Genomic DNA, 68,526 nt, shown 5'->3' on the forward strand with positions numbered 1-68,526 from the left:
GGTATTAGGGTGTGAAGGGTCTGAGTGGAGACTCATGTCTGGAAGAAGAGCAAGCTGAGGTCAGAGGTCACAAAGGGTAGAGGTCACCAGGCCATTCACATTCTTTGTCTGTAAAAATAAACTACAATGCCATTAATTCGGCACCTCTGAGGTGTCGGTCCGCCTTTCCATCCATCTGTCTATAATGAGGTTTCGGTCCATCTCTCTCTATAACCATCCATCCATCCCCATGTCTGTCTGTCCATCAGCCATTGTTCTGGGAGCTCTGCCCATGCAGAGGAGCTCTGCTCATGTATAGAGAATGTTCTGTTGGATCCCATGACCCAGGGTCAGTTGTACAGTTCAAAGGTCACACCCTCTGACTTATTCCACATTGTGTTGTGTTACAGCCTGAATTCAAAATTGATTAAATATTTTTTTCCCTCAGCCATCACACACACAATACCCCATATAATGACAAAGTGAAAACATGTTTTTAGAAATGTTTGCCAATTTCTTGAAAATAAAATACAGGTATCTCATTTACATAAGTATTCACACCCCTGAGTCAATACTTTGCAGAAGCACCTTTGGCAGCGATTACATCTGAGAGTCTTTCTGGGTAAGTCTCTAAGAGCTTTACACAGCTGGATTATGCAACATTCGCCCATTATAATTTTCAAAATTCTTTAAGCTCTGTCAAATTGGTTGTTGGTCATTGCTAGACAACAATTTTCAGGTCTTGCCGCAGATTTAAGTGAAAACTGTAACTCGGCCACTCAGGAACATTCACTGACTTCTTGGTAAGCAACTCCAGTGTTTATTTGGCGTTGTGTTTTAGGTTATTGTCCTGCTGAAGGTGAATTCATCTTCCAGTGTCTAGTGGAAAGCAGACTGAACCATTCCTTTTTATTTTTTTGCCTGAAAAACAATTAAATAGCATACCCATAACATGATGTAGCCACCACTATGCTTGAAAATATGGGGAGTGGTACTCAGTAATGTGTTCTATTGGATTTGTCCCAAACATCATACTTTGTATTCAGGACAAAATGTTAATTGCTTTGTCAGATTTTTTGAAGTATTACTTTAGTGCCTTGTTGCAAACAGGATGCATGTTTTGGAATATTTGTATTCTGTAGAGGCTTCCTTTTTTTTCACTCTGTCAATTAGGTTAGTATTGTGGAGTAACTACAATGCTGTTGCTCCATCCTCAGTTTTATCCTAACACAGCCATTAAACTCTGTAACTGTTTTAAAGTCACCATTTGCATCATGGTGAAATCCCTGAGCGGTTTCCTTCCTCTCCGGCAACAGAGTTAGCAAGGACGCCTGTATCTTTGTAGTGACTGGGTGTATTGATACCCCATCCAAAGTGTAACTAAAAACATCACCATGCTCAAAAAGAATATTCAATGTCTGCTTTTTAATTTTTTACCCATCTACCAACATCTTTGCGAGGCATTGGAAAACATCCCTGGTCTTTGTGGTTGAATCGGTGTTTGAAATTCACTGCAACTGAAAGACCTTACAGATAATTGTACGTGTGGGGTACAGAGATGAGGTAGTCATTCAAAAAGCATGTTAAACACTATTTTTGCACACAGAGTCTTGCCATAACAAAGGGGTTGAATACTTATTGACTCAAAACCTCTGACATTATGGGGTATTGTGTGTAGGCCAGTCACACAAAAAATCTACATTTTATTCATTTTAAATTCAGGCTGTAACACTACAAAATGTGGAAAAAGTCAAAGGGTGTAGAATGTTCTGCAGGATCCCCTGACCCAGGGTCAGTTTTAGGACCGTGAAAGCTCCTTTGGGTTGTCAAGTCGCTGATCCTAGTGCTCACCAGTCTAGTAGATGACTTCATAGACAGTGGCCTTCTTATCTCCAGAACCTGTAACTATGTACTTATCATCAACTGAGATGTCACAGCTTAGCACCGACGAAGACTCCTTCGACTAGATAGAGAGATAGAGAGAGAGATTAGTAAAAGCTTAACACCCAGCCTTGATACAAGATCAATAAAACATGTCAGTAGGTAGGCCGTCGGAGTGAACAGACATTTGTCCAAGTGGACAGGTGTGTGTGTACCTGGAATATACTGGCTCCGTACGGTGTCCTCCACGCGTTCAGCAGGTTATCCTTCCCTGTGCTCACAAACCATTTACCTGGGCAGGCAGAGAAATAGGAGACAGAGCTTTAGGAATCACATAGACCTAGAGCTAGGACTGATACTACTGTGGATGCAGGGGCCAAATCCTAGAGAACCCAGAGTAGAGGGTTCACAATCAATCACATCTCAAGTTAGGATTAGAGCTACTGTATATGAGGAGACTATTGCATTTCCTTGACTCCTCGCCTTCTTTCTCCTCTCCGCCTTCTCAAAACCCATTGTATGATGAAGTCCCTCCCCTCTGACCTTCTCCTCCAATGGGTTTTAAGGAGGCGAGAGGAGTCAACGAAATGCAATTGAGATTCTCCCATGAAAACAGAACGTAAGGCTGTCTACTATGTCAGATATCACCAGAGGTCAACAAAAAATGTTGAACTGAATACCTGTATTAAACAGGGAGTTTAATACAGCTTGGTTCAAAGTGTAAAATTAACCAGGCAGAGGCGACTCATTTGGGGGCCAGTTCCATCAGTTTGAAAATGCCAACGTAACCCCAATATACAAGGAGACAAAAGCCAGTAACATCGCTGTTTAGATGCATCAGACATACGTCAAGTTACTGTACACAGCTAACACAAAGAAGACATAGCATGCATCCCAAATGGCACACAATGCTATATAGTGCACTACTTTTGACCAGAGCTCTATTGAGCCTGTAGTGCACTACATAGGGAATAAGGTGCCATTTGAGACGCAGCCATAGACAAATCTCGAGCACGTCAGCCACAGAGCTCTTGTGACATGTCCTTACCACAGGAGGCGAACTGGAGGGAGAGCACACAGCTCTCGTGGAGGTGGAGCTGGTACTTGTCTGGCTTGGTGACGTGGAGCACCTCCACATTACTACTCTCCATCCCCACCGCCAGCCACTCTCCCGTCGGACAGTAACCCAGAGAGAAGATCTGGAGAGGGGGCAGAGGGACAACATGGTCAGTTTGTGTGTGTGTGTGGTCGTGTGTTCATGTGCGTGAGAGATAGACAGATACATAGTACCCCAGAGAGAAGATTTGGAGAAAGGGCAGGGGACAACCAGGGCCCAGTTTCCCAAAAGCGTCTTAAGGTTAAGTTCATAGTTAGAACCTTCGTAGGAGCATCATTAGATCTCTGAGCGGATTCCCAAAACCATCGTTATTAACGTTGCACTTGAAAACGCTCGTAATCTAACGCCTGCCTCAGACCACTTGTAGATGCTTTTTTGCCCACTTTATACAGAGAAGATCTCCGCTAAACATAGAATCGTATGATTTATCCGTCTCTCTGTGTCAAATCGATAACTTCAGAACCAAGTTCACTACGAACAAAGCTACTAATGTGTTTGCAATTGATAAAATCAAGCGACTTCTAAAAAATAATATGCTTCAAATGAAAAATGAGATGACTGCATTAAAATATAAAACAGTAGGCTATAGGCCTATTTCAATCATATTGAAATACATTTAATGTTCAATCAATTGACCTCTACTTCGCTACTTGTAGGCTACCGTCTGTAATTCGTCTCAATACATTTCATGATGTGTAGCCTAACATGGTGATTTTGTGCATTTTTATTGAGTAAGCATTAGAATGAGCCGCCTCAATATTTGCAGCCGTAGGTGGTAATATCTCTCTAGGAGGTGATCCCTCGTCAGAATTGTGAAATAATTATAATGTTTAGGTAAAATGTGAATGGAGAAAGCTGATCCGAGAGCAGCGCTCCCTTTCTTTCGATCCTATCAGTATCGACATATACGCCAACTTAGCAACCGCTCTCTCTGCGTGGTATTCTGGGAAACGCATGTTGCATCTTCTGCCGTTGTAGGAACGTTTTTTAAGTTCCATCGCTATCGGGAAACCGGTCTCTGATCAGTGTGTGTGTGTTCATGTGCGTGAGAAACCGACACACACAGAGAGAGACAACAAACAACCCTGCCTTTTGGAGAAATGTACTCTGGTCTGATGAAACAAGAATAGAACTGTTTGGCCATAATGACCATCATTATGTTTGGAGGAAAAAGGGGTATGCTTGCAAGCTGAAGAACACCATCCCAACCGTGAAGCATGGGGGTGGCAGCATCATGCTGTGGGGGTGCTTTGCTGCAGGAGGGACTGGTGCACTTCAAAACATCATGCTGTGGAATTTTGAAGCAACATCTCAAGACATCAGTCAGGAAGTTAAAGCTTGGTCGCAAATGGGTCTTCCAAATGGACAATGACCCCAAGCATACTTCCAAAGTTGTGGCAAAATGGCTTAAGGACAACAAAGTCAAGGTATTGGAGTGGCCATCACAAAGCCCTGACCTCAATCCTATAGAAAATTTGTGGGCAGAACTGAAAAAGCGTGTGCCGCGAGCAAGGAGGCCTACAAACCTGACTCAGTTACACCAGCTCTGTCAGGAGGAATGGGCCAAAATTCACCCAACTTATTGTGGGAAGCTTGTGGAAGGCTACCCGAAACGTTTGACCCAAGTTAAACAATTTAAAGGCAATGCTACCAAATACTAATTGAGTGTATGTAAACTTCTGACCCACTGGGAATGTGATGAAATAAATAAAAGCTGAAATAAATCACTCTATACTATTATTCTGACATTTCACATTCTTAAAATAAAGTGGTGATCCTAACTGACCTAAGACAGGGAATTTTTACTAGGATTAAACCAAGATGGCGTAGCAGTGCAGTCGTGTATTATGTTGTGTCCTCGTGTAAATAGCCAGTTTTTTAGTTTTTCGTCTTTTTTTCGAATATATTTCTCTCACTTTCCATCCTTTAACTAAATATACTTTCCTGCAACCCGCCTCACCCAATGTGGAACGGATTCTATTATTTCTTTATTTTTAATCAAGAACCTATGGCTGAAACTAGCCAGCTAACTAGCTACTTGCTATTATCCACTGTTCGCGGTCTTCACCACTGTCCGTGGCCTGCACTACCTACATGCCAGCTCTAGCCTGGACAATTATCGGCTAGTCTGCACAGAGTGCTATCGACCCAGAGCATATCGGATTTTCTGCCGGAATCACTGAATCACTGGACCTTAACACCTGATCATCGTAACTAGCTAGCTGCAACCGAATGGCTGTTGTTGGCTAATCACCACTGTCCCGACGCACCAGTTAGCCTTGAGCTAGCCTCGAGCCAGGCCCATCTCCCGGCTATCTACCTCTCTATCAACCGGACGGGACCTCCTAGTGTCGACACGGAGCCCCGCCGATCCATCACGACTGGTCTGCCGACATAATCGTCTGATGTGGTTACAACAGGCTTCCCGTTGCGATGACCACGAAGATCCATCTGCTAGCACCGGCCCGCTAGCATGCGCAATCAACAGCCGTGCCTCCTGCTCGCCTGTGCTGTAGCCGCCTACGAACTGCTATCTATTACTGTTCACTGGACCTTATGACCACTCAGCTACACAGCTGATGCCTGCTGGACTGTTCCTTTACACGGTACCCCATCCTGTTTATCTGTTTAGCCTCAGCCCAAACTTTCGTCGCCATTACCAGTTGTTGTCTTAGCCCTCTCGAATAACACCTGTGATTGCGTTATGCCTCTCTCCCATGTCAATATGCCTAGCCTATTGCAGTTTGGGTTAGTTCTTATTGTACTATTTCATTGTAGAGTCCCTAGTCCCGCTCAACCTGCCTCAGATAGCTCCTTTGTCCCACCCCCCATACACACGGAGACCGGCTCAATCGGTACCTCCAGTGATGCTCTCTTTCATCGTTACCCAATGCTTAGGTGTACCTCCACTGTATTCATTTCCTTCCATATCCTTGTCTGAACATAATGCCCTGAATCTATTCTACAACGCCCGGAAATCTGCCCCTTTTATTCTCTGTACCCAACGCACTAGAAGACCAGTTCTTAAAGCCTTTAGCCGTATCCTTATTCTATTCCTCCTCTGTTCCTCTGGTGATGTAGAGGTTAACCCAAGCCCTGTAGCCCACAGTATCACTCCTACTCCCCAGGCGCTATCATTTGTTGACTTCTGTAACCATAAACGCCTTGGTTTCTTGCATGTTAACATCAGAAGCCTCCTCCCCAAGTTTGAGTTATTCACTGCGTTAGCACACTCTGCCAACCCTGATGTTCTAGCAGTGTCTGAATCCTGGCTTAGGAAGGCCACCAAAAATTCAGAAATGTCCATCCCGAACTACAACATTTTCCGTCTAGATAGAACTGCCAAAGGGGGCGGAGTTGCAATCTACTGTAGAGATAGCCTGCAGAGCTCTATCATACTATCCAGGTCTGTGCCCAAACAGTTTGAACTTCTAAAAATCCACCTTTCCAGAAATAAGTCTCTCACTGTTGCCGCTTGCTACAGACCCCCCTCAGCCCCCAGTTGTGCCCTGGACACCATATGTGAATTGCTTGCCCCCCATTTATCCTCAGAGTTCGTACTGCTTGGTGACCTAAACTGGGATATGCTTAACACCCTGGCCGTCCTACAATCTAAGCTAGATGCCCTCAATCTCACACAAATTATCAAGGAACCTACCAGGTACAACCCTAAATCCGTAAACATGGGCACCCTTATAGATATCATCCTGACTAACCTACCCTTTAAATACACCTCTGCTGTCTTCAACCAGGATCTCAGCGATCACTGCCTTATTGCCTGCGTCCGTAATGGGTCCGCAGTCAAACGACCACCCCTCATCACTGTCAAATGCTCCCTAAAACACTTCAGCAAGCAGGCATTTCCAATTGACCTGGCCCGGGTATCCTGGATGGATATTGACCTCATTCCGTCAGTAGAGGATGCCTGGATGTTCTTCAAAAGTGCTTTCCTCCATCTTAAATAAGCATGCCCCATTCAAAAAATTCAGAATTAAGAACAGATATAGCCCCTGGTTCACCCCAGACTTGACTGCCCTTGACCAGCACAAAAACATCCTGTGGCGTACAGCATTAGCATCGAACAGCCCCCGCGACATGCAACTTTTCAGGGAAGGCAGGAACCAATATACACAATCAGTTAAATTTGCATCCTGTAGCACTAACTCCAAAACGTTTTGGGACACTGTAAAGTCCATGGAGAATAAGAGAACCTCCTCCCAGCTACCCAATGCACTGAGGCTAGGAAACACTGTCACCACCGATAAATCTACGATAAATCGAGAATATCAAAATGCTACGGCTGGCCATGCTTTCCACCTGGCTACCCCTACCCCGGCCACCAGCTCTGTACCCTCCGCTGCAACTTGCCCATGTCCCCCCCGCTTCTCCTTCACCCAAATTCAGATAGCTGATGTCCTGAAAGAGCTGCAAAATCTGGACCCCTACAAATCAGCAGGGCTAGACAATCTGGACCCTTTCTTTCTAAAATTAGCTGCCGAAATTGTCGCAACCCCTATTACATGCCTGTTCAACCTCTCTTTCGTATCGTCTGAGATCCCCAGAGATTGGAAAGCTGCCGTGGTCATCCCCCTCTTCAAAGGGGGTGACACTCTAGATCCAAACTGTTACAGACCTATATCCATCCTGCCCTGCCTTTCGAAAGTATTTGAAAGCCAAGTTAACAAAACAGATCACCGACCATTTCGAATCCCACCGTACCTTCTCCGCTATGCAATCTGGTTTCCGAGCTGGTCATGGGTGCACCTCAGCCACACTCAAGGTCATAAACTATATAATAACCGTGATCGATAAAAGACAGTACTGTGCAGCCGTCTTCATCGACCTGGCCAAGGCTTTTGACTCTGTCAATCACCGCATTCTTATTGGCAGACTAAATAGCCTTGGTTCCTCAAATGACTGCCTCGCCTGGTTCACCAACTACATCTCAGATAGAGTTCAATGTGTCAAATCGGAGGGCCTGTTGTCTGGACCTCTGGCAGTCTCTATGGGGGTGCCACAGGGTTCAATTCTCGGCCGACTCTATTCTCTGTGTATATCAATGATGTCGCTCTTGCTGCTGGTGATTCTCAGATCCACCTCTACGCAGACGACACCATTTTGTATACGTCTGGCCCTTCATTGGACACTGTTAACAAACCGCCAAAAGAGCTTCAATGCCATACAACACTCCTTTCGTGGCCTCCAACTGCTCTTAAATGCTAGTAAAACTAAATGCATGCTCTTCAATCGAACGCTGCTTGCACCCGCCCGCCCGACTAGAATCACTACTCTCGGCGGGTCTGACTTAGAATATGTGGACAACTACAAATACCTAGGTGTCTGGTTAGACCAAAAAAAACTCTCCTTCCAGACTCACATTAAGCATCTCCAATCCAAAGTTAAATCTAGAATCGGCTTCCTATTTCGCAACAATACTCCTTCACTCATGCTGCTAAACATGCCCTCGTAAAACTGACTATCCTATCGATCCTCGACTTCGCGATGTCATTTACAAAATAGCTTCCAACACTCTACTCAGCAAATTGGATGTAGTCTATCACAGTGCCATCCGTTTTGTCACCAAAGCCCCATTTACTACCCACCATTGTGACCTGTACGCTCTCGTTGGCTGGCCCTCACTACATATTCGTCGCCAAACCCACTGGCTCATCTATAAATCACTTCTAGGCAAATCCCCGCCTTATCTTAGCTCATTGGTCACCATAGCAACACCCACCCGTAGTATGCGTTCCAGCAGGTATATCTCACTGGTCATCCCCAAAGCCAACATCTCCTTTGGTCGCCATTCCTTCCAGTTCTCTGCTGCAAATGACTGGAACGACCTGCAAAAATCTCTGAAGCTGGAGACACTTATCTCCCTCACTAACTTTAAGCATCAGTTGTCAGAGCAGCTTACCGATCACTGCACCTGTACACAGCCCATCTGTAATTAGCCCACCCAACTACCTCTTCCCCATATAGTTATGAATTTTGCTAATTTGCACCCCAGTATCTCTATTTGCACATCATCTTCTGCTCATCTATCACTCCAGTGTTAATACTAAATTGTAATTATTTTGCACTATGGCCTATTTATTGCCTTACCTCCATTACTTACTACATTTGCACACACTGTATATAGATTTTCTATTGTGTTATTAACTGTACGTTTTGTTTATTCCATATGTAACTCTGTGTTGTTGTTGTTTTTAATTGCACTGCTTTGCTTTATCTTGGCCAGGTCGCAGTTGTAAATGAGAACTTGTTCTCAACTGATTTACCTGGTTAAATAAAAGGTGAAAATATAAATAAATAAAAAAATGTCAGGAATTGTGAAAAACTGAGTTTAAATGTATTTGGCTAAGCTGTATGTAAACTTCCGACTTCAACTGTAGGTCCTGGATGGCAGGAAGTTTGAACCCAGTGATGTACTGGGCCGTACGCACTACCCTCTTTAGCACCTTACGGTCGGATGCCGAGCAGTTGCCATACCAGGTGGTGATGGAACTGGTCTGGATGCTCTCGATGGTGCAGCTGTAGAACCTTTTGAGGATCTGGGGACCCATGCCAAATCTTTTCATTCTCCTGAGGGGGAAAAGGCGTTGTTGTGCCCTCTTCACGACTTTCTTGGTTTGTTTGGACCAGATTAGTTTGTTGGTGATGTGGACACCAAGGAACTTGAAACTCTCGACCTGCTCCACTACAGCCCCGTCGATGTGAATGGGGGCGTGTTCGGCCCTCCTTGTCCTGTAGTCCACGATCATCTCCTTTGTCTTGATCACGTTGAGGGAGAGGTTGTTATCCTGGCACCACACGACCAGGTCTCTGACCTCCTCCCTATAGGCTGTCTCACCGTTGTCGGTGATCAGGCCTACCACTGTTGTGTCGTAAGCAAACTTAATGATGGTGTTGGAGTCGTGCTTGGCCACACAGTCGTGGGTGAACAGGGAGTACTGGAGGGGACTAAGCATGCACCCCTTAGGGGCCACCGTGTTGAGGATCAGCGTGGCAGATGTGTTGTTGACTACCCTTACCACCTGGGGGCGGCCCGTCAGGAAGTCCAGGATCCAGTTGCAGAGGGAGATGTTTAGTCCCAGGGTCCTTAGCTTAGTGATGAGCTTTGTGGGCACTATGGTGTTGAACGCTGAGCTGTAGTCAATTAACAGCATTCTCACGTAGGTGTTCCTTTTGTCCATGTGGGAAAGGGCAGTGTGGAGTCCGATTGAGATTGCGTAATCTGTGGATCTGTTGGGGCGGTATGCGAATTGGAGTGGGTCTAGGGTTTCCGGGATGATGGTGTTGATGTGAGCCATGACCAGCCTTTTCAAAGCACTTCATGGCTACCGACGTGAGTGCTACGGGGCATTAGTCATTTAGGCAGGTTACCTTTGCTTTCTTGGGCACAGTTATTATGGTGGTCTGCTTGAAACATGTAACCATTACAGACTCGGTCAGGGAGATGTTGAAGATGTCAGTGAAGACACTTGCCAGTTGGTCCGCGCATGCTCTGAGTACACGTCCTGGTAATCTGTCTGGCCCCGCTGCCTTGTGAATGTTGACCTGTTTAAAAGGTCTTGCTCACATCAGCTATGGAGAGCGTGATCACAAAGTCGTCTGGAACAGCTGGTGTTCTCATGCATGCTTCAGTGTTGCTTGCCTCGAAGCGAGCATAGAAGGCATTTAGCCCGTCTGGTAGGCTTGCGTCACTGGGCAGCTCGCGGCTGGTTTTCCCTTTGTAGTTCGTAATAGTTTGCAAGCCCTGCCACATCCGACGAGCGTCAGAGCCGGTGTAGTAGGATTCAATCTTAGTCCTGTAATGACGCTTTGCCTGTTTGATGGTTCGTCTGAGGGCATAGCGGGATTTCTTCTAAGTGTCCACTTCCAGATTGAGCGAGTCACTGGTACTTCCTGCTTTAGTTTTTGCTTGTAAGCAGGAATTAGGAGGATACAATTATGGTCAGATTTGCCAAATGGAGGGCGAGGGAGAGCTTTGTACGCATCTCTGTGTGTGGAGTAAAGGTGGTCTAGATATTTTTTTCCTCTGGATGCACATGTGACATGCTGGTAGAAATGAGGTAAAACAGATTTAAGTTTTCCTGCATTAAAGTCCCCTGCCACTAGGAGCGCCACTTCTGTATGAGCATTTTCTTGTTTGCTTATGGCCTTATACAGCTCGTTGAGTGCGGTCTTAGTGCCAGCGTCAGTTTGTGGTGTTAAATAGACGGCTACGAAAAATATAGATGAAAACTCTATTGGTAGATAGTGTGGTCTACAGCTTATCATGAGGTACTCTACCTCAGGCGAGAAATACCTAAAGACTACTTAATATTAGACATTGCGCACCAGCTGTTATTGACAAATAGACACACACCCCCACCCCTCGTCTTACTGGACATAGCTGTTCTGTCCTGCCGATGCAAAGAAAACCCAGCCAACTGTATATTATCCATGTCATCGTTCAGCCATGACTCGGTGAAACATAAGATATTACAGTTTAATGTCCCGTTGGTAGGATAGTCTCGAACGGAGGTCATCCAGTTTATTCTCCAATGATTGCACGTTGGCCCAAAAAACGGATGGTAGAAGCGGGTTACCCACTTGCCAACTAATTCTCACAAGGCACCCTGATCTCCGTCCCCTGTATTTCCTTATTTTCTTAATGCGAATGACAGAGATTTGGGCCTTGTCCGGGAGCACCATCATATCCTTCGCGTCAGACTCATCTTCGTCCAATTCGAGGTGAGTAATCGCTGTTCTGATATCCAGAAGCTATTTTCGGTCATAAGAGACAATAGTATCAACATTATGTACAAAATAAGTTAAAACAATGTGAAAAAACCCACAAAATAGCACAATTGGTTAGGAGCCAGTAAAATGGCAGCCATCCCCTCTGGCGCCATTGCGTATCATTACACTATTGTGATTTCACATATAACAGATACATACTGCATTACTCTGGATACTCCTGTTGCACTAGCAGGCTGTAAAGAATACACCGCTGCGAGGAGAAAACAAGCTGTGACCAAATGGTATGAGATCATTCCTCACCAGTGATTTGAGATGCCAGTGTGCAGGGCTCCAAATTATAATTTTCCATTTGTAGCACTGTTGCTACCAACTTTAAAAAAGTTAGTAGCACCACATCAAATCTAGGAGCAACAGAAAATAAGATTTTATAAATTGATTGAGAGCCAATATTGGGCATTTTGACCAATCAGATCAGCTCTGAAAAAGATCTGATGTGAAAAGACCTGATTGGTCAAAAGACCAATTAGTGGAAGGAATATCAGAATTGGGCTGCCTGTCTAAACGCAGCCTATGAATTCTAGCTACTTTGTGCCCTAGAAACTAATATGTAACAATGTAAATATTTAAGTTTATTATAAAAGCTAAAATGTTTATACAAATACCTGACATTGAAATTTCAACGTCATTTGTGGAATATTAGGTTTCTACATTGTATAAAAGCACTATTTTCCCATTGAGATGAATAACATTGAACATTTTACACTGTCGCTTTAAAAACATGTAGAGATCTGTCATTAATTTATTGCTATGATCATTGATCTACTGAAGAAGCTATCCCTTTTCCTTTCTTTCTGTGCCTCCAAACGTTTGGATATACTGGTCAAGTTACTAGGTTGTTAGCTAGCCAATGAGGTAATGTGACTGAACAAAGTGTAAACAAAATGGTTAACGTCGATACACGAGTAGTTTTAGAACAGCCCACAACATGATCTATGAATGGAAAAGGTCCCGGCGGTCCGCTATAGGAAGACAAAAATGTTGTGCCGTTAATATGGGTCAGATCTTTTGACCTGATAGGGCTAGAAGCAAGCCATTTTCGCTGTAGTCATGGTGCAACCATGACGCTAACGAATCTGCTCTCGCTTGCTTCTTTAGGGCACTCGGAAACAACGGTACAGCGAAGCCTTATCAATACAACAATTATCTGGGATACTTTTTTCACAGTCGCACCGTGCTCCCAAAAATAAAAACCCTGGTCACACAGCAAAATATTTTGTTGCATATGCGCCCAAATTGGTCGCACTTTAGAGCCCCGTCTGTGTGTTTGCGGGGTGTGTGTGAACCTGCGGTTTCAAGTCGTGCTGCTGGAGCTGTTTTGTGTCTTTCAGGAGTGTGTGTACCTGTGAGGTGAAGTCGTGCTGCTGCAGCTGGCGTCCCTCTCTTAGGTCCCAGGAGCGTACGGTGTTGTCCAGCCCCCCCGTCCACAGCTTGGTCCCATCGTTGGAGATGTCAATACAGCTGGCTCCGTCTGTGTGGCCCTGGAACTGTCTGTGGTTAACAACACACATTAATAACAGATATGTTATCAAATACGTGGTCCTGTGTGGCTCAGTTGGTAGAGCATGGCCCTTGCAATGCCAAGGGTTGTGGGTTCAATTCCCATTGGGGCCACCCATATGAAAATGTATGCACGCATGACTGACCATTAGGGGGATGAAACAATATCTGACCCTGGACCAGTGGTTAGAGACTACTATTTTCTACCTGCTACCTATTGGCAATGTATTCTCCCATGTGTTCCTTACCTGACCAGGGTCTGGTTGTGCAGGTCCCAGACAGCGATGTTCCCGTCGCTGCAGCAGGAGAAGCACACCTTGGAGTCGGGGGAGATGGCCAGGGCATAGCAGGCCGGGGCCGAGGAGGTCAGCTCCGCCTTGATGCGTGGAGTGGGCGTGGCCAGGTCCCAGATTGACAGCGTGCTGGCCTCGCCCCCCACGATGAGCGTCCGCCCGTCGGGGAGCAGCCGGCATGAGCGGATATAGTTGTCTCGGTTCTGACAGGCAAGCGCACAAAGTTATTTTTTGTCTCTAATACACAAACTATGCACACAAAGTGGTATGTAGGTGTATATTTAAAGCATGTGCCCTGCCCACAAACACACACATCCTGTGATGTTGGTTGCAGGACAATGCTACTGAATACATGCTTTAACTGTGTGATGTTGGATAACAGTGTGTATATTAGGCCTAGCACTCACCAGGCAGTCCAGTTGGGACACGGGACTCTTATTGCCAGGGTGACTGATGTCCCAGACCTTGACGCAGCCCTTGCCGCCCGTGTAGACATGGCGCGTGGGGTTGCTGATGGTGACAGCACAGACCACCTCGCCGTGGTTCAGCGTGTTGATCTGGCGTGCGTGGCGCGGGATGCCAGGGCCCACCAGGGCGTCCGGAGGGAACGGTACCGGCTGCATCTGTCCATCGGCGCTAACATGGAAGGAGTAGGCCCTGAGAGGAGGAGGCAGAGTAAGAGGAGGAAAGGTGGAATTGAGGCATGGAACACATTTGGGGATATTTGTTTCAAGTCTTGCTACTACGGAGAACAGTGCTGAAAGACACTCCCCTACAGTTTACATACAGAACACACGCAACTCACGGTTTGCCTCCAGGGATGCCTGATAAGCTTAGGGGCATTCCAGGGACTCTCATGTGAGGATGAGGGTCAAAGCCGGCCTGAGGGAGAACACACACACCGAGGGATGAGGAGAGCCATGGGCACACGCACGCACACACACACGAGAAATGTGGTCAGTAGACACCGCAATGGATCCTACATAAACATACCGACATTTAGCTGTTTAGACACGCAATGAGCGCACATTATGGACTCAGAGATACACTGAACAAACACACACACACACACCCACCCACCATAGGGGAGCGTCCGTAGGCAGCCACAGCGGCGGCGGCTGCAGCGCTCATCTGAGGGGACATGTTGTGGAGGCCGGCGTAGGCTGCGCCGGCACCCGCCAGCTCCCCGTTCATGGCGGCATGGGGCAGCATGCCGAACGGCCCGGGGTACGGCCCTGACACCGCCAGCGGAGTCCGCAGACCAGCGGCTAGGGAGTAGACAAGAGCTGTTTTCAGATGGGTTTAATGCATCTGCAGCGTAGTCAGTCTGCAGCATATTCGTAATCATGACGCAAAACGCATCATCAAGGCAAGTTTGTACTCTTTCCTGAAAGTGCTCCATCTTGAAAACTTGACTGCTGACATGCAAAACATTTTGGTATTGTATTAACTGTGGACTAATGAACAAAATATTAAAATATGGTTTGAGTGTAGTATTCCTTTAACTAAACTAAACAAATGCATATTAGTAGGTAGCCTGTACTATAAGCTGTTAGGAAGGATTGGAAATGGCACTGACGTCAATTAAAAGGGGGTGAAGTTTCTCTTACTAGGTGGGTGAGGTAGTTCCATGGAAGGGGGCTTGGATAGGCTGGGGCGGAGAGTGGGTGTGGCGCTGGGTCCGGGGGTGGAATCTCCTCGGGGAGTGGGAGTGCTCGACTTCGGTCGAGGCGTACCCGGCTTGTCACGCTGCCATGGAAACAGAGGCATTTGTTACCCAGATATCACACCATTAAAAGAGAGAGAAATGAAGGGATGGAGTGAGAAAGAAGGTGAGAGGTAAGATATTCCACCACTCTTTAGAGGGAAATGGGAAGGCCCATTAAAAAGTGTGTGTTTCTGTGATCCAGCGTTAAAGACTTGTTTAGACAGCGAAAAGGGTTAGTGTATGGAGATCTTTGGCCACACTCACCATTCCCATCTCTTTGGACTTGAGGGAGGAGGAGCTTGCAGAGGAGGCTGTGGAGGCGGGGCTACAGGAGGGGTCCTTCTTCAGGAGGCGTGTCTTGTCCAGCCCGTTCTCCCTGGGGGAGGGCAGGGGCGTACCATGAGGGGAGGCAGGATCCTGGAGGCGGGGGGGGGGGAAGGTTCATACACACACACACTGACTCATACTCAGCGCCCCACTTCCCTTGATGTGAAATAATAGTATACGTCCCAAATCAGGCACTCTATTTCTTATATAGTGCACTACTTTTGACCAGGGCCCATTTGGCATCCATAGAGTTGCTTTGAGCTATCTAGCGAGGCCTGATTCAGAAGGGTTGGGTTAAATCTGGAAAACACAGATTGAATGTATTCAGTTGTGCAACTGACTAGGTATCCTCCTTTTCCTTTCCCTAACAGACCGGCATGTATACGTCAGAGAGTCACAGGAAGGCCAAAAAGACCATCAAGGACATCAACCATTTTATTTTATTTGACACAGACAGACACACACACACGTAGGTACCTCATTGGAGACGTCCACCACCAGGTTGTCATCACTCTTCTCTCCATCACTATCCTGTGGGGACAAAAGGTGTGTCAATGTCATTCACCGTTCACACACACACACACACAAACAGATATCACCCTCACTTCTGCTGCTTACATAATGACTAGAGTCCTTGTCCTCTACTTTCCTCTTCTTGGTGTCATTGGGGAATTCAGGTCCGTTGCGCCGCTTGTCTGAGTTCCTCAAACTGTCAGCAACCAGCAGGGTATTACTCTGCCAAAGACAGGAGGAGCAGATGAGAAGAAGAAGCAGAAATAGCAGAAGATATGTGCTACAGGCCAGGGGAAGGTGGGGCTGTCGTTCAGTCTTCAGTCAAAGCCCTTGTGTCATGCAGTCCACACAGCTACCCCAGTTGGATAGTGGGGTTACACATACATATTAATTTCGGGCACATTGGAGCAACACAACCACATTCACACACAGCGAGAAGGCCCTGATTAGTGTGAGTTGTTCTGCTACTATCAGTCCTCCCTCTCCTGGCCCTGTCCAGCTTTTACGGCTGCAGCTAAAGGGCAGTGTGTGCTTGTGTGTGTGATTCACTTCCACCATCCCCTCCCCCAGCTCCCCTGACTAACGGATCCCATTGTGTGTGGATTAGCCCATCATGTTGGAGTCCATTTAGGCCTCAGTCTGTCAATGAAAATGTGCCTCCAGAAGCCGCAGAGACACACACACAGAGACCCAACAGACAAGCAGGGGGGGGGGCCTCCTACTCCCCCTGCCTCCCCCCTCCACGCCCCCAGCCAAAGGCTCCTTCACACCCTCCCTCTCGGGGGGGAACATTATTTAAAGGCTTTGGAAAGCAGATTGCTGACCCACAAAACACAAGCAATTTCCCCGGCGTTCTCTCAGGTCATATGATGCTCCCCCCCGTTGGTGGCTGTATTAAACACAATGAGACCCTTTAAGCATGGGATCAGGAGAGTGGGAGGGGGGGCAATCTGCTCACTGAGGTGTTAAATACACACAACAATGTAGGGGCAGTGGAGGGAGAGAGCTCCTGTCACAGACTCTGTGTGTGTGTGTGTGTGTGTGTGTGTGTGTGTGTGTGTGTGTGTGTGTGTGTGTGTGTGTGGCACGCGCTCTCTGGAACCCTGCTAAAGCCCTCATTTGGATGGAGAAAGAGAGCCAAACAGATCAGAGATCCAGGCCAATCCAGTAACAGCAGGCCAGCCCAACACCCCAGCCCAATCAAATCAATTGTTATTTGTCAAATGCGCCGAATACAGCAGGTGTAGACTTTACCGTGAAATGCTTTCTTATGAGCCCTTTCCCAACAATAAACACTTAAAAAGTACAACAAATTTGATCAAATTAAGATGAGGAAATAGTAAAAAAAAAATAATGGAGGCAATATAAATGTACAAGGAGTACCGGTCCTGAGTCAATGTGCCCGTCAGGAAGTCCAGGATCCAGTTGCAGAGGGAGGTGTTTAATCCCAGGATCCTTATCTTAGTCATGAGCTTGGAGGGCACCATGGTGTTGAACGCTGAGCTGTAGTAAATGAACAGCATTGTCATGTAGGTGTTCCTTTTGTCCAGGTGGGAAAGGTCATTGTGGAGTGCAATAGAGATTGCGTAAACTGTGGATCTGTTGGGACAATATGCAAATTGGAGTGGGTCCAGGGTGTCTGGGATGATGTGAGCCATGACCAGCCTTTCATGGCTGCAGATGTGAGTGCTACAGTGCAATAGTTATTTAGATAGGTTACCTTGCCGTTCTTGGGCAGAGGGACTATAGTGGTCTGCTTGAAACATGTAGGTATTACAGAATGGGTCAGGGAGAGGTTGAAAATGTCAGTGAAGACACTTGACAGCTGGTCAGCACATACTCCGAGTACGTGTCCTGGTAATCCGTCTGGCCCTTGTGAATATTAACGGTTTAAAACGTCTTATTCACATTGGCTACGGAGAGCGCGATCACAGTTGTCCAGAACAGCTGGTGCTCCAATGCATGGTTCAGTGTTGCTTGCCTCGAAGCAAGCATAGAAGGCATTTAGCTCACTTGGTAGGCTCGTGCCACGGGGCAGCTCACGGTTGGGTTTCCCATTGTAATCCGTGATAGTCTGCAAGCCCTGCCATATCCGACGTGCGTCAGAGCCGGTGTAGTAGGATTCGATCTTGGTCCTGTATTGACACTTTGCCTGTTTGATGGTTCATCGGAGAGTGCCCGGATTAGTGTCCCACTCCTAGAAAGCGGCAGCTCTAGCCTTTAGCTCATTGCGGATGTTGCCTGTAATCCATGGCTTCTGGTTGGGATATGGACAGTGCCTTCAGAAAGTATTCACACCCCTTGAAGTTTTCCACATTTTGTTGTTACACCCTGAATTTACACTGAATAAAAATATAAAAACGCAACATGTCAAGTGTTGGTCCCATGTTTCATGAGCTGAAATAAAAGATCCCAGAAATTTTCCATACAGACATAAAGCTAATTTCTCCACATTTTTGTGCAAACATTTGTTCACATCCATGATAGTGATCATTTCTCTTTTGCCAAGACAATCCATCCACCTGACAGTTGTGGCATATCAAGAAGCATATCTGCGTGCCCGTCGTCCTCAACAGGGTCTTGACCGGACTGCAGTTCGGCGTCGTAACCAACCTCTGTGGGCAAAGGCTCCCCTTCGATGGCCACTGGCACGCTGGAGAAGTGTGCACTTCACGGATTAATCCTGGTTTTAACTGTACCGGTCAGATGACGAGATCTTGAGGCCCATTGTTGTGCCATTCATGCACCGCCATCACCAATGTCGCAAGGATCTGTACACAATTCCTGGAAGCTGCAAATGTCCCAGTTCTTCCATGACTTGCATACTCACCACACATCACCCGTTGAGCATGTTTGGAATGCTCTGGATTGACGTGTATGACAGTGTGTTCCAGTTCCCACCAATATCCAGCAACTTCACACTGCCATTGAAGGGGAGTTTGACAACATTCCACAATCAACAGCCCGATCAACTATGCGAAGGTATCAGTGACCAACAGATACATATCTGTATTCCCAGTCATGTGAAATCCATAGATTAGGGCCTAATTTATTTATTTCAATTTACCGATTTCTTTGTATGAACTGTAACTCTGTCAAATCTTTAAAATTGTTGGTGTTTACATTTTTGTTCAGTTTTAAATTGATTAAATTGAGATTTTGTGTCACTGGCCTACACACAATACACCCTAATGTCAAAGTGGAATGATGTTTTTAGACATTTTTACAAATTAATTAAAAGTCGAAATGTTTTGAGTCAATAAGTATTCAACCCCTTTGTTATGGCATGCCTAAATATGTTTAGGAGTAAAGATTTGCTTAACAAGTCACATAATAAGTTGCATGGACTCACTCTGTGTGCAATAGTAACAGATTTTTGAATGACTAACTCATCTCTGTACCCCACATACAATTATTTCTAAGGCCCCTCAGTCGAGCAGTGAATTTCAAAACACACATTCAACCACAAAGACCAGGGAGGTTTTCCAATGCCTCGCAAAGGGCACCTATTGGTAGACAACATTTGAAAAAAAAATATTTTTTTTTTTTCTGAGCATGGTGAAGTTATTAATTACACTTTGGATTGTGTATCAATACACCCAGTCACTACAAAGATTCAGGCATCCTTCCTAACTCGCCAGAGAGGAAGGAAACCGTTCAGGGATTTCAACATGAGGCCAACGGTGACTATAAAACAGTTACAGATTTTAATGGCTCTGATAGGAGAAAACTGAGGATGGATCAACAACACTGTACTTACTCCACAATACTAACCTAAATGACAGAGTGAAAAGAAGGATGCCTGTACAGCATAAACAAATTCAGAAACATGCATCCTGTTTGCAATAAGGCACTAAAGTAAAACTGCAAAAAAGGTGGCAAAGAAATGAACTTCATGTCTGGAATACAAAGCATTATGGTTTGGGGCAAATCCAACAACACGGCACTGAGTACCACTTCATATTTTCAAGCATGGCGGTGGCTGCATCATGTTATGGGTATGCTTGTCATCGGCAAGGACCAGGGAGTTTTTTTGGATAAAAAAATTAATGGAATAGAGATAAGCACAGGCAGAATCCTTGAGTAAAACCTGGTTCAGTCAGCTTTCCAACAGACACTGGGAGACAAATTCACCTTTCAGCAGGACAATAACCTAAAACACAACACCAAATATACACTGGAGTTGCTTACCAAGACGACATTGAATGTTCCTGAGTGTCTTAGTTACAGTTTTGGATTAAATCTGCTTGAAAATCTATGGCAAATCTTTAAAATGTCAGTCTAGCAATGATCAACAACCAACTTGACAGCGCTTGAAGAACTTAAAAAAGAATAATGTGCAAATATTGTAAAATCCAGGTGTGCAAAGCTCTTACAGACTTACCCAGAAAGACTCAAAGCTGTAATCGCTGCCAAAGGTGATTCTAACTTGTATTGACACAGGGGTGTGAATACTTATGTAAATCTGATATCTGTATTTCATTTTCAATAAATTTGCTAAAAATTCTAAAAACATGTTTTCACTTAGTCATTATGGATTACTGTGTGTAGATGGGTGAGAAAACATATCAAATGTAATCCATTTTGAATTCAGGCTGCAACAACTAAATGTGGAATCATTCAAGGGGTGTGAATACTTTCTGAAGGCACTGTACGAACGGTCACTGTGGGGACGTCGTCATCGATGATGTGGTAAACTCAATGCCATCGGATGAATCCTGGAACATATTCCAGTCTGTGCTAGCAAAACAGTCCTGTAGCTTAGCATCCGTTTCATAAGGCCACTTCCATATTGAGGGCGTCACTGGTACTTCCAGTTTGAGTTTTTGCTTGTAAGCAGGAATCATGCGGATAGAGTTATGGTCAGATTTGCCAAATGGAGGGCGAAGGAGAGCTTTGAATGAGTCTCTGTGTGTGGAGTAACGGTGATCTAGAGTTGTTCACCTCTAGTTGCACAGGTGACATGTTGGTAGAAATGAGGTAAGACGGATTTCAGTTTTCCTGCATTAAAATCACCGGCCACTAGGAGCGCCGCCTCTGGTTGAGCATTTTCTTGTTTGCTTATGGCCCTATACAGCCCGTTGAGTGCGGTCTTAGTGACAGTATCGGTTTGTAGTGGTAAATAAACAGCTACGAAAAATATAGATGAAAACTCTTGGTAAATAGTAGGGCTGGGTAATATGGACAAAATAAGATATCACGATATTTTTCACATTTGACGGTATTTGATGTTTTGGAATAATAAATGTTCTAAATATGATTTCTGAGTAGTTCTTAACCCTAGGGTGGCAACACAAATAAGTGATTTCAATGGGGCTTTCTCCATTTATACTGTTCAAGCCAACTCCAAACAAAAAATAATTCCAGCATTTTCATACATTTCTGCATTTCCACGCAGCAAGATATGGGCAAAAAAATTCTAGGCCTAGTTAATTGGTGAACTGTTGGAATCATGCAAATATAATGGTTATTCTAATTCTACAGTTGGAATATAGTGGGCAGCACCTAGAACACATTGTTGTTTGACATGACAACGAATAATTCATAAGCTAGTGAGGAATTATTGACAGGGTAGGAACCAAAGTGTTGGTCAGTGTTTCCAGGTGACACTAATTAGATGTTACAATATATGTTTTCCTACTTAATGTAGCAAGCTAGCCAACATATTCATGCTTCACCTATTCCTCTCTGAAAAGATACCGTTGCACAAACCTGCTTATCTAGACCTACATCAGCACTGGTACCAGGCAGTATTAGCTAAGTAGCTCGAACCGGTCTGTGCATTAATACCACCGAGCCCTAGTAGATGGCATGATCTACTCTATGCGAAGGAGATGTGTCACGCTGACTGGTTCTGATCCACGACCCTCTCTTTATTTTTAAGGTATCTGTGACCAGCAGACGCATATCTGTATTCCCAGTCACGTGACATCCATAGATTAGGGCCTAATGAATCTATTTCAATTGACTGATTTCCTTATATGAACTGTAACTCAGTAAAATCTTTGAAATTGCATTTATATTTTTGTTCCACACACGTCATTCAGAAAGTATTCAGACCCCTTCCCCTTATCCACATCCAACTTTTCCACATCTTCCGGATTGACTGACCTTCATGTCTTAAAGTAATGATGGACTGTCATTTCTCTTTGCTTATTTGAGCTGTTCTTGACATAATATGGACTTGGTCATTTAACAAATAGGGCTATGTTCTCTATACCAACCCTACCTTGTCACAACACAACTGATTAGCTGAAACGCATTAAGGAAAGAAATTCCACAAATTAATTAACAGGTTTGCCTTGTTAAAAGTTGAAATGCATTCCAGGTGACTACCTCATGAATCTGGTTGAGAGAATGCCAAGAGTTTGCAAAGCTGTCATCAAGGCAAAGGGAGGCTTTTTGAAGAATGTCAAATATATTTTGATTTGTTTAACACTTTTTTAGTTATTAAACTCAGCAAATAATAATAGTGAAGATATCAAAACTATGAAATAACATATGGAATCATGTAAACTCAGCAAAAAAATAAACTTCCCTTTTTCAGGACCCTGTCTTTCAAAGATAATTCGTAAAAATCCAAATAACTTCATAGATCTTCATTGTAAAGGGTTTAAACACTGTTTCCCATGCTTGTTCAATAAACCATAAACAATTAATTAACATGCACCTGTGGAACGGTCATTAAGACACTAACAGCTTACAGACGGTAGGTAATTAAGGTCACAGTTATGAAAACTTAGGACACTAAAAGAGGCCGTTCTACTGACTCTGAAAAACACCAAAAGAAAGATGCCCAGGGTCCCTGCTCATCTGCGTGAACGTGCCTTAGGCATGCTGCAAGGAGGCATGAGGACTGCAGATGTGGCCAGGGCAATAAACTGCAATGTCCGTACTGTGAAACGCCTAAGACAGCGCTGCAGGGAGACAGGACGGACAGCTGATCGTCCTCGCAGTGGCAGACCACGTGTAACAACACCTCCACAGGATCGGTACATCCGAACATCACACCTGCGGGACAGGTACAGGATGGCAACAACAACTGCCCGAGTTACACCAGGAATGCACAATCCCTCCATCAGGCAATCTCAACACTGTGTGTTACAGGGAAGACATCCTCCTCCCTCATGTGGTACCCTTCCTGCAGGCTCATCCTGACATGACCCTCCAGCATGACAATGCCACCAGCCATAGTGCTCGTTCTGTGCGTGATTTCCTGCAAGACAGGAATGTCAGTGTTCTGCCATTGCCAGCGAAGAGCCCGGATCTCAATTCCATTGAGCACGTCTGGGACCTGCTGGATCGGAGGGTGAGGGCTAGGGCCATTCTTCCCAGAAATGTCTGGGAACTTGCAGGTGCCTTGGTGGAAGAGTGAGGTAACATCTCACAGCAAGAACTGGCAAACCTGGTGCAGTCCATGAGGAGGAGATGCACTTCAGTACTTAATGCAGCCGGTGGCCCCACCAGATACTGTTACTTTTGATTTTGACCCTCCCTTTGGTTCAGGGACACATTATTCCATTTCTGTTTGTCACGTCTGTGGAACTTGTTCAGTTTATGTCTCAGTTGTTGAATCTTGTTATGTTCATACAAATATTTACACGTTAAGTTTGCTGAAAATAAATGCAGTTGACAGTGAGAGGACGTTTCTTTTTATTTTATTTTAGTCATTTAGCAGACGCTCTTAGTGAGTGCATAAATTTGTTTTATTTTCATACTGGCCCCCCATGGGAATCGAACCCACAACCCTGGCATTGCAAGCGCCATGCTCTACCAACTGAGCTACACTGGACTTTTTTTTGCTGAGTTTAATAACTAAAAAAGTGTTAAACAAATCAAAATATATTTTAAGATTCTTCAAAGTAGCCACCCTTTGCCTTGATGACAGCTTTGCACACTCTTGGCATTCTCTCAACCAGCTTCACCTGGAATGCTTTTCCAACAGTCTTGAAGGAGTTCCCACATATGCTGAGCATTTGTTGGCTGCTTTTCCTTCACTCTGCAGTTCGACTCATCCCAAACCATTTCAATTTGGTTGAGATTGGGGGATTGTGGAGGCCAAGTCACCTGATAAAGCACTCCATCACTCTCCTTCTTGGTAAAATAGCCCTTACAGAGCATGGAGGTGTGTTGGGTCATTGTCCTGTTGAAAAACAAATGATAGTCCCACTAAGCCCAAACCAGATGGGATGGCGTATCGCTGCAGAATGTTGTGGTATGCTGGTTAAGTGTGCCTTGAATTCTAAATAAAACCACAGACAGTGTCACCAGCAAAGCACCCCCACACCATAACACCTCCTCCTCCATGCTTTACGGTGGGAACTACACATGGGGAGATCATCCGTTCACCCACACCGCGTCTCACAAAGACACGGCGGTTGGAACCAAAAATGTCCAATTTGGACTCCAGACCAAAAGGACACATTTCCACCGGTCTAATGTCCATTGCTCATGTTTCTTGGCCCAAGCAGGTCTCCTTTTTATTGGTGTCCTTTAGGAGTGGTTTCTTTGCAGCAATTCGACCATGAAGTCCTGATTCACAGTCCCCTCTGAACAATTGATGCTGAGATGTGTCTGTGAATTGGACTCTGAAGCATTTATTTGGGCTGCAATTTCAGAGGCTGGTAACTCTAATGAACTTATCCTCTGCTGCAGAGGTAACTCTGGGTCTTCCATTCCTGTGGCGGTCCTCATGAGAGCCAGTTTCATCATAGTGCTTGATGGTTTTTGCGACTGCGCTTGAAGAAACTTTCAAAGTTCTTGAAATTTTCCGGATTGACTGACTTTCATGTCTTAAAGTAATGATGGACTGTCGTTTCTCTTTGCTTATTTGAGCTGTTCTTACCATAATATGCTTGGTCTTTTACCAAATAGGGCTATCTTCTGTATACCACCCCTACCTTGTCACAACACAACTGATAGGCTGAAATGCATTAAGAAGGGAAAAAAATCCACAAATTACCTTTTAAGGCACACCTGTTAATTGAAATGCATTACAGGTGACTACCTCATGAAGCTGGTTGAGAGAATGCCAAGACTGTGCCAAGCTGTCATCAAGGCAAAGGGTGGCCATTTGAAGAATCTCAAATATAAAATATATTTTGATTTGTTTAACACTTGTTTGGTTACTACATGACTCCATATACAGTGGGGAGAACAAGTATTTGATACACTGCCGATTTTGCAGGTTTTCCTACTTACAAAACATGTAGAGGTCTATAATGTTTATCATAGGTACACTTCAACTGTGAGAAACATAATCTAAAACAAAAATCAAGAAAATCACATTGTACGACCTGTTAGTTTTTCTTTAAGAAGCCCTCCTGTTCTCCACTCATTACCTGTATTAACTGCACCTGTTTGAACTCGTTACCTGTATAAAAGACACCTGTCCACACACTCAAACAAACAGACTCCAACCTCTCCACAATGGCCAAGACCAGCGAGCTTTGTAAGGACATCAGGGATAAAATTGTAGAGCTGCACAAGGCTGGGATGGGCTACAGGACAATAGGCAAGCAGCTTGGTGAGAAGGCAACAACTGTTGGCGCAATTATTAGAAAATGGAAGAAGTTCAAGATGACGGTCAATCACCCTCGGTCTGGGGCTCCATGCAAGATCTCACCTCGTGGGGCATCAATGATCATGAGGAAGGTGAGGGATCAGCCCAGAACTACACGGCAGGACCTGGTCAATGACCTGAAGAGAGCTGGGACCACAGTCTCAAAGAAAACCATTAGTAACACACTACGCCGTCATGGATTAAAATCCTGCAGCGCACGCAAGGTCCCCCTGCTCAAGCCAGCGCATGTCCAGGCCTGTCTGAAGTTTGCCAATGACCATCTGGATGATCCAGAGGAGGAATGGGAGAAGGTCATGTGGTCTGATGAGACAAAAATAGAGCTTTTTGGTCTAAACTCCACTCGCCGTGTTTGGAGGAAGAAGAAGGATGAATACAACGCCAAGAACACCATCCCAACCGTGAAGCATGGAGGTGGAAACATCATTCTTTGGGGATGCTTTTCTGCAAAGGGGACAGGACGACTGCACCGTATTGAGGGGAGGATGGATGGGGCCATGTATCGCGAGATCTTGGCCAACAACCTCCTTCCCTCAGTAAGAGCATTGAAGATGGGTCGTGGCTGGGTCTTCCAGCATGACAACGACCCGAAACACACAGCCAGGGCAACTAAGGAGTGGCTCCGTAAGAAGCATCTCAAGGTCCTGGAGTGGCCTAGCCAGTCTCCAGACCTGAACCCAATAGAAAATCTTGGGAGGGAGCTGAAAGTCCGTATTGCCCAGCGACAGCCCCGAAACCTGAAGGATCTGGAGAAGGTCTGTATGGAGGAGTGGGCCAAAATCCCTGCTGCAGTGTATGCAAACCTGGTAAAGACCTACAGGAAACGTATGATCTCTGTAATTGCAAACAAAGGTTTCTGTACCAAATATTAAGTTCTGCTTTTCTGATGTATCAAATACTTATGTCATGCAATAAAATGCAAATTAATTACTTAAAAATCATACAATGTGATTTTCTCGATTTTTGTTTTAGATTCCATCTCTCACAGTTGAAGTGTACCTATGATAAAAAGTACAGACCTCTACATGCTTTGTAAGTAGGAAAACCTGCAAAATCGACAGTGTATCAAATACTTGTTCTCCCCACTGTATGTTATTTCATAGCTTTGATGTCTTCACTATTATTCTACAATGTAAAAAAAATTGTAAAAATAAAGAAAAACCCTTGCATGAGTAGGTGTGTCCAAACTTTTGACTGGTAGTGTATATATCATACATATTTTTTTGTTGTAGTTGAAAACTTGGGGGGCCAAATAAAACCACCGGGCCGCCAGTTGGGGAACCCTGGTCTACCGCTTATCATGAGGTATTCTAACTCAGGCGAGCAGAACCTTGGGACTTTGCGCACCACCTGTTGTTAACAAAGAGACACACACCACCCCCCTGAGTTTATCCAACGCTGCCGTTCTGTCCTGCCAATGTATAGAAAAACCAGCTAGACTTAGTTTTTCCATGTCCTTGCTCAGCCGCGACTGAGAAACATAGGGTATTACAGTTCTTCTGATCACGTTGATAGGATAGTCTGGAATGGAGCTTGTCCAGTTTATTCTCAAAAGATTACAAGTTCGCCAATAGACCAGAGGTGGTTTATCCACTCCCCGACGTAGTCTCGTCAGGCCTCTAACGCCACCTCTTCCTTTGTCTGAGATGAGCAATATGTACGAAGTAGAAATCCTCATCCAAATCGAGGTTAGTGATCGCTGTTCTGATGTCCACAAGCTCTTTTCGGTAATAGGAAACGATGGTGAAACATTATTTACAAAAAAAGTTAAGATCAGTGCAAAAAAATACTAAATAGCACAATTGGTCAGGAGCCCGTAAAACAGCTACTATTCTCTCCAGCGCCATTCCCCCCCCCACCCACCATGATGTTTACCTAAGAGGCACACACACTCAAAAGCCATGGATGCATGTGTAAATGAAGCCCAGGTTGTTGTGATAATGAGGGAAATGGGAAATGAATCCTAGCAATGACGGTGGGTTGTACAGAGTCGTGTGTGTGAGAAAGATAGTGAGGGTTTAGGAAATTATTAGCAGGGGTTAAGTTCAAAAGTGCTAGGGGGGTGAAGGGGGAAACTAGATTGACTGTGTATTGTGTATTGTGGTGTAAAGTAGCATCGGGTCCCCTAGCAACCAGGGACTAGTTGCTTCTCTAGTTTCATCCTTTTCTTATTAAAACTATGAGGGGTATAATGCTTGTTTCGAGGTATTTGACACACGCACACTGGGGTGAATGTTGGAATGCGTAGAGAAGGGAATGAGGAGGAGAGGCTGTAGCCAGAGGTAACAGGAAGTACTTACTGTGCCCGGCTCTCGCTCTGTTCCCATAGCAACGATGACACAGCATCAAGGTGATTAGGTCACCAGGGCGCACATGAGGGAGGCGCAACAAAACACACAAAAAGAAAGAGAAAAAAGAAAAATCATCAATTAGAATCCAGAGCTCTGCACTTGTTTTTTTCAGTATATTAATTATTAACAAACCCAATGATGACACAGTCTTGTCAGTTCTATTCTGTCTGTCTGTCAAGTCTGTCTATGTGGGCGGGCCAGACAGGCCCAGTAACAGTGGGTGTGGCTGCTGCTCACCTCTCAGGTACTCGGCCTCTGACGGGTGTTTCTTGTCCTCTTTGCACACCAGGTGGTGCGGTGGTGCCGCCAGGGCACTGGACAGGGCGAGCAGGCTGGCCCCTCCCCCCAGGTGGGCTGGGTGGAGCCCCGCAGGGTGGGGTGTGAGAGGGACATGGGGGCCATGTGCGTGGGACAGATGCTGCTGCTACAGGAGAGAGAGAGAGAGGGAACAGCAATCAATTACTAATCCATAATCAATATGGCCTACCACTGGAAAGTGTGTCAATCAATACGACAAGCCATTAATACACAGATGGAGCAGAGTGATCAATGTGAAAATATATAGAGGAATTCATGACTCTTTCATCAAGAGCAGCTTTCAACGACGTGGCCTGCTTACAAATAATGTCAGAGGCAGTAAACCTCCCCCTCAACACACACACACACACACGGTTTCTCACACACACACGCAAACACCTCCCTCTGGGGTCAAACAATGAACAATAGTGACAGCTGGGATCACAGCCCAGAGCCTGAGGATGGAGGGAGGATATGAGAGGAGAAGGGGTTAGAGAGCTCCAGCTGCTGCCTGCAGGCCAGGGAGTGTGGGGGACTCTGGTGGATTGGGGGCGTTTAGCTGTCAGGTCTCGGTCTCTTTCACACCAAATCAGGCGTTCGTCTGAGCGTGAAAAGCTTTTGTGTTCCAAAACATAATTATTGCGTCTTCAGACAGTAGCCGCGGGAATCAAACTCCAGAGATTTGCCGCAGGGGGAGGGAGGTCTCAGTAGTAGAGTGGGGGGAGGGGCAGTGGTGAAGGTCAACCCTCTTTATCTCACCTAATTGCCTAAGCCCCCCCCCCTCAGAGAACCACAGGAAAGAGACGCCACAGCACTCTATCCCCATCTCCATGCTTTTTACATTTTTAGTCATTTAGCAGACGCTCTTATCCAGAGCGAGTTACAGTTAAGTGAGTGCATACATTTTCATACTGCAGGCCCAGTAACAGTGGGTGTGGCTTTCACAGCACTAATCCCTGCGCTTGCCCTCCAAAACACACACCACCCAAACCCTTGTTCGCTGTGCCAAAACAGCACAGCAAAGGACGCTCTCACACACACGGTGAGAGTCAATGGAGGGGAGGTATTGGTGGGGGCAAGGGGAGCCCTGTGTGTCAGGGGGTGTTAAGGTGTGGGCTATATTATGATGGCATTTTGTGATGTTTTTGTTCATTTCAGCTGTTCGGGCACACTTCATATTTTCTGGAGGCAAGCGGAAGTTTGGAGCCGAAGTCTATGCCCCTTCGTCGCTGATTGGTCAACAGTAGGGATTCTTCAATAAAGTCTGTCGTCATTCAATGAGAGAAGACTCGTTTTCATGCACAATTTGTTTTGGGGAGAAATACTGCAAACAACATCTTACTTAGTTAGATGTAAAATTGTGCGAATAAGACCTCCTCGGCAAAAACGTCAAAATTAATGACGGATTTCTTGAGTTATCTTCGATTAATTCAACGGCGTCTCAAAATGGACAGAGTACTTCTGCCATTTTTTTTCTTGTTTTACATGCGAAGGTCTTAAGGGAGTATGTGAGCACAGTCGTTCGGTTCGGCTAGCCAAGTTCGGCTAGGCGCCAGCCGAACTGAAGAATGCTGACGCCTTTAGGGTAAGCCGGAGGGGGAGGAGTGAAAGGGTGGCCATGCTTCATTACACTCATTTAACACACAAACAGGGTGACTGACAGCTTGGTGGGAGGACCAGACGCTCAAACCCCCTTTATACACACTAGAATACTGCAATTAAGACTCAAAATGGCAACCGCCACCCCCCGCCACAGCCATCAAGCAAAGCCCCCACACCCCTCCAAAGCTTCCCAGAGCCGTTGAGAAAATCCAAACAGCAGCCTAAATATCCAAACAGCAGCCTAAATATAATAATAATATAATATATACACACAGCAGATATTATGGTTGCAAAACAGTAGTAGCATATCCTTGGGTAAATAACTCTACATTTCAGTAATAAAATGTCACACACACCCACACTATCGCAGTACACACAAACACAGGAAGTTGTAGTAGAGAGTGCATTTACTGTGGGTGGTAGACCGGGAAGGCCACGTACCCCGATGACGGAGTTGAGTTCGCCCATGGTGACCTGCTTGGCCCTCTCCACTGCCTGGATCACCTGCTGTTGGTGCTGCATGGGTACACACACACAATACAGGGGAGTGAAAGGGAAGAATGAGAGAGGCTTACCTGTTTGTGCATTTCAATGTTCAGCCCGTAAGACATTTCATAGTAGTGTGGATACACACACACACACACACACACACACCTACCTCCTGTGAGAGGAAGGGGATGACTTGTGCACAGATGGTATTGAGCCTCTTGGCGATCTCTGTCTGTTGGATAGAGTACAGGATGGATAAGTATGGGCAGTGTCAACAGCACCAGAAATAGCCTAGCAGCTACAATTAGCATGCACAGAGATCCAAAGGGATCCTTATTGTATTTACATTTTAGTCATTTAGCAGACGCTCTTATCCAGAGCGACTTACAGTTAGTGAGTGCATAAATGTTTTCATACCGGCCCCCCGTGGGAAACAAACCCACAACCCTGGCGTTGCAAGCACCATGCTTTACCAACTGAGCTACACAGCTAGTATGTTCAGGTCAACTCCACCTGGGGTGTATTCATTAGCGCACACCATAGCAAAACATTTTGCAACGAGAAAAGGTTTTGCAATGAAAACGAGAGTTTTTTATTGGACAAGTTCAGGCATGTCCCTCCCAGTTTCATCCTGGCTTCCGAGTACACCATAGGTCAACTCCACCTGATATCCACATGTATGTGTGATGCTGGAGAGTTACTGAAGGATAGGCAGACATCTAACTGCTCTTAGGAGCAACTGATGCTATCTGTCATGACATGGGCTCAATGCACACAACACATATTAGTCAATATGGGTGTGAATGACTCCATTCACAATTAACTTGGGGGAGAGAGGGCTAGTTAACAGCTTGCTGCTGCAGTTCACAGAAAACACATGCAGTTGCGCGCATACACACAATCGAGCGCACCACAGGCATGCGCACGCAGTCACACACATAGGTGTGCAGACCAGAGCATGTGAGCGGAGTGGAGGTTGAGCGGTCGGAAATCAAAGCGGTGCGCCGGCGCACCACATCCTTTCCAACCACTCCGCTAAAAGAAATACTCCTCACTCACAGGGAAAAAAACTGCTACTCCAAATTCGCTCCATTCATTCAAATTAAAATCACAATTTAACTAACACCAATCTATTTTTGTGACTACCTGGACTTACCATTTGGTTTTGAAGTATTGAAACCAAACCATATGATTTGAATGAAAAGTATTTTAATAAACAACATGAAAAAGGTGACAGTAAGAAGCGGTCATCATTTCAAATAGGCTACATGTCGTATTAAACAGCATATAAACACTCAAAAAATAGGTCAGGAGCCAGACATGTAGCCTAAGAAGGAATGAAAATGAATTATACTGAATAAAAATATAAACGCAACATAATAATAATAAGCCATTTAGCAGACGCTTTTATCCAAAGCGACTTAGTCATGCGTGCATACATTTTTTTTTTTTTTTTGTGTATGGGTGGTCCCGGGGATCGAACCCACTACCTTGGCGTTACAAGCGCCGTGCTCTACCAGCTGAGCTACATGTCAAGTGTTGGTCCCATGTTTCATGAGCTGAAATAAAAGATCCCAGAAATGTTCCATATGCACAAAAAGCTCATTTCTCTATCCTTTTGTACACAAATTTGTTTACATCCCTGTTAGTGAGCATTTCTCCTTTGACCAAGATAATCTATCCACCTGACACGTGTGGCATATCAAGAAGCTGATTAAACAGCATGACCATTACACAGGTGCTCTTTGTGCTGGGGACAATAAAAGGCCACTCTAAAATGTGCAGTTTTGTCACACAACAATGCCACAGATGTCTCAAGTTGAGGGAACGTGCAATTGGCATGCTGACTACAGGAATGTCCACCAGAGCTGGTGCCAGATCATTTTTATGTTAATTTTTATAACATAAACAACGTAGTTTTAGAGAATTTGGCAGTACGTCCAACTGGCCTAACAACCACAGACCACGTGTAACCATGCCAGCCCAGGACCTCCACATCTGGCTTCTTCACCTGCGGGATCGTCTGAGACCAGCCACCCAGAAAGCTGATGAAACTGCTGAGTATAATCATTCTGATTGGCTGGGCCTGGTTCCCCAATGGGGAAGGGTTAGGGTTAGGTGGGTGGGTCTATGCCCTCCCAGGACCACCCATGATTGTGCCCCTGCCCAGTCATGAAATCCATAGATTAGGGCCTAATTAAATGTATTTCAATTGACAGATTTCCTTATATGAACTGTAAATCGCTGAAATTGTTGCATTTATATTTTTGTTCAGTATATTTAAGCTATATTATGATTAGCCTATTTCAATTATTTCAAGGCTATAGCCTACAAATAAATAAAATTGTGAAGCATTTGCGAGTGCGACACACTAGGCTGGCATGAACATTAAGCGCTCAGCATTTAAACAACATTTAGTTGTATTCAAGTATTATAGTCTATACATTTTGCATACTGTATAGGCTGTGACTTACTTAGAATTAAATAACAATTAAACAAAAAATGCTTTATTAGGCCTTTGAATTCACTTTTAGAAACACCAGTTTGGCCAGAGTCTGTGGCTTCAGGCTCATGCGATGGTGCCTGGAGAGCAGGCCAGCAGTGGAGAATACCCTCTCTGCTCTTGCAGAGCTACTAGGGATGCTAAACACCCTTCGGGACACTCTTGCCAGGCTGGGCAGGGATGCGGAGTTTTCATTTTTTATTTTTCTATAGGTAGGCCTTAAGGTTTTTAGGCAAAATAACCCTATCAAAACGGAAAGCTCCTTGAACGAGATAATATGACAGGAGGCCTATTGGGCCAAAATCATATATATATACACACATAATAGAACAAAAATGAACTAAACTTTTAAGAGATCAGATTTTTTGTTCATAAATACTTTGCTACAATGACACACTTAATTAACTACCCACCTCATTCCTTTCTGTTAGCATGTGCACATAGTAAGTACACGATCATGCTTTCGGGATACATGTATTTTCAGATTCCACAATGACTCTGTAGTTGTGGACACTACATCACCACACTCCCTCTCTTGGTCCTCCTCATCTTTGTAGGTCACCTTGATTTTGCACCGGCGTATTTTATCAGTTCCTTTATGAAAATATTTAGTGGAGCAGAATTGGAGCGGGCGAGAAGGCCGACGCTCCAGACTTTGGGAAACTTGCTCCGCGCTTTAGTCAAAATGGGCACGCTCCGCTCCTAGCGCCACTCAAGCTCCGCTCACACACTCACAGCAGTGAATCAGAGAGAGGCTCCCACCTTGCTATCATGTCAGCCTGAGATTAGGTTTCACCCTGTGCCTCACTCTTCTGTTCTTCCATTCCCATCGGCGCTTAAAATAATCTCATCACTCCTAATTTCATTTGGTCCCACTCTCATATCCATGGCCAGGCATCCGGCCCTCGGGGGTGACTGCGATTGGCTGGATACCCTATACCCCCACGGTGGCGGCAAATCAGATGATCCAGCTCAAATTACATATCGGCCAAACAAATTGATACAAGGCGGGTCAGGGTACAGGTGAAACTAGAGGAGCCTCTGAATGCAGTAATGGGACATCACTCAGACACACGCACAGACAGACACACAAAGCCCATTTTCCTTTAAAAATCCAGGCCCAGGGGCCGTATGTATCAAGCTTCTCAGCGCAGGAGTGCCGACCTAGGATCAGGTCCCCCCTGTCCATGTAATCGTATTCATTGTGATCTAAAAGGCTAAACTGATCCTAAATCAGCACTCCTCCTCTGGGATTCTTGATACATATGGCCCCAAATCTCCATAACATCATATCCAAGCTGCACCAGAAGAGTACTTGCCACCCCTCAGAGCCTGGTTCCTCTCTAGGTTTCTGCCGTCTAGGGAGTTTTTTCTAGCCACTGTGCTTCTGCCTCTGCATTGCTTGCTCTTTGGGTTTTTAAAGCACTTTGTGACAACTGTTGATGTAAAAAAGCTTTATAAAATAAATTGGTTTAATTCCTCCAGCCAGTCTTCTAGCAGTCCAGCCATCGGCCCTGTCCTCATGTGACGCCCTCGAAAGCCCTGGCCTGACAGACTTATCATTAGCACACACACACACCTGCTGTTGGCCTGGCTGCTGCCTAGCTCCTAGAAACACAGCAGATGACCTATAATAGCCCACTAGCCAAAAAAATACCTGCTTCTCCCACTGTGCTTTCCCAGAATGTCTGAGGGGTATTCTTAGCCAGCAGATAGGTGCTGCAGGCTGGGAACAGGCGGTGTCCAGTACACTACCGCTAAGCCCACGGGAGGGAGCTAGTTATGGGGAAACTAAGCTTCCTGAAGCACTGAGCATTTCCAGCCAATTGTCAAAAATAGGTTCATTACTTGAGGCTTTGACCAACACAGTATACTGTAGTGGCACCTGCTGGTCAAAGCTTTTTTGTTTGCCTTCTACCAAACCAATCAGGTGGTTGTTCGACAAAATGAAGCTTCGATTGTCATTGATTACGTGCTTCTGATAGAGTGACAAGCATCTGCCCACTGTTTCGAAGTAAACTGCTTAGCGATTTCAATGCATGAAGAATCGGAGCTCTGGTATCGAACGTAACATCACTAGAGGGAGCTAACGGGATTCATTAAGGGGCGGTTAAGAAAATCTACACGTGACCCAGAGCTGGAGGCCAAAGTGGGTCAGTGGCACTTACCTCGCCTGTGTCTTACCCAACTCAAACAAACCCAAACACACCCCAAAAGTCAGGCAGCATGGTGGTTACCACACAAGCCAGAGGGTTACATTGAAAGGATCGCCTGTCGTCATTGAGTAGACTGACGCTCTTATGCAGAGCATAAGACTTACGATAAGTGTGTTCAACTAGGGTAGTAGGTGACAAAACTAACCACACATCGCAATCATGGCGAGTTCTCAAGTCATCAGCTAGGATATCAGTGATGGGGGGCCTTCAGGTCGTAGGTCAGAGGGCGTGAACTGAGCAACAGGGCCTGCCAGGTGGCAGAGAAAGTGAGCCCTACAGGGACTAGGAGGACATATGTTGAATTCCAGAACCACCCCTCTCTCTTAAAGATCAACTGCCCTTTAGAACCAACTTCTCTGGTTTGAAATGGCCTATGTGGCATCAATATGAGTCAGAAACATTCATTCTAGTGTCAAAATTGACTACAAAGTGTAAACAAAGTTTGGTAAGTGACTGTGTCATAACTTACTTGAGGGTTTGGTTTGGCTTACTTGAGTGCAATCGGAAAGTATTCAGACCCCTTGACTTTTTCCACATTTTGTTACGTTACAGCCTTATTCTAAAATGGATTAAATAAATAAAAAGTTCCTCAATCTACACACAATACCCCATAATGACAAAGTGAAAACAGACCTAGAAATGTTAGCAAATTTATTAAAAATCAAAAAACAGAAATACCTTATTTATATCTGTATTTGCTATGACACTCGAAATTCAGCTCAGGTGCATCCTATTTCCATTGATCATCCTTGACATGTTTCTACAACTTGATTTGAGTCCACCTAAATGGAAAACGTTTGGAACCACCAAAACTCTTCCTAGAGCTGGCTGCTGGGCCAAACTGAGCAATCGGGGGAGAATGGCCTTGGTCAGGGAGGTGACCAAGAACCCGATGGTCACTCTGACAGAGCTCCAGAGTTCCTCTGTGGAGATGGGAGAACCTTCCAGAAGGACAACCATCTCTGCAGCACTCCACCTATCAGGCCTTTATGGAAGAGTGGCCAGACGGAAGCCACTCCTCAGTAAAAGCACGAACAGCCGCTAGAGTTTGCCAAAAGGCACCTAAAGGACTCTGACCATGAGAAACAAGATTCTCTGGTCTGCTGAAACCAAGATTGAACTCTTTGGCCTGAATGCCAAGCGTCACATCTGGAGGAAACCTGGCACCATCCCTATGGTGAAGCATGGTTGTGGCAGAATCATGCTGTGGGGATGTTTTTCAGTTGCAGGGAGACTAGTTAGGATCGAGGGAAAGATGAACAGCGCAATGTACGGAGAGATCCTTGATGAAAACCTGCTCCAGAGCGCTCAGGACCTCAGACTGGGGCGAAGGGTCACCTTCCAACAGGACAACAACCCTAAGCACACAGCCAAGACAACGCAGGAGTGGCTTCGGGACAAGACTCTGAATGTCATTGAGTGGCCCAGCTAGAGCCCGGACTGAAACCTGATCTAACATCTCTGGAGAGACCTGAAAATAGCTGTGTAGCGACGCGCCCCATCCAACCTGACAGAGCTTGAGAGGATCTGCAGAGAAGAATGGGAGAAACTCCCCAAATACAGGTGTGGCAAGCTTGTAGCGTCATACCCAAGAAGACTTGAGGCTGTAATCGCTGCCAAAGGTGCTTCAACAAAGTATTGAGTAAAGGGTTTGAGAGAAAAAAATCTAAAAACCTATTTTTGCTTCGTCATTATGGGGATTGTGTGTAGATTGATGAGGGGGAAGAAAAAAAGACTTAATCAATTTTTGAATAAGGCTGTAACGTAACAAAATGTGTAAAAAGTCAAGGGGTCTGAATACTTTCTGAATGCACTGTATATCAACAATTCATGCCCCCTTTTGCCTATTGTGGCACTGTGTTTTCTGTGAAAAGACTGGGCGAGTTGGCTTTACATGGCCCGGTGCCCTGGGCAGGTGGAGGACCAATGGAATGGTTGAAAATGAGCAAGCCCCGCCGACTGGAACCTCTTCACCAGACAAGAGGTGTGATTAGTACTTGCCCTTGCTCAGGAAATAGCTACTCTATAGAAAATGGGCTTCCATAAAGTTGTTCAACAATCTTGGGCAGATGGCCAGGATATGGATTACATCTGACTAGTTTCTACTTGGGCTGTCAACTGTCAAACCTGAGACTGGTGTGTTGGTAAGTAACTAAGTTTTGTTCATAGCTAGCTAGCTACGTTAGCTAGCTAGCTACAGGTCATTTTTTGATAGGCTAATCCGCCATGATACTGTGATGTAACTAGCCAAATACATAGCCTCTCCCTAACGTGTAATGTGAGAGGAAGATTTTTATAGCCAACGTTGCACCTGAAGACAGGTTTGATCCCTGCTAGCTAACGTTAGCTAGCTTGCTCATGATCAAGCAAACCTGATGACATGTTTGATGCATGTTGGCAGCTTGCTTTCAATAATGTTTTAACTCAAACTGGCTAGCTACTGTTTGTTGTGATTGAATGGCAAAGACACCCACATCAAACTCTCGTTTGCCTTCAGTCATGGCCGCTAGCATTTCTTAATAAGCAATGATGAAAAACAAGGCCAAATCAGGAAGTGCAGTCGCCCTTTAACCCCCAGGCACTGCTGGTTCTGTAGTTCACCTGAGGACTGGATAGGCTAAACTTCAACCTATCAAGAGGGCAAGATGGAGCTAGACCTAATACCATACCAGTTCATGGAAGTCCACTCGATTCCGTTAGGATCTACGTAAAGTCCCTAGGAGTGAGTTCGGAATTTAGCCCCTTATATGAGCAGGAGAATGGGTCTGCTCTCCACTCTCCTAAAACCCCATACACCCACGCAGCAGAGACAGGGGCTCCAAGGCACAGGAGGTTGGTGGCACCTTAATTGGGGAGGACGGGCTTGTGGTAATGGCTGGTGCGGAATTGGTGGAATGGTATCAAATACATCAAACACATGGTTTCCATGCTTTTGATGCCATTTCATTTGCTCCGTTCCGGCCATTATTATGAGCAGTCCTCCCTCAGCAGCCTCCACTGCTCCAAGGGGAGGCCACATTAGCCTGGGGCTGGAGTGGCCAGAGCAACAGGCTACAGTGAGGAGGCAGCAGCGATACAGCACTCACAATACACCCCCCTCTGGAGACAATGAGCAGAAATGGCATCTCCCTCACAATAGGAGGCATGCATTAGTATCAGAAAGAGAGAGAGATAGAGCGAGAGATAGAACCCACATAATCCTTCCTCAGCAAACCACCCAGGCCAATCCACCTCCAATTTCCTCTGTCCTGACCAATCGATTTCTGTGGTAATTACTGGTAAATGCTGTGAGCCAGAGTGCTCTGGTCCTGTGGGGCAAACCTGCACGTGTGTGTGTATGCATGCATGTATGGAGGAGGAGTGCTCCTTTGCATTTCCTGGATCAAGGAGCTCCGTGATTGATTCCTATGCCTTCCCCAGCCAGGCCTCTTCAATGCAATAAAACAGGCTACTCCCCCAGACAATACCAATCAATCAGAGTAATTCATCCTGCCTCTGGGCTCGTACCATTGGGTCTAACTAGAGAGAAACAGAGCACCATCTATCATTGATAAACCCAAGTTCCCTGGCAGGCTAAAAGCTCATTCCCTGGGTGAACCCACACACACACTATAGATGAGAGATAGAGAAGAGAGTGTGTGAGGCTTACCTGTTTGTGCATTTCAATGTTCAGCCCGTAAGACATTTCATAGTACTGTGGATGACAGAGTTGGAGTTACTAGGATTACAGTATATTCCAATCTCAAAGTAGACTGCTTCTTGGCCATAAGAGAGATACGTGAATAATACTGCTGGTGTTTGAAAAGGACAAAACAACCTAAAAATGTGGTACTGACTCCAAGTCAATAATGTACTGGAAATCATTGAGCACAGAATGTGAGAGAGAGAATGTGTGTTTGTGCATGCTGGGTGTGTGTAGTCCTGTTCATGTGTGTGTGAGCAACAATAAGAGTTGACAGCAGGCTTGCATGTACAATGTGGCAATATATCTATCCACACACTGACAGTGTTAACATCTAGAGTTGATTTGATGAGAGTTGAACATAGATTGTGCTGATTGGACTCACCATAACATAGTGCCTCTGCATCTCTGTCTTCTCACTGGCCAGCTTCTCACACTCCAGTTTCAAACTGCCGAGGACAGGGACACAATCAAAACAAAGCAAAAGGCCTCAGATACCATCACCAATCCTGAACACATAACCAGAAAACATTCATAATTCAGTTCAGATAAACACATCTGCAGAGGGTCACATGGTCAGGAAAACCTCTTGGAATCATGGAAGAGCAATATTTGTTTACCTTTTTCAGTAACAGAAGGTTATAGGTCATAGGGCTAAAATAGCAGCAGTATAGCCTACTGCCTTCTACTGTGATCATGCAGGATATTCCAGCTCTCTCCTTTACCCCTCACTAGTCCCAAATACAGCAACATGCAGTTTCACACATAGGGAATAAGAGGGGATTTTGATAATCTGACCTCAGACACCACTCCTCTGGCTCAAGCACATCAGCATGGCTTAGACCTATGCAGTCTGACCACACAAACTGTGACGTCTTGGCCTCAGAGTGTGTGTGTGTATATGTTGAACAGCCACTCACCTGTGGTACTGGGCTTGGAGAAACTGGAACTCCTCTTTGATGCGGTCCAGTGACTCTGGGATTGTGAATTTGAAAGGTTGGCCTGGGGCCTGGTGGGGTGTCTGTTAAAAAAAACAAAATACCCATTTTACCATTATTCAAAACCTTTGTTTCTGCAACTCATTAAGCATTTAAAATACTTTAGATGTAGGCTAATTAGTAGTGAATTACACAAAAAGCAATGCAGCATTCGCTGCCAAGTGCGATATGCGCCTTGCCCTAATTACTGAGAGTGCATCATGATAAACTCAATACAGAAATGTTACAGGCCGACAGCCGCTTAGGCAATGACAAACAAAGGAACTTCGACCGACCCGCCATCGTGGGCTATACAAATGCGAAAATGGTTCAACATGACGAATGAGTGCAGAGAACCTGCGGATGGGAAATGCGTTTCACTGGCCAACCTTACCGGGTGTCGACCCTGGGGAAACATCGTTCTACCTCCGCAGATGCCCTGTTCCTGATAAACCCGTCTACTAACAAAATAGGGACCGGCGCGGGGATGTTCCAGATTACGATAAATTCATCCTAGCTCCTTCCGAGACTGTGCGTTAAATGACACAACGTCGTCCGACCATTTGTCCTCCTAGATCTCCGGTCAACTCTTTATCAGCGGTGCTCCAGCGAATGATGCGTGTAAGAATCTGTTTCTCTTGCTGTAGGCTACTCCAGCATACGATCATGTATCGACCATAGAAAAGGGAGAAGAAAACAGGTGAGGACAAAAAGAGTAGCCTACTAGTATCCCTATTTATGTATACTGTGTGATCCTGTCCACGCAGCAATATCCGAATAGCCCGAAACTCCAGTTATAGTCAACAAGCCAAACCCACAACGCGGTCATGAGAAGCGTAGGCTACTAGAACAAATCCACAGAAGTTAATTGCAAAGTAGAGTTCCCACTTGACTTGCGGCAATAGCTTGTGGTGAATGCTCAGCATAAATTAATATTCGTTATCCAGAGAATAAACTGTATTCGATTAAACGTGAGATAGGGGGTGGGGAAGAATGCAGTCCAATAAAGGTTTCGTAAGGGGGAAATGTTGTTAGTTTTGATAATAACAACCCCAACTATCAGCACAACGAAATGTAGCTTTGCCTCAAAGGCAACTTTCTCACGAGGTTTCAGACTGAGGGAGTTATATTAACCTGAGCCGCGGTGCGCCGATTTATGGTCCGTGACGTGAACGGGCAAAAGCAGTGAGGAGCGCAATTCTCAAATTGAACAGTAATCTGCGCCGCTCGGTCAAATTGTCAACAAGGAAGCATCGTCCATAAACATACATCTATTTTCCATAAAATATATGTTCGAATTTTCTAACGAGTTTTCATTGGGAAGGTAGATAAAGCGTTTTTTTCAAAAGCAAATAAGCAATCACTTTTGCATGTCAAAACACAGAATCCTGCTCTTTACTCCAAGTGCTTAATCTAGCCTAGGCTACTTCACTTTTGTTTTGAACCAATTTAGCCGTGGGCTTTGAATGGGGCATCTGGCTCACGCCCGGAGGTAGCCCAATTCCAAAACGAATGCAATCAATTTTCACCCAGATTCAAACTCCTCTCACTGGGAAAGCCAGGGCCAGATAATCGAATCCCCCCAGCTAACCAGAAAAGGAACTGCCCCCGAAAATGTGCACAGGCCAATAGGAATTGTCTTTCCACGTGGCAAAATGACGCGATATGTAGAATCCAGCAATAGATTTTCTTTAAACGTATTTAAGCCTTTCGATTATTTTGAGCTACACAGACACCAGCCAATCCCGAATTGACGGATAGGTTTCGCGAGGAGTGGCGCGCAAGGCAGCTAGTGTACTGAAGAGTGACAGATCTCAGCTGTCAATCAAAGTAACGTGGTACCGTTAAAGGTCCTTAAATGCGCGATGACATCACGAATCCCCATCAGACCAATTCCCTGAACGCCCTACTACTTGAAGTTTGCAGTTGTGTCTAAAAAAACACTGTTTTGTTCAAAACCTTTTTTAATCCTTTAGTGAGTACTTTACTTCAACAGTAAAAGTTCAAAAATTGCTGGAGGACGCCTTTAAAGACACACACACACACACACACACACACACACACACACACACACACACACACACACACACACACACACACACACACACACACACATACACATAAACTATTCAGCTCCGTATTTCAGTCTCCACTTAAGAAGCATGCAAGCTGTCCTGTCAGCATTATTCCTTGAATATCAGGTGTGTAGTCAGTATAAAATATCCATTGTACATAGAATCAGCTAGAATAGCACAGAACATTGAACAGCATTAAGGGCGAATATACTGTAGCCATAATGGGAGGCTATACAGACACGCCTGGTGCCCAAATGGATGACGTTTATCACGCACCTGAGAGTCGAGTGTGGGGGCTGGGTGGTAACTATTGACGAACCCCTTCCTGTAGCCCGGTTGACAAAGTGAATTCGTTGATAGGGCTGGGTTCCATGAGGGAGGCGAAAATAAACATAATTTACTTGGTGGGGATAAAAACAACAATAGTATAGAATAACAAGTTGTGGTCTCAAGTTTTCTCTGCGGTCTTGAGGGAGAGGGAAGATGGCAAGTACGCCTGAATGGTTGTCAGACTTGGAGATGGAGTCAGAGGAACCCATAAAGGTTGGTAAGAAGGCTGGCAGGAAAGAAAGGAAGAAAGGGGAACATATTAAGAGTGCTGCAGAAGGAAATTGAACATGACGAGAGTGAGGATGAATGAACTGCTCTGGCAGGTGCTGTGAAGACCGCCGGGTTTGAGCCCCGTCCTGATGGTGATGGCCCAGTGGGAGTGAGATTTTTGGAGAATGGATCCTTGCCTTCTGGCTGATCCATATGTGGTGTCAGGTTGGGTGGAGAAGAAGTTGGGGAATGTTGGGTCGGTGAAAGTGACTCGAAGTGGAATTGTGTAGATTTTGTTGCGTTTCTGTCATCCAGAGGGAGCGTGCGCTCCCCCCACACGACTGGGGACAAGAACTGTGACTTGCTTTCCTCTCAGGGCGCCGTTGAAAAGAGTCAGAACTGGAGTGGCGTTAAGTGTTGAGGAGGGTCAACTGAAGTTGAAGATACCTGGTGTCTGTGATGCCCGCTGTTTGGTGCAATGCAGACCCAGTGGAGAGAGTGGTGAAAAAGAGAAGACACTGTCTGTACTACTGAGTTTTGATGCAGAGACTTTACCAGATAAAGTCAAGTTAGGATGTGTCAGTTATCCCGTGAGAGCTTTCTTCCTGAACTCATTACGGTGTTTTAGGTGTCAAGCTTATGGTCATGTGGCAGTAGTGTGTAGGAGGGAGATTCCTAGATGTGAGAAGTGTGTAGGAGGACATGAGACCAAGGAATGTGTAGTAAGTATTGGTGGAAAAAGTTGTGTGTAAACTGAAGGGGTACCTATGGTGCTGGAGATCAGAGGTTGCCAGGATCAGAGTAGTAACAGGGTAGTGCAGAAGGTGTCGTATGCTGAGGCAGTGAAGAGAGTAGTAGAGGAAGATGGGTCCAGGGCGAGGGATCCTAAGAGGATCCCTGTGAGTTGGCCGAGGCCAATAGAGAGTGATAGGAATAACGTGCTTCAGTAAAAAAAAAATGATGGCGTTCATGGCCATGGTTGTCAACTGTACCGCAGGAAAGGAACGTAAATCACAGAGGATAGATGTTTCTTGTTAACAAACTATAATTTTGGAAAGTCGGTTAGGACATCTACTTTGTGCATGACACTAGTAATTTTTCCAACAATTGTTTAAAGACAGATTATTTCACTTATAATTCACTGCATCACTATTCCAGTGGGTCAGAAGTTTACATACACTAAGTTGACTGTGCCTTTAAACAGCTTGGAAAATTCCAGAAAATGATGTCATGGCTTTAGAAGCTTCTGATAGGCTAATTGACATCATTTGAGTCAATTGGAGGTGTACCTGTGGATGTATTTCAAGGACTACCTTCAAATCCAGTGCCTCTTTGCTTGACATCATGTGAAAATCAAAAGAAATCAGCCAAGACCTCAGAAAAAAATTGTAGACCTCCACAAGTCTGGTTCATCCTTGGGAGCAATTTCCAAATGCCTGAAGGTACCACGTTCATCTGTACAAACAATGGTACGCAAGTATAAACACCATGGGACCACGCAGCCGTCATACCGCTCAGGAAGGAGACGCGTTCTGTCTCCTAGAGATGAACGTACTTTGGTGCGAAAAGTGCAAATCAATCCCAGAACAACAGCAAAGGACCTTGTGAAGATGCTGGAGGAAACAGGTTCAAAAGTATCTATATCCACAGTAAAACGGGTCCTATATCGACATAACCTGAAAGGCCCCTCAGCAAGGAAGAAGCCATTGCTCCAAAACCTCCATAAAAAAGCCAGACTACGGTTTGCAACTGCACATGGGGACAAAGATTGTACTTTTTGGAGAAATGTCCTCTGGTCTGATGAAACAAAAATATAACTGTTTGGCCATAATGACCATTGTTATGTTTGGAGGAAAAAGGGGGTTGCTTGCAAGCTGAAGAACACCATCCCAACCGTGAAGCACGGGGGTGGCAGCATCATGCTGTGGGGGTGCTTTGCTGCAGGAGGGCCTGGTGCACTTCACAAAATAGATGGCATCATGAGGAAGGAAAATTATGTGGATATATTGAAGCAACATCTCAAGACATCAGTCAGGAAGTTAAAGCTTGGTCGCAAATGGGTCTTCCAAATGGACAATGACCCCAAGCATACTTCCAAAGTTGTGGCAAAATGGCTTAAGGATAACAAAGTCAAGGTATTGGAGTGGCCATCACAAAGCCCTGACCTCAATCCTATAGAACATTTGTGGGCAGAACTGAAAAAGCGTGTGCGAGCAAGGAGGCCTACAAACCTGACTCAGTTACACCAGCTCTGTCAGGAGGAATGGGCCAAAATTCACCAAACGTATTGTGGGAAGCTTGTGGAAGGCTACTCGAAACGTTTGACCCAAGTTAAACAATTTAAAGGCAATGCTACCAAATACTAATTGAGTGTATGTAAACTTCTGACCCACTGGGAATGTGATGAAAGAAATAAAAGCTGAAATAAATAATTCTCTCTACTATCATTGTGACATTTAACATTCTTAAAATAAAGTGGTGATCCTGACTGACCTAAGACAGGGAATGTTTACTAGGATTAAATGTTAGGAATTGTGAAAAACTGAGTTTAAATGTATTTGGCTAAGGTGTATGTAAACTTCCGACTTCAACTGTACGTCTAGATACGTATACCTTATCCGTAGATACGTTTAAATACTTATGCTTGTCGAAATTAGTCTAAATTAGTAAGTGACGTAAGATTCCATCTGTGCTATCCAGTTTAGAGTAAACAGGAAGGTGTGTTCCAGGCAAACCCCAACTGTAGAACGCTCCCTGACGTTTTCATCAATGACAGACAGGGTAGATATTGACATGACATGATCACAATGTCACTTCATATCCCTCGCAAACCACTCTCTGGCCCATTTCTCTGTTCCCCCCACCTACATTTGTTTAGAGTGGAGACGCACACCATTAACGCCTGCTTTGAATGACAGATATAACCAGCAAACAAGCCCCCATTTGGTTTGCAAATGTTAATTCATTTCTGATTTGGTGGCTAAACAAATGACTGGGATTTTATTAAAAAAACTAGAGAGACAGCCAGGAGAAGTGGCTATTTCAGTGGTTGCCGTGTCAGTCCTGCTGTAGTGATGAGAAGCTCTCACCGATAATGGCTGAACAAGCAGCTTAGTGTGGGAGGCTAAATGGAGTGATCCCACTCTAGTCACTCACCACAATAGGAGAGGGGAGGGAGGCTGCGAAGGATTCATGTTCCTGAGGTGTGTTAATAATGGACATTTTCTTGAGGTTTTCAGTTGAGCTGTTCTATGGAGCCAGTCATTTGTTTCCCTCGGCTTCATGGTGTAGTAATTCAGGCACGGCGGTGGACGTTCCACAGGATGGTGTTATTCAATTGTGAAGACTAAGTAAGATATTTATTTTTATTTTTGATAGATGGTACCTTATTATATTGCACTCATTTCCCTTATAGCCCCTGAATGCATTGTTTTTGGATTGCATTTGAAACTGAAAAGAAAAAGGGGGCACAATTCCTGTCTGTCTTGTTGTCTTAATATCCAAGGGCATAATTGGACTAAAATAAACCGTCTGTCTGTCTAGCACTGACCTAGGAACATCACAGAGGGGTGAGTGAATCCACCAGAGACACTAGCAGACGGACCCCAGGATCACACAGCGACACAGCAGCCACAGCAGCCCCATCATGAGAAAGGCTATGAGATTTCACAGGAGGGCCGGGAAAAAAGGTAAACAAAAAACATGTGGGGGGCGAGTACCAGATAATTTGGAAATTACATGCTGTGCACCCCCACCGCCCCACTCCCTCCCCCCCTCCAGGCCGAGCTCTGAACCAACATAAACCCCCTGGTTTATCAGCCCCAGCTGGGCTCAGAGCCACTTCAAAGGCAACATGTGGAGCTGCTTTGGTTCCGACCGGTATACTGGGCCCAGATGGGCGACAGCCATTCTGCTGGCTGTCCCGCTCAGGAGGGTATTTGTGAATATAACACTGTGCGTGTGCGTGTGCATGTGTGTGTGTGACATGCTTGAGCGTGCATGCATGCGTGTGTCTGTGATGAGAAGGCGGGGGTGGTGGTTGCTCTGTCTGTGTTTCCTTACACGTGTAGCTGTGGAACTCATAATGCAAATCAGGTGTCCAACGCCTGAGTGGCTCATTAAACTCTCTGTGAAGAAATAGGCTTTGCCCTCCGATTAGAAATGCTTAACACCACCCAACAACCCACAGGCCATACTGCAACCCCGTTCTGCTCACAGCTCTCTACCTGGTGGAGGGCATGAAGTTTATCAAAAGCATAAAGACAGATGCTTCATCTCATCAATGAAACGTAGAAGTACTTATGTGCAGTTGACTCGATAGGACAGAGCACGAGCACAAGTGTTTGCATTGTGCTTTTTTTATTTGGACTTGTTGTGGTTTGGGTATGTTTGAACTGCACTGGTCATGTTTTCCCTACAGAGGGGTGGGGGTTAAGGGTGCGCACGCACACACACACACACACACACACACACACACACACACACACACACACACACACACAAGAGAAGTACGTTTTCTTTCAAACGAACACCATGACAGTGCTAATGTATGTTGGGGCATTCTGGTTGATCTCCACATTCTCTTTGAAACATTCTCTTCCTGACGACATAACAAAGAAAGCAGTATTTTTCTGGGCTGTACTTGTCAATTCACTCAACAGCAAAATACTTTTTTATGTCTGTGAAATAAAAAAAATCAATTTAGCTCTATCAACTTTTGATGCGTCTCTGTATGTTGAAACGTTTTTCTGTAAAAGGCATTCACTTTGTGTTTTTACAGAGAGCTCAGTTATAATGAACCAGTGATCTGAGTGACATGGATTACTGTAAAGCTCAAGGGGAACAAAGATGGCTCCATAGTTGGATAAACAGCATTTGTTTAACACTAATGAAAACACGCTTTGGGAAATACCCTCAACTCAGGCTAATACTGGCAACTTGCTGCGGTCATGTGCCCCTATGTAGGCCTATACTCACACTAATGGCCCTGTGTGTGTGTATGTGTGTGTGTGTGCGTGCATGTGTGTGTGTGTGCGCGTAGAGTATAGTACTTGTATATTCTTGTTTGTTTGTGGGAGGTTCATATGTTTGTAGACTTTGCATGTCTGCGTTTGTGTGTGTATCATTTGCATGTGGTGAGTGTGGATGGTGTGTGTTTATGTGTGTGACCTCTCCTCAGCTGATTTTCTAATCCAGTAGACAGGCTTAGACACTGAGCCTCTCAGCCCTATGAGTAACCTCTAGTACAGTTAAACAAAGCTTAAACACACACTGAGAAATGGGATAAAGTAAGAAGCAGCATCAGGAAAAACACATGCCTTACAACCTCTCAACCTCCTGTATCCAATCCTCGCTTTTCCATTGCTTCTGCCTGCCTTACTGACCCCCCCTCCCTCTCTCTTACTTTATCTCTCTCTCTCTCTCTCTCTCTCTCTCTCTCTCTCTCTCTCTCTCTCTCTCTCAGCTGGTCTAAATCCCTCTATCTCTCCCGCTCTATTCATGTCTCCTTAACTCAACGACTCAGCTTGTTTTTTGTTAAATGTGGCTAAATTCATTGTGATTAGTTTCAGACAAGGCTATTATAGTTTTGTGTTTTTCTATTTTTATTCAAAATTCAGTTTCAGTTAGTTTTCTGACTTGATTTACTCGTTTTTATTCCGTTTTAGTTTGATAAAACATTTCAATTTAGTTTTTATATTATTTAGTTTCAGTTTTAGTTTTAGTGTTAGGAACAGAAAGTAGCCTATGCATGGGAGGCTAGTAGCCATCTATGTGTTGTAGGTTGTTTTTCATTCCTGCTAGCGAGTGATAGCTAGTAGTCTCCTGTTAGCTAGGGATAGCTAGTAGTCTCCTGTTAGCTAGTGATAGCTAGTAGTCTCCGGTTAGCTAGTGATAGCTAGTAGTCTCCTGTTAGCTAGTGATAGCTAGTAGTCTCCTGTTAGCTAGTGATAGCTAGTAGTCTTGGAAATCCCAGACCTAGAGCAACAGCACTAGGTCTGGGGAGGATGTCAGATTTTCTTGGACATTTCGGGGGCAAAAAATTCCATGGAGGGTCCTCTTCAGACAGACAACTCTCCGGACAGACAACTCCGCGGGCCAATCCTGAAAAATTTTACTCTTTCCGTAGTCTGTAGGCAGACATTTCAGAACGTCGTGATTTGAAACCAAATTTTGGAGGCAAAACCTTTGCCGTGGTTTTAGTGGTAGATGATGCAAACTAGCGAAATGCACTCATTATAAATAACCTCTGCATTCTACATCTCGCTAGCTATCTAGCTACTACTTTGTGTCCGGCGGGGATGTTTACGCTAGGTCAACAAGCGGATAAGGCAGTGACTGTCTTCCAAGTTATGACTCATTTCTGTCCCGACTGACGCAGGTACTTTTACAGACGTATATGCTGGAACATTGTGGGAGGCATTCCGTCTGTCTAGAGAAACTACATAGCTAGCAGTGGCGGCTCCTGAAAAAATTCTCAGGAGGGGCAATTTTTCTGATGATTTAGGTGACCTACACACATTTTTAAAAAGATATGTCCAGCAACAACATGAAGACAGGGGCAGCATATAAGTCAATACCAGAAGCATTTATTGACTGATCTCAAAAGTGTTGGCTTACAAAAGCAAAATAAGTTATCACAGTAAAAATAATCAAGGGTGTTCTTTCACATTCCTCAACACTGCATAAACAATATGTATGGCTTTGTAAAAATGAACAACCATATTCTGGCCAATTGTATAGATTTGTAAATATGAACAACCATATTCTGGCCAATTGTATAGATTTGTAAAAATGAACATGAACAGATTTTTTATTTTTTTGAATGGCAGTACCTTTCAAACATGTCTGCTTGCAGTAAGGTAGCACTCACAAGGTGGCCAGAGAAAGAGAACCTTTCTTTGGTGTGATCCAGGATGGTGTTGCAGACCTCTTCAGACAGCCTCTGCTTCTCCTCTTCTCTCAAAGCTGTTCTGGGTCTTTTGGCTCCTGTTGCTTCTTGCAGCTGCTGTTGAGAGGAGTCCCTGAAGGCAAACAGACCAATGTGTTTGTTGGCTTTGTACAGTATTGTTGTCTATGTGATGCACAGGTATATGCAATGTATCCATGTATAGTACAAATACTTCAGTTCCACTTAAAATGGGCAGGGATGCATAAAGTCTTTAGTGTTTAAGTTAGCCTTTGTGTCTCACATAGCCTGGATGTTCAGCACAGTATACAGTGGTGCTCATAAGCTTATGATCCCATGCTAAAGTTGACTAAAAAGAGGAATAAAAAGAAAAGAAAATTGGTGTCCTTAAAGGTTGGATTTTCCAACTTTTTTAATTAAGTCATTAAGATCAATTTCCAAAAAGATGATTTTTTTATTTTTTTATTCCTCTTTTTAGTCAGCTTTAGAATGTGTTCATACACTTATGAGCACCACTGTACATACACATAGTATATAAAATAAGATAGATTACACCACTGGCCATATATAATGACAATAATGTAATTTCAAACACAAATGCAGTCTCCTTTCATGCATACATTTTCAAATAAAGCTCTGCTTTGAGAAAGATCGAATGATATTGTTTAATCTTTATCTTACCTTATGGCCTGCACACTGCTTGCGAAGCTGTCGAGGCACGTTTGATAAAGACAGCATCGATGTCCTTATTCTGTAGCTTCTGGTACGGTGGGCTGGTCAAATGAACCCAATGAACCCGTCCGGATGGCTTCAAAACATTCTATGAGGTCGTCTCGATTCCGTAGACAGTGTTCACGACTCTGCTGTTGCTAACCTCATCGTTGTGGCGGCGGACAGCTAGCCTGTATCCCTCATCCAGTTGAGTGGCAATATTCACTCTCACCAAAGCAGACAATCTCAAACAGCTATCAATGTGGGTCTTTGACAGCTCATTTTTCTTAATCTTTTCTGAAAGATGGTGCATGTCGGTTACACCAGTCGCTGTCCAAGCGTTGCTGTCTGCCGTTCATGGTTACGTTACGTTACGTATGACGAAAGCGCGTAAGTGCAAGCCCTCAGACACCCATAGAGAATGTATTGAAAGCTCAGAAATTTGAAAAAATATATTTTACATTAGAGGCTATGAGAGACTTCTGGGCGATTTTCAACCTAACTGAAATCGCCCCAAAACGGGCGGGGACATTTGAAGCACGACTTTAGCCTGATTGGACATTTAGTGGCTGGCAGATCAGACGTGAACACTGAACTACTGTTGCCATGATATAATTGATTAGAAAAAAAATCCCTTCCTTTTCCCGTTTGGCAGTGCGTCGCCCATATCGCCCTATTGAACACACCGCCCATGATAGCTAGTGAAAGTGACGCACAAACTAGGCCTATAAGAAACAGCGCCATCTCCTGGCATTTAACAAAGCACGAAAACCCCATTCGATTTTTGCCCAAAGTTTAGAACAGAAAAAACTAAAACTGAAGATCGTTTATGATGGTTTTTATTTTATTTTAGTTAGTTTTGGTGTCAAAGATAATAGTTTAGTTTACTATTATATAACCTTGGTTTCAGAACACATGATCATTCCGTGAGGGTGGGAGTGTGTGTGTGTGTGTGTGTGTGTGTGTGTGTGTGTGTGCGTGTGCGTGTGTTGGGGTGGGGGGCGGGGTGCAAAATCCTGACTGTCACGGTGAGCAGTGACTGTATGAGGAGGGGGGACAAGGGGGGTACGTAAGCAAATTTTGCTGAGTTATTAAACACTTGTGCTAAAGAGGCTTAGCGCTGCATCCCACATTGCCTGCCAGGCAATCGGATCACAGCAGATCAGACAGGATCACAGAGCCTGGGGAGTGGGGGGCGGGGATCACCACAGCAGATTACACCCAGGGAAATATGAAACAATATGAAAAAACAATCACATTACCCACCCCCAATCCCCTCCTCCCCACCCCTGATGTAGAAAGGAGCACAGATCCACTGTTTGCTTGATGAATCCCTAATAAATACAAATATGAAATTTACCAAGGGGGAAAAACACAGGATATACAGCCAACACTAGAGGGGTGTAGGGGTGCCCTTTCTCTGCCTGCCTTACACCTAATCCAGTTGATCCGGGGGGATAAACCCTCTTCTGTACAGAGACAAGGAGAAAGAGGTTAGGTAGGCCATAGACCAGACATTCAAGGATTTTTCATGGGGTATTGTGTTATGGGGCGGAATCCATTTTCTTGTTTACTTCCTCTAGGAACAAGGCTTCTCTCTGATCCTCTGATCTCCACATCACCTCCTTGGCAATAACGCTCCTCCGTCATCATGGCAACGAGCCGCTGTGACACATTCTTGCCCTAATCTAATGTTCTACAATGATCCATGGTGTTTATTAGAGCCATCAAATACGTCCCATGACTGATCCTGCATTCCACAAGACAGACCACTGGTTTTCATATTAAAACTGTGTGTGTGTGTGTGTCTGTGTGTGTGCGTGGATGCATGCGTCTGTGCGTGGAAACACACGGGGCTTTACTATTTGTAAACACTAATTCTTCTCTGAAATGATTGCTCTACTTGTAACTTGTCACACAACGAAGCATCAAAGAAAACACCCAGGAGGTCACTGTACTACAGCTGAGGTTGACCGACTGTACAACTGTTGTCCATGTAGGTTTGGACATGATGACCCATATGGATGTATGATAAAACACTAACCCATGATGACCTGTTCAGTAGAAGTAAAGGAGACTGGGATGAATCACAATGAAGCCACTGTGTGATCCATAAGTACGGTGTCCACATTAGGACAGCCTCAGTCTCAGCAGGAGTAGTACAAATAAAGCACAACAGCTTTTTCCTGCAATCTAGAGCCATAATAATTATGCCTAATTCTGTGTAAAAAAATATGTTTATTTTTCTGCATGCTATCTAAGCATACCTTTTACCTGTTCAATTATCATTTAAAGTAATGATGCACATTGATTCTTTAATAACTTTTATGTCTTATGAATTTAGTACAACTGCCACACTGGTATATAGTATCATAACCCAATAATTAAAGTAATTTTAGTCAATTGTGTATCCATTTATTGTAATTTGAGTTTTGAAAATAACAATCTAAATGTCTGTCAATCCCTAACCCTAAAGTCTACCAACCTTGCCAGCAGGCATGCCAGCTAAGATAGTTAGACAAGCTACTCTAACTTGATTGATGGCCTGAAATGGCTTCTTGGTAGCTAGTTATGAGGTTGGGAGATTGGGAACCTATATCTAGCTGGCTAGCTAAAGCTAACTTCATAAAATTGCTAGGTGGCTAGTATTACAGAGAAACAACAAAACATTTTTATTTGATTAATTAATCAAGAAGGGATCAATAGGCTACATAGCTTGATTTTGTATTTTTAATTGTTTTATTTGTCAAGGACCATGTACAACAAGCCATTGCACCAGACTTAACTAGATAGCTCATTTTCATCTGTAGTACCTTTTCAGATGTAAACTTAATTAGATGATCAAATTAATTTACAAGCATGCCTCCTGCCCATCACCGGCAGCTAAAATCAAATCAAACACTGTGTGTGTCACTTCACACTCTCTCTCCTCCTCCACTAATGATAGCGCATGCATTCAAGTATCTAGCATCCTGCCTAGACATCTCTTTGCACTTTGGAAGGAACCACTTACTAGGGGGCAGGAGTACTCTTTCCTGGTCCAGTCAGTGTGCCCCCTCCACAAAATACAGCTGACAGATCTTTTATAAATAATGATGATAAAACATGGGCTTAAAATGAAGTTTAGTAATTATGTTTACATCTGAAAACTAAAAAAACGGGATATATCTGAGGGGGCACATGCCTTTGTGTCCCCTATGGACATGACGCCACTGTGTGTGTGTGTTTGTGTGTGTGTTTGTGTGTGAGAGAGAGAGAAAGTGAAATATAGAGAGAATGCGAAAGAATGTGAGAGTAGAGTTGGTCATATTTATTGGTGACTGGTGTTATAATACCACCACAAACGGTTTAAGGCTATTATACTGAACAAAAATATAAAGGCAACATGTAAAGTATTGGTCCCATGTTTCATGAGCTGAAATAAAAGATCCCAGAAATGTTCCATAAGCACAAAAAGCTTATTTCTCTCAAATGTTGTGCACAAATTTGTTTACATCCCTGTTAGTGAGCATTTCCTCTTTGCCAAGATAATCCATCCACCTGACAGGTGTGGCATATCAAGAAGCTGATTAAACAAATGGATCATTACACAGGTACTTGTGCTGGGGACAATAAAAGGTAACTCTAAAATGTGCAGTTTTGTCACACAACACAATGCCACAGACGTCTCAAGATTTGAGGGAGCGTGCAATTGGCATGCTGACTGCAGGAATGTCCACCAGAGTTTAATGTTAATTTCTCTACCATTAGATAATTTGGCAGTATGTCCAACCGGCCTCACAACCGCAGACCACATGTAACCATACCAGCCCAGGACCTCCACATCTGGCTTCTTCACCTGCAGGATCGTCTGAGACCAGCCACCCGGACAGCTGATAAAACTGTGTGTTTGCACAACTGAAGAATTTCTCCACAAACTGTCAGAAACCGGCTCAGGGAAGCTAATCTGCGTGCTCGTAGTCCTCACCAGGGTCTTGACCTGACTGCAGTTCAGGTTTGTAACCGACTTCAGTGGGCAAATGCTCACCTTCGATGGCCACTGGCACGCTGGAGAATTGTACTCTTCATGGACGGAATTCCGGTTTCAACTGTACTGGGCAGATGGCAGATAGCGTGTATGGCGTCGTATGGGCGTGCGGTTTGCTGATGTCAACGTTGTGAATGCACAGCTATACCGTGATGAAATCCTGATGCCCATAGTCGTGCCATTCATCCGCTGCCATCACCTCATGTTTCAGCATGATAATGCACGGCCCCATGTCACAAGGATCTGTACATAATTCCTGGAAACTGAAAATGTCTCAGTTCTTCCATGGTCTGCATACTCACCAGACATGTCACCCATTGACCATGTTTGGGATGCTCTGGATCTATGTGTACGACAGCGTGTTCCAGTTCCCGCCAATATCCAGCAACTTCGCACAGCCATTGAAGAGGAATGGGACATCATTCCACATGCCACAATCAACAGCCTGATCAACTCTATGCGAAGGAGATGTGTCGCGCTGCATGAGGCAAATAGTGGTCACACCAGATACTGACTGGTTTTCTGATCCACGGCCCTACCTTTTTTTAAAGGTGTCTGTGACCAACAGATACATATCTGTATTCCCAGTCATGTGAAATCCATAGATTAGGGCCTAATTAATTAATTTCAATTGACTGATTTCCTTAAAGGAAATGTAACTCAGTAAAATATTTGAAATTGTTGCATGTTGTGTTTATATATTTGTTTAGTTTATATGTTTGTTTATGTGTTAATGTCTGAGTGACCTTCTTAGCTTGCAGTGGGATCACACACACACACACACACACACACACACACACACACACACACACACACACACACACACACACACACACACACACAGGTCATGTTGTTAATGCCCGGTATTTACAGTAGCTCATTCTAATTTGTCCTAATAATGTTTTACTTATTCAAACCACCAGTAGGCACATAGGACTACATGTGTCATTTATCTAATGCTACTGGCCTTTATCTAATATTTAGCTTATGCTAAATGGTTGTTCTGGTTTGGGGCTGGTCATGAGCGTAAGGTCATGAGCTTAAGGGACTTCTGAGTCTGAAATAAATGGCTCAGTGTGGTCATAAATACCCAGCAGTGATGTGTCTTCGTGGAACAGTGCTTTTATAGCTGTTAGTTTCAACCTGGAGCACCCGGATCTGCTGGAGATCCTGGTCCCAGGGATATAGCTGTAAAGTCCATTAGGGCCGTTGATCCTGTGATCAGACTAGTGTAAGCACTAGGGCCCAGATAGGTTTAACACGGGCACACATCTGGGCCAATCAGCACGCTTACTGGAGGTCACTTCTCAGAAGGGGATTGTCTCCTGGCCCCAACCAGATAAAATGAGCCAATCAGTAAAGAGATGCATAATCAACTGGTGGTGTTATAACAAACATATGCTCATAGAAGTGAGACAAACAGATGTGCACACACTCACTCACGTGCGCACGCACGCACACACAAACACACACAAACACACACACACACACACATTCCTTGATGTGGAACTGTGTTATGCATTTTTACAGAAAATACATTATTATACATTAATATACGCATGATTCATATACTACCATTGTCTTGCAGGAATTCTGAGCTCTTTTCCCAGATAACAAGTTTAAGATAAACAAGTCTTTATAAGAAACGTCTCAGTTTGGCATCAATGATCAATTATGACCGATCATGACTATGATGATGTGGTCCTCTGTAGCTCAGCTGGTAGAGCACGGCGCTTGTAACGCCAAGGTAGTGGGTTCGATCCCCGGGACCACCCATACACAAAAATGTATGCACGCATGACTGTAAGTCGCTTTGGATAAAAGCGTCTGCTAAATGGCATATTATTATTATTATTATTATTATGATCTAGTTCTGATTAGCCAGTCTCTTTGGCTTTGAATTGAAATGCAGTCATGTGCATGTCAGCGCATCCTACGACCGCTCTCCACTCAATAAACCTGCTGAGGATTTGTGAAATAGAATTACAGCATACTACGCCAGAGGAGAGCATTGGCTGTGAATTGATAATCAGGGGTTATTGATAAAAATAGGTTTTCAAATCACCCTGAACCACCTGATGCCCCCCTTCGACCCCCATCCTAATCTTGACCATAACCCTGTGTGTCCAGGGTAACTGGGGGCAAGTTCTGTGTATTCTTTAGTACACGCTGTAGCAAACCGTAGTAAAACGTTTTGCAACAGAAAAAAAAAAGTTTCTTATTGGACAAGGTATAGGTCCCTCCCTGTTTCGGCCCATTGATAATGGTATAGGTCCTCTGTAGCTCAATTGGTAGAGCATGGCGCTTGTAACGCCAGGGTAGTGGGTTCGATCCCCGGGACCACCCATACGTAAAAATGTATGCGCACATGACTGTAAGTCGCTTTGGATAAAAGCGTCTGCTAAAAGGCATATTGTATAATATATTATATTATTATGTTTGGTTCCTAGTGAATACACCCCAGATCTGATGGAGGGGTGAAATGCCGGGCTCTGCTGAAAGCATCAGAACAATGTTTGTCCCTCAGACTAAGGTACTTTTGTGACTTGTCGTCTAGTCTTCACGTCTAGCCAGACGTCGTCTTCTGGTGTTCTCTGCATACCCTGGCTGGCACGTGACTTGCTGACCTTCATGAGCACCTAGCTGAGCCTTTGACCTTTGACCCACTCTGTAGAAACAGTTGAACGTTATTGACCAATTTGAAGATGTGACAGAACCATCTACGTCCATTTTATAGAATACATCTACCAGAATACAGGAATTACACTCAACCATAGGACTTGGTTCCCATTCCCAATCTCCATACAGCCTTCTACCCTTACTCCCCTGTGATAAGGCCAACTGTATAGTAACACCTTCATATTGTCTAGATGGAGAAGGATATTCCCTGGGCTCAGCTTTGATATCTGCTAGTTGATAGAGCTATACTGCTGAGCAGGTTTGTGCATCATGTGGTGGGACGGAACAGAGCAGAGCAAAGCGGCGGTGCTGTGGAATGTTCCGGGGGCAGAGCGTGTGGTTTTTGGTGTCCCTGTTATTTTTGTCTTGCTGCTGTTTAATTACATTTACATTTTACATTTACATTTGAGTAATTTAGCAGATGCTTTTGTCCAGAGAGACTTACAGTTAGTGCATCCATATTAAGATAGCTAGGTGGGACAACCACATATCTCAGTCATAGTAAGTACATTTTCCCTCAATAAAGTAGCTATCAACAAAGTCAGTGCTAGTAGGGGGGGAGGGTGGGGGGGGGGGGGTTATGTGCGAGTGTTAGTTAAGAAATGACAAGATGAGGAGGGGGTGCGATAGGGGTGCTATGTGTTATTTAAGATACACTTTGAAGAGGAAGGGTTTCAGATGTTTTCGGAAGATGGGCAGGGACTCTGCTGTTCTAGCTTCAGGGGGAAGCTGGTTCCACCATTGGGGTGCCAGGACAGAGAAGAGCTTTGACTGGGCTGAGCGAGAGCTGCCCTCCCGTAGGGGTGGTAGGCCCAAGAGACCAGAGGTGGCAGAACGGAGTACTCGGGTTGGGGTGTAGGGTTTGAGCATAGCCTGAAGGTAGGGAAGGGCAGTTCTTCTTGCTGCTCCATAGCCAAGTACCATGGACTTGCAGTGGATGCTAGCTTCATCTGGAAGCCATTGGCATGTGCGGAGGAGCGGGTTGACATGGGAGAACTTGGGAAGGTTGAAAACCAGGTGGGATGCGGCGTTCTGGATAAATTGCAGGGGTTTGATGGCACAAGCGGGGAGCCCAGCCAACAGCGAGTTACAGTACACTCTCAGAAAAAAAGGTGCTAAGTAGAATCATACACGGTTCTTCAGTTATTCCTCATAGGGGAACCCTTTTTGGTGCTGGGTAGAACCCTATGCAGATGGTTCTATCTACAACCCTCTATGTAGGGTTCTTCAAAGAACCCCCTGTATATGCTTCTACCTAGAACCGTCTATGAAGGGTTCTACCGAGAACCCTTTTGTATTTGGAGGGTTCTTCCTAGAACCCTCTATGAACGTTTCCACTAGCCTTATTAGCCTTTAAAATTTGATTGAAGATTGAATACTGAGACTACCTCAATAATCTAATCTGGAACAACCGTCTCAGTAACCGGTACAATAAATACAATTACTAACAGATTGGATTAGTTTTGTCACACCAGCCTTCCCTTTGGCTCCCCCTCCAGTCCAGCTCAGGCATTCGGCGTCGCCGGCCTTCTAGCTGCTGCCGAATCTACTGCTGGCAAACATCATTATCATTACACACACCTGGTTCCAATCCCCACTCTATCACTGTATATATCACTGTATATACAGTGCCTTGCAAAATTATTCATCCCCCTTGGCGTTTTTCCTATTTTGTTGCATTACAACCTGTAATTTAAATTGATTTTTATTTGGATTTCATGTAATGGACATACACAAAATAGTCAAAATTGGTGAAGTGAAATTAAAAAAATAACTTGTTAAAAAAAATTCTAAAAAATAAGTTACAGAAAAGTGGTGTGTGCATATGTATTCACCCCCTTTGCTATGAAGCCCCTAAATAAGATCTGGTGCAACCAATTACCTCCAGAAGTCACATAATTAGTTAAATAAAGTCCACCTGTGTGAAATCTAAGTGTCACATGCTCTGTCACATGATCTCAGTGTATATATACACCTGTTCTGAAAGGCCCCAGAGTCTGCAACACCACTAAGCAAGGGGCACCACCAAGCAAGCGGCACCATGAAGACCAAGGAGCTCTCCAAACAGGTCAGGGACAAAGTTGTGGAGAAGTACAGATCAGGGTTGGGTTATAAAAAATATCTGAAACTATGAACATCCCACGGAGCACCATTAAATCCATTATAAAAAAATTGAAAGAATATGGCAACACAACAAACCTGCCAAGAGAGGGCCGCCCACCAAAACTTACGGACCAGGCAAGGAGGGCATTAATCAGAGAGGCAACAGAGACCAAAGATAACCCATAAGGAGCTGCGAAGCTCCACAGCGGAGATTGGAGTATCTGTCCATAGGACCACTTTAAGACGTACACTCCACAGAGCTGGGCTTTACAGCAGAGTGGCCAGAAAAAGGACATTGCCTAAAGAAAAAAATAAGCAAACACATTTGGTGTTCGCCAAAAGGCATGTGGGAGACTCCCCAAACATATGGAAGAAGGTACTCTGGTCAGATGAGACTGAAATTGAGCTTTTTGGCCATCAAGGAAAATGCTATGTCTGCCGCAAACCCAACACCTCTCATCACCCCGAGAACACTATCTCCACAGTGAAGCATGGTGGTGGCAGCATCATGTTGTGGGGATGTTTTTCATCAGCAGGGACTGGGAAACTGGTCAGAATTGAAGGAATGATGGATGGCGCTAAATACAGGGAAATCCTTGAGGGAAACCTGTTTCAGTCTTCCAGAGATTTGAGACTGGGACGGAGGTTCACCTTCCAGCAGGACAATGACCCTAAGCATACTGCTAAAACAACACTCGAGTGGTTTAAGGGGAAACATTTAAATGTCTTGGAATGGCCTAGTCAAAGCCCAGACCTCAATCCAGTTGAGAATCTGTGGTATGACTTAAAGATTGCTGTACACCAGCGGAACCCAAGTTATTTTTTTCATTTCACTTCACCCATTTGGACTATTTTGTGTATGTCCATTACATGAAATCCAAATAAAAATCAATTTCAATTACAGGTTGTAATGCAACAAAATAGGAAAAACGCCAAGGGGGATGAATATTTTTGCAAGGCACTGTACGTGTCAACACCTGGGTGTCAGAAGGGGGGAAAGAGAAAAGTAGTTGAGTGTAATCTCCTTAGCAATGATAGGAGAGACCATGTGAGGATATGACGGATCCGAGTGTCTTGGAGTATAGAGAGAAGAGGGCCTATATAACCGAGCCCTGGGGGACACCAGTAGTGAGAGTACGTGGTGCAGACACAGATCCTCTCCACGTCACCTGGTAGGAACGGACTGCAATCCAAGAATGTGTCACGAGTTACAAAGCCAGAACCCAGAAGCAGACCAGGACAAGGTAAGTTGAAACGAAGGTGAGTGTTTATTTACAAATTCAAGAGTGATGCTGAATAATCCAGGGAACAGAGCGGGCGGCGTTGATTAGTTGTTGGGGGTGCAGTGGTTGATCCCATCATGGCTCGGCAGCCGCCGACCACCAGGCAGAGGTTGGATGAAGGTTCCGGACGAGTGACTGCAGATGGAACAAAACGGAGGTAAGTAAACAACAAACCAACAAGGTGCAAAAACAACAAAACTAACGCTAGAGGCTCTAAGACTGATACTCTGGTAAACCTACTGTTCATGGCTAACGATCCGGCAGGAATGGATGTTAGGCCAGAGCCTAAGAAGGGTGATGATCAGGACCAGGTGTGCAGATTGCTGATGGGATGCAGGTGCGGAAATCAAGAGAGCTCCCCGGAGCGTTCCAGAACCCTCGGGAAACTGGAGATCACGAGCAGAAAAACTAGTCCACAGACAGGACCCGACTCAGACTGCCGGGATCGTTACAGTACCCCCCTCCGACGAACGCCACCGGGCGGACTCCCCGGAGCGCCAGGATGGAGGCGGTAGAAGTCACGGATGAGGTCAGCATCTAGGATCTGTCGCCGCGGAATCCAACTCCTCTCTTCAGGACCATACCCCTCCCAGTCCACGAGATACTGGAAACCCCGGCCCCGCCGTCTGGAATCCATGATGCGTCGCACCGTGTAGGCAGGACCACCTCCGATCATCCGAGGAGGAGGAGGAGGAGGCGGAGGAGGCAACAGAGGACTGAGGAAAACAGGCTTGAGGCAGGAGACATGAAAGGTGGGATGGACTCTGAGCGTCCTCGGTAGTTTGAGTCGAACTGCCACTGGATTGATCACCTTCTCCACCACAAACGGACCAATGAACTTCGGTAACAACTTCCTAGACTCAGTCCGTAACGGGAAGATCCCGTGTGGCCAACCAGACCCCTATCTCCGATGGTATAGGTGGGAGCGGGGATCCGGCGACGATTCGCCTGGAGCTGATACCGGTCCGAAACACTAAGGAGTGCCTTTCTGGCCCGATGCCAGGTCCGGTGGCAACGACGAATATGGGCCTGAACAGAGGGCACTGAGAGCTCCTTCTCCTGAGAAGGGAACAAGGGAGGTTGGTAGCCATACAGGCACTGGAAGGGAGACATCCCAGTGGCAGATGTAGGGAGAGTATTGTGGGCATACTCAACCCAAGGCAACTGAGAGACCCAGGAGGTGGGGTTGGAAGAGACCAGGCAGCGTAGCGTGGATTCCATCTTCTGGTTGGCTCTCTCCGCCTGACCATTGGATTGGGGGTGAAAACCAGATGTGAGACTGACTGTAGCTCCAATGGCCAAACAGAAGGACTTCCAGACAGCAGAGGTAAACTGAGGGCCACGGTCGGAAACGATATCACTGGGCAACCCGTGGACCCTGAAAACCTCCCCTAACCAGGATCTCGGACGTCTCCGAGGCAGAGGGAAGCTTGGCAATTGGCACAAAGTGGGCGAACTTGCTGAATCTGTCCACGATAGTCAGAACGACCGTGTTCCCCTCAGAAGCGGGCAACCCAGTGACGAAGTCCAGGGCCAGATGCGACCATGGTCGCCGGGGAATAGGAAGGGGGTGAAGTAGTCCAGAGCTGGGCCGATTGGTACTCTTATTCTGCGCACACACTGGACAGGCAGCAACAAAACCCCGAGTATCCTCGGCCATGGCAGGCCACCAAAAACGTCTGCGAAGAAACCTCTGCTGTCTGGAAGTCCTTCTGTTTGGCCATTGGAGCTACAGTCAGTCTCACATCTGGTTTTCACCCCCAATCCAATGGTCAGGCGGAGAGAGCCAACCAGAAGATGGAATCCACGCTACGCTGCCTGGTCTCTTCCAACCCCACCTCCTGGGTCTCTCAGTTGCCTTGGGTTGAGTATGCCCACAATACTCTCCCTACATCTGCCACTGGGATGTCTCCCTTCCAGTGCCTGTATGGCTACCAACCTCCCTTGAACCCTCGGGAAACTGGAGATCACGAGCAGAAAAACTAGTCCACAGACAGGACCCGACTCAGACTGCCGGGATCGTTACAGAATGTGTAGAGCCTGAGACGCCCAGCCCTGAGAGGGTGGAGAGGAGGATCTGATAGTTCACGGTGTCGAAGGCGGAGAAGGATGAGAACAGATGAGAGCGAGAGAGTCAGCTTTGACAGTGCGGAGAGCCTCCGTGACACAGAGGAGAGCAGTCTCGGTTGAGTGACCCGTTTTGAAGCCTGACTGGTTACGGTCAAGAAGATAATTCTGAGAAAGATAGCGAGATAGTTGGTCAAAGACAGCACGCTCAAGTTTTTTGGAAAGAGAAAAATAAGGTATACCGGTCTGTAATTTTTGATGTCATAGGAGTTGAGTGTTGTTTTCTTGCGGAGGGGAGCGACTGGACATTTTGAAGGCAGAGGGGACGCAGCCAGTGGTCAAGGATGAGTTGATGAGGGGAGTGAGGAATGGGGGAAGGTCTCCAGAGATGGTCTGGAAAAGGGAGGAGGGGATGGGTTCGAGCATACAGGTTGTCGAGCGGCCGGACCTCACTAGAGGTCAAGGTGTAGGGTAGTTCTGTGTGAGTGGGACCAGTGGGCTTATTAGGCTGAGTAAATGAGGAGCGGATGTGGTCAACCTTCTTTTCAAAGTGGTTGACAAAGTCGTCCGCCAAAGCAGTAGCTGGAGCAGTAGCTGTATCACTTTAAAGCTGTGTGTGTCTGTCTGTCTGTCTGTCTGTGTATGTGTGCATATGTGTCTGTCTGTGTGTGTCTGTGTCTGCGTTTGTGTGTGTGCACTGTAGTGATCTCTATCACATGTAGGGTAGTTAAAACGAGATTTTACATTAGAGAACAAAGCAGCTCAGTTGCTGAGAGGATTGCTGCTCTTTCTGTCGACACATTAAATGCTGTGTGTGACTGGAGTAATCTGAAACAGCTTTACACAGGGGGCTCAGTGTGTTTGTGTGTGTGTGTGTGAGGGGGTGGACCCTATGGGATTTTGGGCTCTAATGAAACCATAAAGTCACCCTGAGAGCATGACAACTCACACATTTGCTTTAGCTGTTTTAACTTTAGTTGCTTGGTTTTCTCCCATTTACTTCAGCTGGACCAAGACACAATAAGATTGCCCCATCCTTCAGGTGTGATGTAGTTGTGTGCATTTGGATAAGAGGGAATATGTCCCATTCTGTATAGTCACTGGCAACAATGTATTAAAATATCAGCAAGTCAGCCTGCTGACACATGATCTCTTACAGGATGTTAAGGCCCGTTAGAGCTTCTTATAATGGGACGTTGTGTGAGCTGTAATAAAGTTTGGGCATGTGTGTGTGTGTCTGTGTGTGTGTGTGTGTGTGTGCACATGCGTTCTGGTGTGTATGTGTTTGTGAGTGTGTGTTTTTGTGAGTGTGTGTGTGTGTGTGTGTGTGTGTGTACATGTTCCATTTCCTGTTTGTGGGTGGGCCCATTAGTCCCTAACAAAGAACCCACAGGGTGAGACGGTGGTTTAGGAATTATTTTTCCAAACTGCGACAACATCGAAACGTCTGTGTGTTTTGGTTTATGTTTGCAATGTTTGTGGTGTGTGTTGTTTGCTACCGGCTCTCACAGTCTCACATCAGAATTAGAAGTTCATCCATGTTTCTCAAACGTCAAATTTCGAAGTTGTTCCAAACATTACATTTCAAATTATTTAAGGTTGTTCAGGCATTACCTCCAAATTCTTAAGGTGAGGCATTAAATCCGAATGGTTAAGGTAAGGGTTAATATTTGGGATAGGCTTAAAACAAACATATCGAAAACAACTTTCCTATCATTGAATTTAGTATTAACACTGGAGTGATAGATGTGCAGAAGATTATGTGCAAATAGAGATACTGGGGTGCAAATGAGCAAAATAAATAACAATGTAAATAACAATATGGGGATGAGGTAGTTGGGTGGGCTAATTACAGATGGGCTGTGTACAGGTGCAGTGATCGGTAAGCTGCTCTGACAACTGATGCTTAAAGTTAGTGAGGGAGATAAGTGTCTCCAGCTTCAGAGATTTTTGCAGCTCGTTCCAGTCATTTGCAGCAGAGAACTGGAAGGAATGGCGGCCAAAGGAGGTGTTGGCTTTGGGGATGACCAGTGAGATATACCTGCTGGAACGCATACTACGGGTGGGTGTTGCTATGGTGACCAATGCGCTAAAATAAGGCGGGGATTTGCCTAGAAATGATCTATAGATGACCTGGACCCAGTGGGTTTGGCGATGAATATGTAGTGAGGGCCAGCCAACGAGAGCGTACAGGTCACAATGGTGGGTAGTATATGGGGCTTTGGTGACAAAACGGATGGCACTGTGATAGACTACATCCAATTTGCTGAGTAGAGTGTTGGAAGCTATTTTGTAAATGACATCGCCGAAGTCAAGGATTGGTAGGATAGTCAGTTTTACGAGGGCATGTTTAGCAGCATGAGTGAAGGAGGCTTTGTTGCGAAATAGGAAGCCGATTCTAGATTTAACTTGGGATTGGAGATGCTTAATGTGAGTCTGGAAGGAGAGTTTACGGTCTAACCAGACACCTAGGTATTTGTAGTTGTCCACATACTATAGGTCAGACCCGTCGAGAGTAGTGATTCTAGTCGGGTGGGCGGGTGCAAGCAGCGTTCGATTGAAGAGCATGCATTTTGTTTTACTAGCGTTTAAGAGCAGTTGGAGGCCATGGAAGGAGTGTTGTATGGCATTGAAGCTCGTTTGGAGGTTTGTTGACACAGTGTCCAATGAAGGGCCAGATGTATACAAAATGGTGTCGTCTGCGTAGAGATGGATCTGAGAGTCACCAGAAGCAAGAGCGACATCATTGATATACACAGAGAAAAGAGTCGGCCCGAGAATTGAACCCTGTGGCACCCCCATAGAGACTGTCAGAGGTCCAGACAACAGGCCCTCCGATTTGACACATTAAACTCTATCTGAGAAGTAGTTGGTGAACCAGGCGAGGCAGTCATTTGAGAAACCAAGGCTATTTAGTCTGCCAATAAGAATGCGGTGATTGACAGAGTCAAAAGCCTTGGCCAGGTCGATGAAGACGGCTGCACAGTACTGTCTTTTATCGATCGCGGTTATTATATCGTTTAGGACCTTGAGCGTGGCTGAGGTGCACCCATGACCAGCTCGGAAACCAGATTGCATAGCGGAGAAGGTACGGTGGGATTCGAAATGGTCGGTGATCTGTTTGTTAACTAGGCTTTCAAATACTTTCGAAAGGCAGGGCAGGATGGATATAGGTCTGTAACAGTTTGGATCTAGAGTGTCACCCCCTTTGAAGAGGGGGATGATTGTGGCAGCTTTCCAATCTCTGGGGATCTCAGACGATACGAAAGAGAGGTTGAACAGGCTAGTAATAGGGGTTGCGACAATTTCGGCGGCTAATTTTAGAAAGGGTCCAGATTGTCTAGCCCAGCTGATTTGTAGGGGTCCAGATTTAGCAGCTCTTTCAGGACATCAGCTATCTGAATTTGGGTGTAGGAGAAGCAGGGGGAACATGGGCAAGTTGCAGTGGAGGGTGCAGAGCTGGTGGCCGGGGTAGGGGTAGCCAGGTGGAAAGCATGGCCAGCCGTAGCAAAATGCTTATTGAAATTCTCGATTATCGTAGATTTATCGGTGGTGACAGTGTTTCCTAGCCTCAGTGCAGTGGGTAGCTGGGAGGAGGTGCACTTATTCTCCATGGACTTGACAGTGTCCCAAACTTTTTGGAGTTAGTGCTACAGGATGCAAATTTCTGTTTGAAAAAGCTAGCCTTTGCTTTCCTAACTGATTGTGTATATTGGTTCCTGACTTCCCTGAAAAGTTGCATATCGCGGGGGCTGTTCAATGCTAATGTAGTACGCCACAGGATGTTTTTGTGCTGGTCAAGGGCAGTCAAGTCTGGGGTGAACCAGGGGCTATATCTGTTCTTAGTTCTGAATTTTTTGAATGGGGCATGCTTATTTAAGATGGAGAGGAAAGCACTTTTGAAGAACATCCAGGCATCCTCTACTGACGGAATGAGGTCAATATCCATCCAGGATACCCGGGCCAGGTCAATTAGAAAGGCCTGCTCGCTGAAGTGTTTTAGGGAGCGTTTGACAGTGATGAGGGGTGGTCGTTTGACCGCGGACCCATTACAGACGCAGGCAATGAGGCAGTGATCGCTGAGATCCTGGTTGAAGACAGTGGAGGTGTATTTAGAGGGTAAATTAGTCAGGATGATATCTATGAGGGTGCCCATGTTTACGGATTTAGGGTTGTACCTGGTAGGTTCCTTGATCATTTGTGTGAGATTGAGGGCATCTAGTTTAGATTGTAGGATGGCCGGGGTGTTAAGCATATCCCAGTTTAGGTCACCAAGCAGTACGAACTCTGAGGATAGATGGGGGGCAAGCAATTCACATATGGTGTCCAGGGCACAACTGGGGGCTGAAGGGGGTCTGTAGCAAGCGGAAACAGTGAGAGACTTATTTCTGGAAAGGTGGAATTTTAGAAGTAGAAGCTCATGTGTTTGATCTCTGTTTTACAGTATTACAGGATTATCTACGCAGAGAGAGTTGCACTGAAATCAGCACAGCAACAACCCAAACAAACACAAATATATACACAAACACAAACAAACTGGGCTGCTGGGGGGTGGGGTGAGGAGGTTTGAATCTGTAGAGTGGATGGTGGCAAGGCAGGTTTACCTTAGCATGAAAAGTGTGTGTGTGTTTGTTTGTGTGTTCGCGCCTGAATGCAATGTGTTTGTGTAGCTGTCTGCTCACATTTAATCTACTCTGACTTTCAGCAACATGATAATGATGCTTTTCATGTTCCATTACGAACCAGAAATCAAGCCTTATGCCTGGGTGTCCCCCTGCTCCACACACACACACACACACACACATTTAAATAGTGTTGTAAGGAAATTGTTTTCCATGCTCACGCTCGCACACACACATACACGTACACGCATGCATATACAGTGCCTTGCAAAAGTATTCAGACCCTTGGATTTCTTCAGATTTTATTGTGTTACAAAGTGGGATTAACATTTATTGAATTTTCACAAAATACTCTGTACTGTCAAAGTGGAAGAATTATATACAGTATATACTGTATATTTTTTGTAAGATTAATAAATAAAATATATAACCAAAATATAGTCGTTGCATAAATATTCGGCTCCCTGATTCAATAGATGAAAGAAACAGCTTTGGCATCGATTACAGCTGTGAATCTTCTTGGATAAGTCTCTAAGAGCTTTGTACACCTTGACTCTGCAATATTTATTTTCAAATTACTTCAAGCTCTGTCAAGATGTTGGGGATCAACACAGACACACACACACACACACATGCTTGCGCCCTCACTCACACATGCATGCAAATACACACACACACACACGCCCGCACACATGCACACACACAAATGCACACACTTTTATTTTTCACCAATACACATAATTAGATCAGTCAGCAACACTAGAATCAAGATAAAAGTTGGTGAAAATGACCCTGTCCAGGAGCAGGTGTAGTAGGAAACTTAGAATTCATTGCCATAATAAAGGACTTTGTCAGGGGTTAAACCTTTCTTGTGGACTACAACTTACATATTAGTCCTGCTTAAAAGGAAAGTCATATCATGTCGTAAGGTATGGGGGACAGATGAAGGGTAATATAGTGCAAAAAAAGTAGGTGAGTAAACTCTGATCGGCATTCGCTTTACTCAGATTTACGGAGTAAAGTAACGCCCCCTACATTTTCAATGCATTTTTTCTGCAATAGGTGGGTAAACAGCGTTTTTGTGCGTTTACCCTCCACCACTGATCATATGGCAAAAATACCGCTTGTGGAAGTCCTCTAGCTAGCCGCTGAGTCCAGCTTGTGCAAGGAAATTCATCTAGCTAGCCCCTGAGTCTAGCTTGTGTAAGGAAAGCTCTCTTGCTAGCGCCTGAGTCCAGCTTGTGTGAGGAAAGTCATCTAGCTAACTCATTCATCCTATTTCTTGATGAGATCATCCTGTTTGTGTATTTTTAGAGTGTGTGTGTAATTTCCAGTGTGTGTGTGTGTGTGTGTGTGTGTGTGTGTGTGTGTGTGTGTGTGTGTGTGTGTGTGTAGTGAGAGAGTGTGTGTGTGTGCATGTGTGTGTTGGCTGCTGAGGTTCTTCTCTGGGTCTCTGGCTGATTAGGGGAGGCATGTGGCGGCCATTAGCGGGATTAGATTTGTCAGAGATAATGAATTATGCGTTTAGTGGGCTAAGCACTAGGCGGAGGGAGCGAGAGACAGTTTAGTTTAGTTTAGTTTATTAGGATCAGGGGTTGGACCCAAAATTATATTCTAATGGTTTTGTTCTGAACAGAACCATTATATTTTCTGTTTCGACCAGCAAAATAAAGTTATAAACCGGTTCGAACC

General features: G+C 45.0%; 1 protein-coding gene across 4 annotated transcripts; it reads right to left on the bottom strand.

Annotated features, from left to right (window-relative positions):
• Window positions 1-1,663: 1,663 nt before the first annotated feature.
• On the bottom strand, window positions 1,664-40,967 carry LOC121587493 (transducin-like enhancer protein 1). 4 transcript variants are annotated; one of them, XM_041904471.2, is made up of 20 exons: window positions 40,215-40,967; window positions 39,764-39,864; window positions 39,229-39,292; window positions 38,811-38,855; window positions 30,612-30,674; window positions 30,395-30,469; window positions 28,292-28,478; window positions 28,004-28,020; window positions 16,229-16,345; window positions 16,088-16,141; window positions 15,548-15,700; window positions 15,186-15,324; window positions 14,656-14,843; window positions 14,381-14,457; window positions 13,983-14,232; window positions 13,531-13,778; window positions 13,126-13,273; window positions 2,909-3,059; window positions 2,076-2,152; window positions 1,664-1,942 (listed from the first exon to the last, which is right to left on the bottom strand). In XM_041904471.2, exons 1-20 carry the CDS (start codon window positions 40,236-40,238, stop codon window positions 1,835-1,837), a joined length of 2,286 nt encoding a protein of 761 aa, XP_041760405.1. In that variant the 5' UTR covers window positions 40,239-40,967; the 3' UTR covers window positions 1,664-1,834. The 4 variants fall into 4 exon arrangements, with proteins under 4 accessions (XP_041760405.1, XP_041760404.1, XP_041760402.1 ...); XM_041904470.2 differs by having other exon boundaries at window positions 14,656-14,861; XM_041904468.2 differs by having other exon boundaries at window positions 14,656-14,861; window positions 30,365-30,469.
• Between the last annotated feature and the right edge of the window lie 27,559 nt (window positions 40,968-68,526).

Source organism: Coregonus clupeaformis, chromosome 18, assembly GCF_020615455.1.
Source record: "Coregonus clupeaformis isolate EN_2021a chromosome 18, ASM2061545v1, whole genome shotgun sequence".
Classification (NCBI taxonomy): domain Eukaryota; kingdom Metazoa; phylum Chordata; class Actinopteri; order Salmoniformes; family Salmonidae; genus Coregonus; species Coregonus clupeaformis.

Excerpts from the sequence above, each read along its gene's own strand:
- LOC121587493 (XM_041904468.2), bottom strand. The coding sequence starts at position 40,238 with ATGTTTCCCCAGGGTCGACACCCG. Across the intron at positions 30,470-30,611 it reads TCCCCTTCCTCTCACAGGAG|CACCAACAGCAGGTGATCCA; the intron begins GTAGGTGTGTGT and ends GTACCCATGCAG. Across the intron at positions 16,142-16,228 it reads ACAAGGACTCTAGTCATTAT|GATAGTGATGGAGAGAAGAG; the intron begins GTAAGCAGCAGA and ends TTGTCCCCACAG.